This window comes from Peromyscus maniculatus, chromosome 17 (assembly GCF_049852395.1).
Source record: "Peromyscus maniculatus bairdii isolate BWxNUB_F1_BW_parent chromosome 17, HU_Pman_BW_mat_3.1, whole genome shotgun sequence".
Classification (NCBI taxonomy): Eukaryota; Metazoa; Chordata; class Mammalia; order Rodentia; family Cricetidae; genus Peromyscus; species Peromyscus maniculatus.
In genome coordinates, this window is record NC_134868.1 from 51,368,065 (window position 1) to 51,440,153 (window position 72,089).

A 72,089-nucleotide genomic window follows, 5' to 3' on the forward strand; every position below is an offset into this window, starting at 1 on the left:
TAAGGTAGAGAAAGATGAATTTGTGTCCTGTCTACATATGTAGAGACGAGGACACTCTGTGAAACTTAGAGAAAACTTCACTGAAAGTGAAAATGTAAAGGGACTGGTGTCCCATGATATAGGGGAGGGAATTAGTTGCAATGTTCGAAGCCTAATTATTGAATCAATGACACAGGCAGACCCATGCAAAGGAAGACACAAAAGCCAGAAGATCATCATGAACAAAGAGGATAAACAACTAAAGCAGTCAATTGATCCAGAAGGAATAAGAATAATACATTAAAAAAAGAAAAGGGGAAAAATTGTAATGTTGTGGTGTGACTGTGTGTAACTGTGCTTAAAAAGTGAAAGGACAGAAATTAGGTTTTGTTGGATAAAATAAAATGTGGATTCTAATGTGAGTCTGTCATAATGGTGAAGTTATCTGGCTGATGTTAGCTTTACACCTTTTCATGTCAACATCCAATGCAGTGCCTCTATTTTCCTGTATCTAAAGTGCTTGAAACAGTGTCTCACAATGATCTGAATCTCGACATCTTGGATAGCCTTGCTTCCTAGCAAGCTTCAGAAATTTACCAGTCCCACCCTACCACAAGAGTTACAGTTGCCCCAGTCACATGGATTTTGTGTGTGTGTGTGTGTGTGTGTGTGTGTGTGTGTGTGTGTGTTTGTCCACAACCAACAGCAGATCAGGAAACTCTGTAATGTCCTGAAACTCTCAGACTGTTATTAAGGACTATATAGTTGACTAAGAATTTTCTGAGTGGGCAAGTACATTGATAACCCCACCCCATGATTTTAAGACCATTAAGAGATAGGACAACAATTAGGCCTTTCCTTTGAAACTAGTATTGTGTTACTAAAGGCTTTGGACAAATAGACACCCAGGAATCTAGGTATATGTACCACAAGTTCTAAAACTCTGGGGACTCTAGGTCAGAGTATCCTGAGGGCACTGACAATTACCCTGGATTAGCCTTTCTCTCACTGAAACAAAATGTTCAACAACACACAGTCGCAGCAGTGATGGTGGTCACTAACACACACACACACACACACACACACACACACTCACATGTTACACACACATCATGTTAGACCCATGGTAGACAAAGACCAGTGGATTGCCTTAGTTTAATTGCTCCAATGGCTACCTACAGGCCTCCAGTCCAAGGTTTCTTCCAAGGTAAGACAACTCCCTGCCCCTACAGCTGAACTTACACTTGTTATCCATCTATGAGTCAAGAACATTGCAAATTTTCTCACAGACTCTGGACCTTGGCTTTTGCTTTACACCTGTTCATGTCAACACATAATTCCTAAAATAATGAAATTTTCTCTACTTAGAGATTATGTCTATGTATTAGTGCTTTTGCAACGAGGAAATGGGCATTTTCACATTACATGTGGTCCTATAATAATCAAAAACCCAAGATACATCTGTCCCACTACATCAGGTGTAAGATAATTACAATATGCACAGCTACTTGTAGATGTAACCAACCGTCTTATTAAATAAGAAACACAGAAACAATGTAAAAGAGAGAGCCGAGAAGTCAGAGCTCAGAGCTAAAATCTCACCCTTCCTCCTGCTGTCCCAGCTTCGCGAAAAGAGACCTACTTCCTGTCGGTTTTTTTATAGTATGTTGTTCTGCCTTCTCATTGGTTGTAAACCCAAACACATGACTGCCTCGTCACTGTCTGAATGTACAGCCCCCTAGGTCTTAAAGGCATATGTCTCCAATGCTGACTGTATCCCTGAACACACAGAGATCTTATGGGATTAAAGGCGTGTGCCACCACCGCCACACTCTTGCTATGGCTCTAATAGCTCTGACCCTGAACACACAGATATCTATGGGATTAAAGGCGTGTGCCACCACCGCCACACTCTTGCTATGGCTCTAATAGCTCTGACTCCCAGACAACTTTATTTATTAACATACAATCAAAATAATAATTCAGTACATTTAGATTACCACCACAGCTACTTCTACCTTTTGCTAAGACAAATGAATATGGGACTTCTATGTTATTGTCATACTCTGATTTCAGAAATTCGTACTTTTAATATTGATCAATGGATCATATTCTGATAACCTGGGGGAGTACTGAATATTTATTAAGTTATGAGCTCATGATTTTAAGTTTCCTTTGTTTGTCTTATAAATGTATACATTAACGTGCTTCTTATTGGGCTAAGACATCTACATCCAATCTGTACATATCCAGCTCTCTGGAAAGAGGGAAAAATAGTTCATGGTCTTTAATTCAAATCCAAAGCTTTTTCCATGACTCAAAGGCATGAGTGTACTTTTGCTATTTTACAGATACCCATTAGCTGCTTTGTCTACAATGTCAATTTTAGTAAAGAACACAAGCATTGGTAAGGCTCATGTATCTAAAATATTTATCTCATTTTGTAAAGTAAAAATTCATGGAAGTGCAGAGGAGTGAGGGAGTTGTTAGACTTAGTTCCACCTCTCATGGGTCAAATGGACTCCAGATAAGAACAGCCTAAGTTTCCCCACCTGCCTATCCCTGATGTTGGGATCTGTTTCACCTGGGCTAAGAACTCCTCCCCTCCAACACTCACAATAATGTGCTAAGAGTTCCAAATATCTTCTTTTCCTTTAAGTTCCTAAACTTCAACTTTGTTCCTAGTCCATTAATTGTCCCAGCAGATTTCTAGACAACTAAAGACTAAACACACCAACCTCTTGTGGTCCATCAAAACAAGCAAGCACGGAACTTGAAGCCAATGTAAACCAGATGCTTCTAACAAAGTTTTTTTTTTACCATCTTGAGCCCAGCTTTGCACCAGCATTCCAGACTGCTCCAAAGCTCCCTGCACTTCTCTACCCTCAGATGATCCAACAGAGCCTTCCTGGGCCTGACAATAATGTCCTATTTCAGCTAAGAAGCAGTTACAGAAGAGACTCCATCACTTCTTATTTTAAAAAAGTAGAATTTTAGGTTCAAAGGAAACCAGTTCTCCTCTACCAAAGGAGGTATATCACTCTCACTGTGAAAAGAAACAAATTGCTCTCTTTGGTGCTTATTAGCATACAAAAGAGCTTGCTGTCCTCTAGGCTCCTTCAGTATCACAAAACCCTGTTAAAATCAGAGAGTTACAAAAAGTTACTCAAGATGTGGGGCTGGGATATGATTGCATGGAGGCACATCTGTAAGAGATTTTTTTCCTTAATTTGAAGTAGCAAGATTCATCTGTAATCAGGATCTTGAAGCAGAATGACAACACTCTAATCCACATCTTTCCAGCTGGGAAAAGAGAAAGCCGAATTTCAGAGCACTAACCTTAGGTTTGACACTGTGGAGACAGCAATTTGCCTTTGGGAGCACAAGTGAAACAGGAAGAGGGTGTTTCTCAAAGACATCTTCTCCCTTTGACCTCCAGACTATGCTCTTTGTTCCATCGCACAGATTTTCAAGATTAAACTTACTGCATTGCCCAGAAGTAAAGCTCTGCTTCCTGGGCACAGGAAAGGCTGCTGGCCTCTATTGCTGTGGATCTGTGCACACAATGTGTTCTAAGCAGGCTTCTCAAAGCTTTTGGCTCAAGTAGCCCTCCATCCTGATCACTCCTTAGTATCCTCACTATTAAGATCGAGTAGCCTGGCTTGATCAGTGAGAGATGGTGGAACCCTAGATCCCCACATCAGACAGGTAAGATCATGCAGTCAAACGTCCTCACAGCCCAGCACAGAAGCAGGCAGCTAACTCAGCAGACCCCAGTGAACCAGCAATACCATGAGGTTCATGCTTTTTAGCAACAAGGGTGTGTGGTAGGCCTGGGCCCCCATGGAGGGAGTGGTTCACATGTTTGAATTATGTACAGACTTAAAGGCATGTCAAAATTAGAGAGTTATTGACCAGGTGGGGTATAGCCAATTGAATAATAGGGGTGCTTGCTAGATAGGAGACATATCTCTCTGAACCAGAGGCATTCTGGGAGTGCAGGGTTGCCCATAATGAGGCCTTTGGGACCAGGTGAAGCAAGAAGATATCAACACACCTGGGAGAAATTAGTCCTTATCACACTACAGCGTAGGGAATTACCACTCTATTTTTCCCATTATTCCCTGGATGTGAGATTTCAAATTTCTTAAAGCAAAAGGGAAGTATAATTAATAATAAGATACATATGTCTGTAAAATCAAACAAACAAGGCTAATGTCTCCCCATGGCTAGTAGGCTAGGACAATCACTGGCCTTTCCTTGGGCTGAAGTAGAAAAAGTGTGTTTGATTAGATTCCTCCGAATCAACATTTTCTTTTGACTCCTCCTCACTGCAGTATTTCACAGAGACACCCTCCCCCAGTCAACTAAGCAGACAAACTTATTTGTAATGTGCCTCACTATGCAGGACTATGAGGGTGGTCATTTAGGCTGTGAATCAGGAAGGCTCTAGCTTCAGGAGCTCCTGGCCATCTCCCGAAGGAGATCTCAGGTAGGGGAAGGTGTCTTGGAGCTTCACTAAAGGGTTTAAGATGGCAACCAAAACTTAATGTGACCTCTGAGTCCTCACTGCAATCCAGTGTGGCTGGGGCAGAGGGGCTTTTGTGCCATCTGACTGGTGAGGAATCTGCATCCATGTCTCCAGCCTGCTTCAGGTCACCAGAGCACTTTCCTTAGTGTGGTTTCTTAGTATTCTTACTAGTTTCTTAGTAGTGTGGTTTCTTGTTAGTTTTTGTTCTTGTTTTGCTCCCTAAAGAAAGGCTGAAATTTGGCCCAGTGTTAGTGACACATGCCTTTAATACCAGGCCAGAGGAGGCAGAGGCACAAGGGTCTCTATGAGTTAGAGGCCATCCTGGTCTACAGAGCCAGTTCAAGGACAGCCAGAACTACTCAAAGACAAACCCTGTCTTGAAAAACTACTACCACCTCCACCACCACCAATAATAATAATAATTAATAATTAATAATTAATAACAGTATTAATAATAAGGGAGAAGAAGTGTTATGGTAATAAAGTAAATTTCACAAAGAATGATTATAATTAGAATATTTAAACAAAAAGTCTAATATGATGATTGTTCATCAAGATGTTTATTTTAATCCAAGGGTAGGGTTCTCTGGGGTTTACTTTGTGGTGTAAACTGGCCTAAATTTCTTCAAAAACAGTCCTGTCTCCCAAACCAACAGGATAAAGATGAATGCTTAGGTAGAAATCTCTAAGCAGATGCTACTTTTGTGTTTGTTTCTGAGACAAGATATTTTGTGGCCTGTACTGATTGTACTGGTCAATTTTGTGTATCAGTTTGACATAAGCTAGAGTCATTAGAGAAAAAGGAGAATCAGTTGAGGAAAATGCTCCATAATATCCATCTGTAAGGTATTTTCTCAATTTGAGATCTATGGGGGAGGGTCCAGACCATGGTGGGTGGTACCTTCCCAGGGCTGCTGGTTCTGGGTTCTATAAGAAAGGAGGCCCAGCAAGCCAAGGGAGGCAAGCCAATAAGCAGCTCTTCTCTCTGATCTCTGCATCAGCTCCAGCCTTCAGGATCCTGCCCTGTTTGAGTTCCTCTCCTGACTTCCTTCAATGGTGAACAGCTAAACAGAAGAGCAAGCTGAATAAACCTATTCCTCCCAACCTTGCTTTTTTAGGCATGGTGTTTCATCTCAGCAGTTGAAACCCTACCTAAGACAAGTTGGTACCAGTATGCTTGGGAATTGCTGTGACAGACCTGACCATGTTTTGGGCAGGATTGTGGAAGGACTTTGGAACTTTGGGCTAGAAGAACCAGAGTGTCAGGAGCTCAGTGGGGTGTTCTTTAGGAACTTGGAAGGTAAGAATGCTAAGAACAATCCAGAAGATGAAGGCCTGCCTTGTGATGATTCAGAGGGAAGTTTAAAGACTCTGTCAGGGCTGTTTGCTATTTTGAATTAAGGTTCTGAAGTTCTGGTTAGCTGGGGCTGACAAATCAGCTGTGATTAACAAGATACCAGCACTACTAAGTGGAAACTTTGCTGGCATACTTGCTGCTGCTCAGCTGAAGCTAAGAAATTAGTGATGATTAAGAAGAGACCAGAGTCACTGTAGTGAAATGTTCTAGAAAGTGTTTCCAGAGAGCACAGAAAAGCTATGTTCCAGAGGGAGCCAAGGTTATACCTCCTGCTGGTAGCTAGACTTGGTAATGAATAGGAGTCACCCATGTGGTACTGGTTTTGAAGGCATGAAGGGGTCATGGAAAGCAGCTGGGGTTTGGCACCGAGAGGATCAGGAGAAAATATTGGTGGAGGTGCAACCTCACTGCCAGGTGAAGGCCCAGGATTGCAGGGGTCATGCAAAGAAGTTGAGGCTGGGCACCATGAAGAGAGCCAACAAGAGACTATTGGGAAAAGGGCAGCCCCATTGCAGGAGAAGAGCCCAGCATTTGGAGATGCCCGTGGAGCATGGGTTGACCACCATGAAGAGCAGCAGCAGTGGAGTGGAGTGAGCTGGAGCCGAGAATATAAGCTGTGTTTGCGGCAGAGGGCAGAGCCCGAGAAGTGATCCAACTCTTCAGAGGAGTCTAGAAGATTGTGAGTAGATACCAGATATTATATGGCTGGAATTAATTTTGCTTTGATTTGATGGTGACTGTGTCCTGATTTTTCTCTTTAGTAAGATAGTACTTTACTGGAGCCCAACTCAAAGGAGTTGAGAGACTTTGGATTTTAAAAGAGATTGGCTATTTTAATGTGACTGAAATTTCAATGTGTTTGGATCTGTAAAGACTGTGAACCGTTTAAAGTTTATCTTTTTGTGTGAGATCCGGGGAATGAGAAAGAAAGCACGGCTTGGTAGCTCAATAGTGATGTATTCCTGTGTCAAATTTCCGAGGGGTCTGTTTTACTGGCTGGATTTGTGTGTCAAATCCAGCCCTGAGATCCAGCTGCAGGGCATTTTCTCAATTAACCATCAATGTGTGAAGGTCCAGCCCATGGTGGGCTAGTGGCCCTGAGATCCATATAAAAGCAGTCTGAGCAAGCCAGGGATGCAAGAGAGTAAGCTACAACCCTCCATGGCACCTGCATCTGCTTCTACCTCCAGGATCCTGTCCTGTTTCAGTTCCTGCCCGACCACTTCAGTGGTGAACAGCAACATGGAAGCGCAAGCTGAAACACCCTTTCTTCTCAACTTGCATTTTGGCCATGAAATTTCATTGCAGCAATAGAAATCCTAAGTAAGACACTGACCTTGACCTTGTTCTCTACCTGGGCTGGTGAGCTGGGTGTGGGGCAGGATACATTTAGAGATGGCTGCCACGGTGCAGGGAGAGGGAATTAAAAGCAGGGGAGGGGGAATTTGCAGAATAAGGAGGGTATACTGGATACATTTTGGGAGAGGGAGAGAGTGTAGGAAGAGGGAGGGGAGGAGGAGCAGAAGAGAAAGGAGATAGAGAGCAGAGGCAGGAGAGTGTAGGGGGAGGAATGCTTTTTTAGGATTGGGGAAAATTCTATTTTCTACCTACTCAGCTCAAGAAAAATCTGATATGGACTCCCCTCTGAGAGCTAACTTTCTCTCCCTGGTCTATCCAGCAGATTTCCTGAGCTGTGACATTAGTCCAGGCAGGAGGCTGACCCAAACAGGACTGAGGAGAAGTTACTCCCCAAGCTTTTCACAAGATCCACTCAAGGTCAGGATGCATCATGTCATCTAACCCAGTTAACAGATTCAGAAGAAAATGGGATCTTGAGGTGTGAAATTTCCTGACATGACATAAACAGGTGGCCTGCAAATGGCCATCACAGTATGATCCCCTTTTTGTTTAGACCTCCCAAGCATATTCAAACTGGGTCTTAGGGACTTGAAATTGGAACATTCTGGGAATATTTCACTTTAGGATTGATAATGCTGTCTAACTCAGTTCAGTAAAATATTTAAGTGAAATACTGTTAGTAACCACCATAATAGCTCCAGGGAACCCCCACAAACATTGCAAAAACACTTCTATGTTTCCATGCATTCACCTCCGCAACAATCTGATAGGTCTCTCACCTGAGAGGTAACTGTGTCCCTCTGGTCTACCCAGCAGGTTCTGTGAGCTGTGGAATCTGGACCCACACACCAGGCAGGAGGCTGCTCACTGATGTAGGCTCAATGGAGACTTCAAAGTTGCTTCACAGGTAGATTACAAGGTCCATAATCTCATCTAATCCAATTAGCAGATTGAGGAGAAACTGGATCTTGAGTGTGTGAGGACAAGTGCCTTTAATCCGGAATTGAGGGGGAAGGACGCACCTCTAACTTGGGCCATACCTCCTTCTGCAAGGCTCCATGTCTTCATTACTGGTCAAGTGAAGCTATAGGGCCACAATGGACAGATTTTTCAATCAAAAATTGTATTACAAATCTTGAAACAATTGTATATCAGTGCCCAGACTATCTACTGGGAGGTGCTTCAACATAGTGAATCTGGAAAGGATGTAGATGGCCAAACAATGTAAATGCCTTTGGGTGGCTGTGTTTTTCAGAGACTTATCTTTAGACACCCTATGGTTTATGTGTGGAGAGATGGTGGAAATCTGTATGACCGGTTCATGCATGCCAATCATTCATTCTGTCTACCTTGATGTCTAATCCTGGTTATCTAATCCAGTTAGTTTTGCATATTGAGATATTCCTCAATGCCAAATGACCTTCAACCTACTGTATGTTTCCTCAGTGTTTATCAATATGGAGGGCAGTTGTCAATTGACCAGCTCACTCACAAAACACATTAATGGAGGAGCTACACCTGGACAATTTCTCTAATTACTAATAGTATCATTTTAATAGTGCCATCTGTCAGGAATTCAAACTGAGAATCCATGGAGCAGGAGTAGACCTGAGAGGGCAGAGTGGACACAGGGAGATACATTTAGAGAATGAGATAGACATAGGGATATATTGAGAAAGAGAATTTCTTTTGAAATGGTGATTGATTTCCTTTGGTAAATGTGAGAATATATCAAATTCCTATAGTTATTCTTTTGGAAAATGCAGGAACATTCAGGAGAAAACGTGATGTACTGAAATCATGATTTGAGAAAAGAATGAGACTCCTAGAAAATTATGAGGTCATGAATTGAACCATGTGTGATAACATCATAGGACTTGGAAGCAATGAAAGAAGGGGGTAAATTATGATAACTAAATTCCTCAGTTTAAACCAAGAAACTGAATGATGAAGTGATTAGTGTTCATGCTGGAGTTGTGTCTCAAATCCTAGGCCAGTGTTCCCCAGAAGTCAGTTTGTGGTCTATACTGGCATGATTCCTTCATCAGTCCTCCTGCTTCCCACTCCAAAGCAATAAGATGGATGCTCAGATAGACAACACTAAGCAACTGATACTTTTTGTATGTTTCTAGGGCAAATTCTCATGTGGGCCATACTAACATTGAGCTTGAAATCTACCTGGGCTGTTTGCAGCTGCCGAGCACAATACCTTTGCCTCCAAGGTGCTGAAGATAGTCCTCTGCACAGAGAGCCTGGCCTCAACTCATGGGGTGCATAATCTCATTTGGCAGATTTTTTTAAATTATTTTTAAAAAATTATTTTACATACAGACCAGTTTTCTTTTCCTCCTCTGGTCCCCTTTATTCCCCCCCACCTCTAATCTATCCCCCTTATCCACTCCTCCCTCATACAGAAGGTGGTAGGCCTCCATGGGAGTCAAAAAAGCATGTCCTATTATGTTGATCAGAACCAAACTCAAGCTCCTTCTGCATTAAGTCTGGGCAAGGCATCCCTGCGTGGGTAATAGGTTCTAAAAAGCCATCTCATGTGGAAGAGACAGGTCCTGATTCCACTTTTAAGAGCCCCACAAACAGAGCAAGCAACATGACTGTCACCCACATGCACAAGGCTTTGGTTAGTCCCATGCAGGCTCCCAGATGTTGTTCCAGATTTGATGAGCTCCCATTAGCTCAGGTCAGCTGTCTGTAGGTTTCCCTGTCATGATCTTGACCCCCTTTGCTCCATTAACCCTCCTCCTCCCTCTACTCAACTGGAATTCTGGAGCTCTGCCCAGTGCTTGGCTGTGTATCTCCTCATCTGCTTCATCAGTTTCTGGATAAAAGGCCCTCTGTTAACAATTAGGGAAGTCACCAATTTGATTCCAGGAGAAGACTTGTTCAGGTATCCTTTCCACTATTGCTAGGAGTCTTAGCTGGGGTCATCTTTATGGATTTATGGGTGAATTTTTTGGTACTAGGTTTTTCCCTAACACCAAATTGTTCCCCTCTATCAAGATACCTCTTCCATTACTCTCCCCATCCATTCTGCCCCCAAGTGGACCAATCTGATCAATCGTGTTTACCTCCCCCATCCCTCTCCTATCCCCAGTTTACCCAGGAGATCTAATCTATTTTCCCTTTCCAGTGAAATCCATGTGTCCCTCTTAGGTTTCTCATTGTCACCTAGCTTCTCTGGGGCTGTGGATTCAAGCCAAGTTATCCTTTGCTTTACATAAAAAATCTACTTGTGAGTGAGTACATACCATGTTTGTCTTTCTAGGTCTGGGTTACCTCACTCAGGATGACTTTTTTCTAGATCCATCCGCCTGAAAATTTCATGATGTCATTGTTTTTTACTGCTGAGTAATACTCCATTGTGTAAATGTACCACATTATCCATTTCTTAAATTGAGGGCAATCTAGGTTGTTTTCAGATTCTAGCTATTTTAAATAATGCTGCTATAAACATAGGTGAGCAAGTTTCCTGTGGATTGATTGAACATCCCATGGGTATATGCTCAAGAGTGGTATCACTGGGTCTTGAGTTACACTGATTTCCAATATTCTGAGAAACCACCATCCTGATTTCCAAAGTGGCTGTACCTGTTTGCCCTCACACGAGCAGTGGAGGTGTGTTCTCCTTACTTCATATCTTCTCCAATATAGGATGTCCTTAGCAATTTTAGTCTTGGCTATTCTGACAGGTGTGGAATGCTATCTCAGAATCATTTGTATCAATTCATTTGTATTTCCCTGATAGCTAAGGACATTGAACAGTTCTTGGCCATTGGAGATTCTTCTGTTGAGAATTCTGTTTAAATCTGGACCCTAGTTTACAATTGGATTACTTTGTGTTTTGATGTCTAGTTTCTTGAGTTCTTTCAATATTTTGGAGATGAGTCATCTGTCAGATGTGGGGTTGGTGAATATCTTTTCCCATTCTGTAGCCTTCCATTTTGTATTCTTGTCAGTGTCCTTTGCCTTACAGAAACTTTTCAGTTTCAGTACGTCCCGATTATTGTGATCCTAGTGCCTATGCTACTGGTGTTGTATTTAGGACGACGTGATGTCCTGTGCCCTTGCAATCAAGGTTACTTTCCACTTCCTCTTCTATCAAGTTCAGTGCAACTTGATTTATTTTGAGGTCTTTGATCCACTTGAGTTTTGTGCAGGGTGATAGATATGGTTCTATTTGCATTCTTCTGCATGCAGTTATGCCAGCATCATTTGTTGAAGATGCTTTCTCTTTTCCATTGTGTAAGTTTGGCTTCTTTGTCAAAAGTCAGGTGTTCTTAGATGTGTGGATTTAACAACAGTCACAGAGGTCCCTATATGTGGTTCCAGGAAACTAAACCCTAACAAGTAAAGTCAGAAGAGAATTCTTACACTGGCAAGTGAAAAGAGGTATGGAGTATGAAGCAAAAGAGAGGTATTGGACGAGTTAAAATAGTTGATCTACAGGAAATGACCTCAATTAGAGCCCAGCAGGAACACAGATAGTGTGTATAAATCAGCCAAGGAGAAATTGAGGATATAATACTAGAGAGGAAGGCTGCGAGGGAATACACAAACAGAATTACCTGACCTGCTCTTGGTTTGAGCAAAAAGCTACAGAATGATAGCCCTCAGCTAGCTAAGGATCTCAAGACAGGGAAATCATTGAAGCTTGCCAACCATCAAAGAAATCCAAGTGGTTGAGCTGCCAGTTAGTGTGAGACAGTGTCTCAAACACAGGTTTTAAATAATACAGCCATTACAATGGGTATTGAAATGAAAAGGTCTAAGGCAATAGCGAGGTTGAGAAATTATGTAATATTCTAGGCTCAAATATTGATACCTAGGTAAAATGGAGGTACAGAGGCAGGGTATTATCTCATGTGGGATGCCAACTTCCACCTTTTCAAGGACTCTTAGGGGAGAGAAAAAATATTATAGAGAAAGTGAAGATGAAAAATAAACACAGGATAGCTTCAGTGGGACCTGGGTCAATACCCAACAGCCCTTTCTATTTATTCAAAAGGGCTTTTTATAACAATTCCAAGGAAGCACTCTGCACAGACAAAGTGTGGACTCTTCCAAATACCTGGTAACCATGCTGGGGGTCAAATCATCCCCTTATGCACTCCTGCTGGGTAAAGCAAGCTCAGAAACTTGGACACTGAGTAAGTTCTCACTAGGAAACCTCTGTAGATTTCCACAGTCTCACATTGCAGCAAAGCTTGTCTAGGAGCATAGTATGTAGCCAATGAAGCTCTGAAATTGAAAAATTCTACCTTTGTCTACCAGGAGGCGAACATGACATAAGAGGCCACAAGCCATGATGTTACTCTATGTTGTTGAACATGCTCTTGTTTCAGTGAAGGGCAAATTTAGGGTAACTCTAACTGCAGTACCCTCAGGATACTAGGTCCACAGAATTTCATAACTTGTGGTAAGTTTTCCTAGATTTCTGAATGTCAATCTGGCCAAAACCTTGAGTAACAGCACAGTAATTTGAAAGCAGAGTATTACAGATTTTCCCCTTATTTATATTCTTAAGAACACATGATGGTTCTGCATGGGCATGGTACATATATATATGGGACACCTGATGCAGTAGGATAATGCCACTTGGGCTGATGAATCTTTATTGGACAATAGGAAAGATGAAGAATCCTGTGTCCTCAGCCTAAAAACATCCATGCATAGATATAATTTCTAGGACAATTTTATTCCTGAAAGTTGAAAACCTCATGTATAATATGACAACTCAAAGAGTTATGAACATTAAGGTTATTGAATGGATCTACTAGAGGCCACTGAAATGACATGGAAGAGGACAGGTGACGTTTCTTCTCAGTGATTCTCAGTGACATACCTCAGAGTTCAGAGTCCAGAGTCCATACTGAGGTGAGGCTACTTGCGTGGAGATGTAAATCCAGCCATGAGAGGAGTGTTTGGTGTTCATTTGGAAGTGAACCTGACAGGTTATCTCCCTAGTTCATTCTAGAGAGAAACATACTGCTCCACTGGGGTTCTTTTCACTTCCGAAGAGTCTGTCATGTGGTAATCAGAAAGTACCTGGGTAGTCTGAGAATGGAGGTGGCATCTCCTTTCTAGGTGGTGACTCACAACCCATTATTGTCCTGCGAGGACCTCCAGGTCTGCTCATCTTCATAGAGGACATTTTATGGGACGTCAGAGCCTGCACCCCCATGTCCAGTCTGGCAGGGGACTCAGAAGTAGGTATTTGCTTCTCAGTAGAAAGTCCTGGGGGGCACTCTCAGGAACCTGTATTTCCAGCAATCACAAGCATGTCTAGTAAAGATCATCCTCAGGGTTTGGCCTGCAACATGGGCAGCCAATGGCATGCTCCTGGTACTCAATACAAGGTCTAGCTGAGACCAGAGCAACTCTGCTTTGCAGCTGTGTGTGGTCAATTTTGTCAAACTGAGCTGCAATATTCTTGTTCCTTTCAGCTGCCTCTTTTCAACCAGTTAGTTCTCTTTGCAGTGGATTGGAATGGACTATCTGGGAGAGGAGGCTTTGGAAAGAGTCTTAGCATTGCTCTGCTTACTAGTGTTTTTCCTGTAAATGATCCTTGGTTTCTTTTGGGGATTCAGCCTAGGTTGTGTGTGACCCTGTGATGGTTTCTTGCCTGGGGTCTAGAAGATGACATTGGGGATCTGGCTGTCCTCATGAAGAACAGGATGCTGGCTACATTGTGTTTTTTTTTCTACTGGGCAACTGGTCTTTTGACTCCATGTGGAGCACTTGACCGATTCCATTTTTTTTAAGGATAACAATGGGAAATTGATGTGAGGTACCTTGTGTCTTTTAAATCACTAGGTTTTCTGATGCTTATTTCTGCCATCCTGTCAGTTACCTCAGGGCACCCTCTTCTGGTGGACATATCTTTTGTGCCTGGAACTTCTTGGGGTACTCTGATTCTGTGTTTGAAACCCTCAGCATCCCCAACTCTTCATGTTGAAATCCTGCCTCACGTAGGACAATTTTCGCTTTTATCATGATTAGTTCTTTCAAACTCTGTTCAAGGGTTTATTTCTTCAGTGAAATGAAAGAGACTTCTGGAAAATTATTTGGCCACTATCCTTTTCATTTTTATATTGCTATGAGGAGACTTCATGGTCATGGCTTCTCCTATTAGTGAAAGCTTTTATTTGGGGGTTGCTTACAATGTCTGAGGGTTTTTTTCCCTATGGACATCATAGAGAGGGTGGCAGGAAGCAGGCCTACATGATGCTGGAGAAGCACCTGAGAGTTCCACATCTAAATGTTCAGGCAACAACATGGGACTGACATTGGGCTTGACTTAGCAATTGAAACCTCAAAGTCCAACCGCATTGATTCACTTCCTTGAAGATGCTAGTCCTACTTAAACAAGAATTACACAAGAATTACTTTCCTAATTTTTGTTTAGTAGTGCCATTCCATTATGACTAATCATTCAAATATCTGATGCTATGGGCACAATTTTATTCCAACCTCCAACGTTTGCAGCTGGACAATATTGGGAGCAAGGTAGGAGTTGGAAGCCATGGCAAAGTATGTAAATGATATAAATTCAATACTCATGTTTGAGATTATTAAGAGAGTAATGTTTAATCAATAGAGAATACTGGTGTTATTAGCATTAATCTTACAGTTTGTTCCTAGACTAGGCTTGCCTGAATTCCACATTGCCATGTAAATGGCAGTAAAGCTTCAGCAATACTCGTGTTTCCTTCACGCAACAGAGCAGTAATTAGGAAGGGAAGTCCTACAGATTTTCCCATTATTTATGGTCTTAAGAACACAAGATGGGTCTACATGAGCATGGTATATACATGGCACAGTTGAAGCAGTTAGATGAATGACAATTGGGCTGATGGGATTTTATTGGACCATAGGAAATGTGAAAAATCCTGAATACTCAGAAGAAGAACACCAATGCATAGGACAATATGGGTCTCATGGCAAGGTGTGGCTGAGGGCCGGGCAGCTCTATTGCTATGCAGCAGTGATTGTTCAGTCCCAGTGCTGGGCACCTGGGCTGCCACTTTCCTGCTCCTTTCAGGTGCCCCTTTCCTTGCAGGGCTTTTTGCATTGTTCTGGGACTGGCTTCCTGGCCCTGAGGCCTTGGAAAGCATCCTTGTATTGCAGTCCGCTGGTCTTGTTGAGAGAGCGAGCCTTGGTTTCTTTGGTGGATTGGGCCCAGGCTGTGTGGGGCCCTGGGGAGGTTTCTTCCCTGGGGCCCAGAGGCTGATGTTTGGGATCTGTCTGTCCTTGTGGATGGCAGTGTGCTGCCTCAGTTTCTTGTCTCTCTCAGTCTGCCTTATGTCCCCTGGGTTCTGGAGGACCTGGGCCCTGTGAGGATCCTGGTTCTCTTTCTCCTCCCGGGCTTCCAGCAGCTGTGGTACTAGCAGCCCAGAGCCACACTTGATGGGGCACCTCATGCTCCTCGATCTGTGGCCAAAGGCCCCACAGTCTCTGCATTTCACCTGTGAGTGACAAAGGAGAAATCAGTGAGTCCCAATAGGGATACGGGGACCTCTGAACACTCAGGGCCTCTCAAGGTCTGAATGGCCTTCAGGATCCTCTCTCCATAGGAGACACACACCACAGAGTGGCTTTCAACACCAAAACAGTTGTTTCTTTGAATGTGCAATGGTCAAGCATCCGTGAGAGATGCAGGGGTGATGATAGTGAGCCCTCTCTCAGCCAGAGGACCACTCCTGTGGAAGAGGAGCTCACCTACTTCCCAGGCTCTCCCTTTAGGTCCCCAGACCTGCCTCTCTGCTATGGTCAGGGTCCCAGATCAATGGGACAAATGGAAGAGGGCCAGGGCTGGAGACCCCACATGACCCCCAGATATCAGCATAACTGACTGCAATGGAAACACCAATTCAGGCCATAGCACTCAGCCAATTGATGCTACCAGTCACCAAAATGAGACAAATAAAATGTAAATGAAGAAAAACCAATCGTTCCAAACAAACACACAGATGAAATATAAACCAATATGAGATGCACCAATAAAGTATAAACCAAGACTTAATCCTTCCAAGTCCATAGTTCTGGGACAGCCCGTAAATGGACTCCACTTGCCCTTGCTTAGGACTTACTGCTTTCTCTTCAATGAAGCATGTCAAGCCAAAATGTGGTGTCTGTGCTTCAAAGATCACCCTGAGATAGGCTCAGTGATCCACCGGGATAGAAACCACACAGCACACACTCGGCCAGGCTGCTAATAATACCTTTCTCCTTGCTTAAAGGCAGGTCTGAACAGTCTTCTCTGGTGCATAGCCCGGAGCACAAAGATTCTGACCCAAAGCCCAAAGTCATGTCTCACCCAGCCCCAGTGGCTGCTGACACATATAAAAGTCCACTTACCCTAGGGTTCTCCTCCTCTGGTGGGGGAACCTTCAGAGCCATGGGCCCTCTGGGCTTACTCGGGGCTCTTTGGGCTGGAATGGCTCTTGGGCCCCGATTCAGCATGTCTGTCTCCTGACTCATGGCTGAGTGTGAGGCAATCACCCGCAGATGTTGTTGGCTTGGATTCACTGAATGGAAGCAAAGAAAAGAGCTTTAACCAATGAAATAAAATTTCACGGCTTCACAAAAATATGGGGCTGCTAGTGGCCATCACACAATGATCCCCTTTCTGTGTTTTGACCTCCCAAGCTCATTCAAATAGATGGGGATGTCAGTCCTAGAAGTTGAAATGTTCTTGGCCCGTTGCCCTCTGGTGTTTTTCAGGAAGTGGCCCTTAGTTTCTTCAGGAGATTCTGGCTCTGGAATGGTAGGCCCTGTGATGGTTTCTTGCCTAAGTCCCAGAAGCTGACTTTGGGAATTGTCTGTCTTTGTGGAGGACAGGATGCTGGCTGGGTTGTGTTTTCCTACTGGACACCTGGTCTTTTGACTGCAAGTGGAGCACTTGACCAATTCCATTCCTTTTAGAGACAGCAATGAGAAACTGATGTGAGGTACCTTGTGTCTTTTGATGCATTAGGTTTTCTGATGCTTGTTTCTGAAATCCTACTTACTACCTCAGGGCTCCCTGTTCTAGTAGGAGAATCTTTGGTGCTTGTGACTTCTTGGGGGTACTCCAACTTCTCTGTCTTTGAAACCCCCTGTATCCTCAAATCTTCATATTAGTATCCTGCCTCACTGGGACACTTTTGAATTTAATAATGATTCATTCTCTCAAACTATGTTCAAGGGTTTATTTCTTTAGTGAAAAATAGAGACTTTGGAAAATTATTTAGCACCTGTCTTGTTCATTGTTATATTGCTCTGAAGAGAGTTCATGGCCATGGCATCTCCTATAAGAGAAAGCTTTTTTGGGGGCTTGCTCATAGGTTCTGAGGTTTTATCTATTGTCAGCATAGGAAGCAGAGCAGGAAGCAGGCATACATGATGCTGGAGAAGTAGTTGAGAGTTCCACATCTAAATGTTCAGGCATTAGAATGGGAATGACATTGGGCTTGACTTAGCAATTGAAACCTCAAAGCTCAACCTCATTGACATACTTCCTTGAACATCTAGACCTACTTCAACAAGACTGACTCTCCTAATCCTTGTTTAGTGCCACTCTATTATGACTAATCATTCAACTATCTGATTTTTTGGGGTACCATTCTTATCCAAACCTCCACAGTCTTCAAATGGACACTATGGGGAGCTGGATAGAAGCTGGAGGCAATGCAAAAGATGTACATGATGTAAATTCAATACTCATGTTAAAGTTATTAATATAAAAGTGTTTAGAGAAAAGAGAATGCTGTATCATCAGTGATTTCCTAAAGTGGAGTCTGATATCCTAGACTAGGTTTGCCTGAAATCCAATTTCTACTGTAAAATGGCAGTATTCCTTTAGCAATCCTCATGCCTCAGATTCCAAAGAGATAGCATTAATATTTAAATAACATTAATATTTAGATGGACCACACCTGGCCAATGCTACTTTTGTGATTGTTTCTGAGACAAAAATCTCTATAGGCAATTACTGGTTTTGAAAGAAGTATCTAAGTAGGGTAGGTGGAACTCTTAACCACCTGCTGGCTTTAGTTCCTGAATCACCAGAAAACAAATAGTTTTAACCAATAAAATTGAATTGCTTAACATGAGAATAATATCTGGCCTGATAATGGCCATCACACTACCATATTATTCCTGTGTCTCTACCTCCCAACCATGTTTAAACCAGTATTTGTGACCTGATATTGCATCATTGTGTGGGTGTTTCACTTTAAGAATAATGCTATCAATCTCTGTTCAATAAAATATGTTTTGAAATAAAATCCTGTTACCATTACAACAGCTTTATCAGTGATCCCCACATTCATCCTGAAATAATCCTTTTCTTCTAACCACTCCTCTGGAGAAAAATCTGTAGACTCCCATTGGAGAACTAGCTGTCTCACCTGTGGTCGATCCATTGGTTTCTGAGTTGTAGAATCAGGACCCACACATGTACCAGGATACTGCTTCCAGGAGGCTGGCTTAATGGGCACTTAAAATGCATTGCTTCAACACTCTTTTCCAAATACCAGTCAAGCTCATGAGATCCATGATGTCATCCAATTAGTAGACTTCTGTCTGCATTGAGATCTACATCAATATCAAAATCTGCAACCCACTCTCTGTTTCTTTAGTATATATCATTAAGGAGGGCGCCTAGTTTGACCAACTGTACCCAGCACATTAAGGGAGGAGCTATATCCTCATAGAACTATCTGATTAGATATAATGGCATTTATACAATGCCATCACTCATGCCTGAATTACTTCCTGAGGTGATATTCAGCAAGCTAGCCCAAACAATTTGACTCAATCACACTGGATTTCATCTCCTCCTGCACTGTTGAAGCCAAGTTCATCCTCCTCCCTTTCTAAGCACAGTAAGGAACATTCACTCCACAGTATTACTTGTTTCCTTCCCCCTCATTATATTACCTTTGCTTCTTGCTAGACCAATCCAATTCTTTAGTTGTTTACCCACTCTGTTCATACTGACATTGCTTTTTGTGTGTCTGCCTATGTGCAGCTCCTTCATTTATGTTCTGGGTACAGTTGATCAGACCCTAGGTCAGGGCATTCTGGGCAGATGTGCATCCCAAGTAATTTCTTACTTACAGATAGGATGTGTGCATGAAATTCAAGGAGAACATTAGAAACACATGGAAGTCTTCCTGCTTGTGTTGTGGAAGACAGCCATCAATTCTCTGAGGGCTTGATGTCATCCCTGGAGTGGAGAAAACTCTGGGTTACATGAGCTTCCCTAGCACATATCATGCAGCCTCCAAAGTGAGATTAGCTCAGAATCCTCTGGGGAACAGCATTTAGTGGGCAGCACATGTTGTGTGTGACAGACACTGCTGGGCTGTGTTCAGGTAGCAGCTGTTACCCATGTCTGGATCCCAGCTCCCATGCCATGGGTCCTCTCCCAAGTCAGAGTGTGCATTCTCCTTGAAGTCACTCTGCTTGCTACCTGAGGGTCATTCTGATGCTGATTGGTCAGCAGATGACAGGGTGGGATCTGTGGCAGGGCAAGAACACAAATAGACTTCAGGGCTAACAGCTCAGCCCGAGACCATGTAAGGTGTAATTGACTCACCTAGTGAGAACATTGTAGCAGTTTCATGTCTTCAGGAACCCCTTCCAGAATCAGTCCTTGCTTCCTTTCACGGGACGGAAGGATCCTCTTCTACAAATGCCCATTTCTTCCCTCTACAAGGCCGGATGTCTCTGCTTGTCTTCATTAGATGATGATATCCCAGAGTAATAGCTTCTAATGCTAGTGAAGAAATGGACTTGTTAGTAGTTCAGAGTGTGAAACAAGCCTTGTAGAATAGAGTGAAGAAGTGTAGCTACAGTTTTCCTGCCTTGCCCACAGTCAGGACAAATCTCTATCACCTGCCAGTCCCATAGCTGCTCAGACCCAACCAAGTAAACAAGAGACTTATATTGCTTACGAACTGTATGGCTGTGGCAGGCTTCTTGTTAGCTGTTCTTATATCTTTAATTCATCCATTTCTATAAACCTATACCTTGCCATGTGGTTCTTGGCTTACCAGCATCTTCACATGCTGCTTTCCATGGCGGTGGCTGGCAGTGTCTCTCCCACTCAGTCTTCCACTTCCCAGAATTCTCCCCTTTCCTTGTCCTGCCTATACGTCCTGCCTGGCCACTGGCCAATCCATATTTAGTTATACAGAACAATATCCACAGCAATGAAGAGCTGTGTAGGGAAAATGCCTACCACTGTGGCCATTGTCAGGAAAGGATGACAGTGTTTAAGACCCAGACTGTGCAAACTGCCTCAGAGCTTCTATTGCTGGTGTTGAATCAATTCTCAGAGTTCAGAGGTGACAAAGTGGACAGGGAAGTGAGCTACCCTGAGTCCCTTTAGTCATACAGTCTCAGCACTATAGAGCACCATTGGTATATGCCCTCTATGGTGTGCTGGTCCATGATTGTATGGCTCATCACAGTAGACTTTACATCTGTTATGTCAAAGCTGGCAATGGCCACTGGTAGAGGATTGATGATTTTAGGGTCACAGGGTGTGATGGGACTCTGTCTTTGGTATGTCTTTCTATGTGCTTTATCTTTGGCTGACTGCTCTCAAAAAGGACAGTTTCTATGCCACAGTAGGGAGAGTGAACAGGGCCCCTGCCACCAAATACCAAGTAGGGAAAACATGCCGGAGTATGTTCAACTGATTATTTTTTTTTTAATTTTACAATTCAATTTAATTTTACATATCAGCCACTGATTCCCCTGTCCTCTCTCCTCCTGCCCGGCCATCCCCCCATCTCACCCCCTATTCCCATCTCCTCCAGGACAAGGACTCCCCTGGGGATTCAACTCAGCCTGGTAGATTCAGTCAAGGCAGGTCCCATCCCCTCCTCCCTTCACCAAGGCTGAGCAAAGTGTCCCTGCATAGGCGCCAGGCTCCAAACAGCCAGCTCATGCACTAAGGACAGGTCCCAGTCCCACTGCCTGGGAGCCTCCCAAACAGTACAAGCTAATCAACTTTCTCACTTATTTAGAGGGCCTGGGAGACTTTTAATGTTTGATTATATTTCCTTATGGGTTATTGGATTATTTAAATAGTTTATTTGGTCTTGATTTAACTTAGGTATGTGGTACCTATCCAGAAAATTATCCATTTCTTTTAGATTTTCCAGTTTTGTGGATTAGAGGTTTTTGAAATATGACCTGATGACGTTCTGGATTTCCTCAGTGTTAGTTGTTATGTCTTCCTTTTCATTTCTGATTTTGTTAATTTGGATGCTCTCTCTCTGCCTTTTGGTTAGTTTGGATAAGGGTTTGTGTATCTTGTTGATTTTCTCAAAGAACCAACTCTTTGTGTCATTAATTTTTTGTATTCTCTTGGTTTGTATTTATTGATTTCAGTTCTCAATTTGATTTTTTCCTGGCATCTATTCTTCCTGGGTGACTTTGCTTCTTCTTGTTAGCTTTTTGTTAGTGACCTTTCTCATTGTCCACAGAGTTTGCTGATGCCAAACCTGATTTTATCTGGTGCCTTGTATTGAGTCTCAGGAGCCATCAGCTACCCACGTTGTATGCCATTCCCTGATGGTGATCTTTACTAGACATGATGGTGATTGCTATGGCATGATGTTCAGCAAGGTGTCTCCAGTACTTCCCACTTATCATTAAACACCTGCTTCTGAGAGCCCTGCCTTCCTGAGAAAAGGGGAGGGTGCAAGGTCTCAGTTCCCACTGAGTGTTCTGTGTGATGACCGTCAGATGTCCTCCTCTTCAGAGAGTAGTGATGGGGAATAAGCCACCATCTGGAGAGACAAGGCCACCTGGCTGCTCAGACTGCCCATAAAACTTTCAGATTGCTACACGATAGATCTTTGGAGAGTAAAAAGAATGAGAGTAGATGAACTTGGAAGATGACTGTAACCTGTCAGGTTAACTTCTAAAGGGCAGCAACACTGAAAATTCCTTTATCTCCATGCAGGTAGCCTCACATCTGCGTGTGCCCACCAACAGCCACCTTGTGATCTTAATAACTTTGAGAGATGGGACAATCCATAGGCCTCCCTTTCCAAATTATTGCTGTGTTGCTGAAGGCTTGGGCCAGAAATCCCGGCACACACCTACCCCAAGGGAGGAAACTCTGGGGACTCAAGCTCAGGCTTTCCTGGATGTTGTACACTTACACTTACCTAGCTGAGCCCTTTTCTCCACAAAACAAGAGAGTGTTCATAACTCAGAGTAGCAGCAGGCCTGGTGTGCTCTCTCTCTCTCTCTCTCTCTCTCTCTCTCTCTCTCTCTCTCCCTCTCTCCTCTCTCTCTCTCACCACACACACACACACACACACACAGAGAGAGAGAGAGAGAGAGAGAGAGAGAGAGAAAGAGAGAGAGGAGAGAGAGAGAGAGAGAGAGAGAGAGAGAGAGATAGAGAGAGAGAGAGAGAGAGAGAGAGAGAGAGAGAGAGAGAGAGAGAGAGAGAGAGAGAAATCTATGACATGTTATCCCAGTGGTGAACAAAGGCTAGGGGATTGCCTCTATTTCAGGGCTTCATTATCTACATAGCCAGCTCCTATAAAAGCTTTCCTCCAAGTTTGGCTATTTCTTCCTGATACCTCAACTTAACCTCATTGTAAATCTGAGTCAAGGACTTTGCAAACATTCTCACAAATTCTGTATCCTGCTTTCTGCAGTACACCCTTTCAGGTCAACACCCCTTGGAGTTTCCTGCCATTTGTGGTTTTAGCAAAGACAGCAACTGTTGGCTGGATGCCCCCAGTCTCTGGTTAGTTCCTTGTTAGTCTCTGTGGCAGTGTGTGTATTTGTGTAGCATCAAGGGAAAATCAAGGAACCTGAAGTTTCACAGCAATGTCTTGTAGTCCTTCTTGGTGTTAGTTTCATTCTGCATTTTTTGTACTTTATGAGCTTTAGATGGTGTCTCACAAGGACTAGAAGTTCAACATCTTTCCTTGTCTGGTTGCTTAAGGAAGCATCAGTGATTTGCCTTATTCCACCCCATAGCATAGCTAGGTCTTGCAATCCAGGTCTATATCTCTGTGTGTGTGGTGGGCTCCAACCTTACCTGAGCCTAGGTCTCTCTGGGCCTCTCCTCTCCTCAGCACTGACACTCTCTGTTCATCCTGGGGTACTATGTATTCCTCATAGGACCTCTGCTGAGCTCATTTCCTCTATATCAGCTCTCCTTATCTAATGGGTTTCCTTTACAGCAGGCTCCATTCTTTTCATCATTGACTAGTTAAGAATCCTCTCCTGGGGTTACTTGTTATGTTTTTAGTTTGATTGTCACACCAGTCAGGTTTGTGGGCCTGTTGTCCCCATTAAGAAGACTTCCATGTTTGCAAAAGCTAGATATCTGGAGAGGACTTTGGACAAGCTTAGCCTGCTTCTAAATCTCTTGAAGGCCACTTCTCAAAAATCCCATGAGTTGAGACCACTACCTTAGTGCCTTAGAGGCAAATAAATCTGTAAGACAAATAGATGTGTTAGAATCTGCCCAGGGTTTTAGGACTGGTTAAACCAGATTCATTTTTTATGTCTTATAGGGGGAGGGGTTTGCAGCACCCTCTGCTGGAGCTCATGGAGACTAAGCAAGGCAGACTCTAAATCACTACCTACCAGCTGTGGATACAGGATTTCCACTCAGTCCATTAGGTGCTGGGAAAACCTGCTTTTATACCTATTTCCTCTGAAAACTGTCTGTTTAGTTTGTGGAATAATGTGGTGATATTATGTATCCCAATATATTGTGCACCTTAATAAACTTGTCTGGGGTAAGAGAACAGAACAGCCACCAGAAAGATATAGAGGCCAGAAAATGGTGGCATACACACCTTTAATCCTAGCTTTCCAGAGGTGGAGATCCATCTGGATCTCTGAGTTCAAAGCCACACTGGAAACAGCCATGCCTTGTAACACACACCTTTAATCCCTGGAAGTGATGGCAGGAAGCAGAAAGATATGAGGCATGAAAACTATGAACTAGGATCTTTTAAGCTTTTAGGCTTTTGAGCCGCAGTCTAGCTGAGATCCACCAGGATGAGGACACAGTTGCTTCCAATGTGAAAAAACGAGATGAGCTGAGGAATTGGCGAGGTGAGATTAGCTGCGGCTGGTTCTGTTTCTCTGATTTTCAGTGTTCACCACAATACCTGGCTCTGGGTTTGTCTTTATTAATAAACCTTTTAGGGATTGTGCTACAGTCTAGAGTATACTTTGGGGATTTTATATTCATTGTTCTTGAGCTGTCATTCCTTGCAACAAATTAAGTCTGTTTCTTGACACTCTATCAGTGTTGGTCATGAATGCAAATTGATATTGAATATTATTAAAATGCTTATTGAGAGTTACATTCACATCACCATCATAAATGTAGACCCTAGGTTGGCACCCATAAGTTTTTAGTAAGGAGTCTTCATTTACAGGGACTTAAAGCCAACCGATATCATTTTGGTAGTGAGGTCACTGGCTGAACAGAAAGCCTGGTCTTTGGACTCATTTGAACTCTCTGGGTGTGAGGCTGAAACATAAAGGGTGAAGGTCAGTACCTGTGACTTAACGTGTTCAACATAGGCCACTGGAAAACTCTGCTGTGGGACACTCAGGGGCCATGGCACTGCAGTACACTACATCAGTATCCCTGTGCCCTTAGGTCACACTCTCCACACCATTTCTAAGCCTGTCATTTACCTGGGAGATGACAAACTGTGCTCTTTGTAATGAAAATGTTCCCTCTCCATGGAGGAAGAGCAATGAACATCTTCCAGTATCAATAATCTCTGAAATTAAAACTGATTACTAAACAGAACTAATTCCTGGTTACTGAAGCTGCAGGGCCAGCCTGGACAGGTTGAAGGGAAATTTCCATTTCAAGCCCAATAACAGATATATATCAGTGCTCAGAACATCCTCAGGAAGTGCATAATTCGGTGAATCGGGAATGCTTTGTGTGGCTGTGTTTGGGCAGACATATCTTTAGAGGCCATAGGAGGAAGGTCAGAGCCTTGGCTTCCACCAAACACTCTGTGTTTGGATGGAAGGTGGCAACCTGCCAGACTAGCCCATACATAGACACCAAAGCACTCACACTGACCACCTTGCATCAAACTGGAACCCTTTGTCCATGTCTTTTATTTTTTGAGACATGGTTTCTCTGTGTAGTTTTGGTGCCTGTCCTGGATCTTGGTCTGTGTACCAGGCTGGCCTTGGACACACAGAGATCCATCTGGCCCTGCCTCCCAAGTACTGGGATTAGAGGTGTGCTCCACCACCGCCTGGTTGTTCCTGTCTTCTGAATTTTATATGAGAAATGATGTTTATGACTGATAGGTAATAAAATGTCATTTGAATATAATGTATTGATGACCTAATGATTTAGCATTTTGAACTATCTCAGTAAAATGTATTTCTATAATTTAAAAAAATAGAACTTTACTTGTTTTTTAAAGTAGAGAAAAACTAATTCTTATCCTGTATATATCTTGAGTTCTAGCGCATTCTGGAAACAGGCAGATCCTGACTAAAAGTGAAAATGTAACGAGACTGGTGTTCCATGACAGAGGGCAAGCTCCCTACTCATAGGCACACACACAAAAAAAGTGATAATATTTAGGTTTTGATTCTTGTATTTGTCTTTGTGGGATGGATGTTTTGTTCCTTAGTCTTCCGTTTCATTTCTTGTCTTCTGACCTAAATGATGAAGGGTTGTGTGCCTGGCAAGTCTTCCAGTCCAGTTAGGTGTCTCCCAGCTGAGGTTCATGGGACCTTGGCTTCCTAGATCCATCCTGGCCTCCTGTAAAGCCCAAGTCTTCTACCAAAGTTGTAGACCAGAATATGGATCTCAGTGGAAGGGGTGCTGCTCTTCTGACTGGTATGGGCAATAACTGGGCCTATGCAGCCTTCTGGAGTATTGGGGAAAGTCTCGCCAAGGGAAGGTTGTTAAGGTGAATGGGCTAGGGTGGTGGAGAGGATGATGAAGGGACAGATATCAATGGTGGTGGTGGCTACAGTCCAGCTGGTAGATGGGTCACTCACCTGTTTGCAGGCTGGTGGGGACTATTCCAGAGCAGTAGAATTCCACCACAATTGGCAGCAGGGCCTAGCAGCCTTGTTGGTCCTGAGATGGGAGGGGCACAAGATGTACCTTGGAGCTTACTGTCTATAGACTGGGGCAGCTTAGCTGGGAGGCCATTTACTCCCTCACCCATTCTGCCTAGCTGCGTGGTCTATACCTGCATCTATGTAATCTTCTTGAGTTGTGGGGAAGGTCTGGAGACAGGATATTGAGGTGGGTAGGATTGGATGGCAGAGTGGGTGTTGGGGAAGAGAATCCACTGGGTGGTAAAAATCCACTGGTGAAAGTCTAGGTAATACCACTCTTGGACATATACCCAAAAGATGCTCAATCATACCACAAGGGAACTTGCTCAGCTATGTTCATAGCGGCTTTATTTGTAATAGCCAAGACTTGGAAATAATCTAGATGCCCCTCAATCAAAGAAGAATGGATAAAGAACACATACATTTACACAATGGAATATTACTCATCTGTTAAAAAGATCCAGAAGGCAAACATATGTACTTCTAAGTGTATATGAACTGTAAACTAAGGGATATCCATGCTAAAACCCATAGCCTGAGAGAAGCTAGGTAACAAGGAGGGCCTGAGGAGGGGAGGCACAGATGTCCTTGGAAGGGAAAACACATGAGATCTCCTGGGTAGACTAGGGGCAGGTGGGTATGGGAACATGAAGGATCAGGTTGGAGGGGGTGGGTAGAGGGGGAAAGTACTGAAAGAGATGCCTAGAAGGGGAGTGCATTTTGGGGTCAGGTAGAAGCCCGATGAAATGTTTCACTTTAAGAACAGATTAAAGGGAAATTTCCATCTCCAGCCCAATACCAGATATGTATCCGTGCTCAGAACATGCTCAGCAAGTGCTTAAACTTGAATTGGGAAATTCCCCTGAAGCTACAAAGATGATCCCAGGTAAGGTGCCTAGAAATAGTAAATATCTGAACTGGCCATCTACTGTAATCAGATTGATAACTACCTCAGTTGTCATCAGAGAACCTTCATCCAGGAACTGATGGAAACAGATGTAGAGACCCCCAGTCAAGCATTGGACTGAGCCTGGGGAATCATGGTGAAGAAAGTGGAGGAAGGATTATACTAGCCATGGGGTCAATGTCATCATAGAGGAACCCACAGAAACTTGGGCTAATAGGAGCTCACAGACTCTGGACTAATAGTTGGGAAGCCTGCTTGGAAGTGACCTAGGCCCTCTACATATCTGTGACAGTTGTGTAGCGTAGTCTACTTGTGGTATTCTGAGAAGTGGGAGCATGGTCTGTCCTACAATTTTGGCTGGCTTTTGGGAAATGATTCCCCATACTAGGTTGCCCTGCCCAGCCTTAATAAAAGGGGAGGAGCTTAGTCCTACCTCAACTTGATATGCCATGCTTTGTTGACACCCATGGGATGCCTGCCCTTTCAATAACAGGAACAAAGCAGGGATGGCTGGGGAAGAGGCAGAGAGGAGTTGGGGGAGGGGAGGAGAGTGAGGAGGGGAAAATGGTCAGGATGTAAAAATGCATAAATTTAATAAAGTGACAAAATCAGTATGCACACATTGGATAAACAACTAAAGTAGTGAATGTATCCAGAAAAGAGCATGAGGACACAACTTGGGGCAAAAGCAAACAACATTGTGGTATGAACGGTGTTTGCTGTTCTTAGAAAGGGAAAAACTGGAACTGAGCTTCATTGCATGAAAAGGAGATGAAATCCAGTGTGACTGTAGCAACATGGTGTGGTTAGCTACTGACTTTATCACCTCAAGAAGGAACTGAGCCATGGGCTGATGGCATTACATAAATGCTTTTATATCTAACTAGCTATTTCTGTCAGGGTATAGCTCCTTCATTAATTTCCTGGATACTGTTGGTGAAATGCTAGGTCCCTTCCCTCCTGATATGTAGTAGAGAAACCAACTGGGTTGTAGGTAATTTTTGACATTAAGGTCTAAATACAAACAGCAGTCTACTAACAGGATTAGATGACATCATGGATCTCATGACCTGGACTCTGACGTGTAGGAGAGCCCATGACGCAATGCCTTTTCAGTGCCATGTCAGCCAGGCTCCTGGAAGCAGCCTCCTGTCTGGTGTGCAGGTCCACATTCCACAGCTCAGAAAAACCAATAGATAGATGATAGGAGACAACCGGCTCTCCGGTGGGAGTCTTCATCAGAATTTTCTTAAGACCAGTGGTTACAAATATAGAAGTGTTTAGGATTGAATGTGGGGTTCACTGACAAAATTATGTGATCATAACAGAATTTTACCTACTTGATTCAAAAGAGTTTTGCAGCATTAATCATTCTTAAAGTGAAATATTTCAAAATGTCCCAACATGAAGTCACAAGTTCCAGTTTTATTATCCTGGGGAGATGGAAACACAGGAACAGTATCATTGTGTGATGACCATTAGCAGGCCAGGTATTCTTTATATGCCAAGTGATTTTATCTCAGTGGTTAAAACTTAATTATTTTATGCTGATTTAGGAACCAAACCCAGCAGGTGGTCAAGAGTTCAACCAATACTACATAGACACTTCCTTCAAGAGCAGTATCTGCCCTTAGAGATCTTGTCTCAGAAAGAATCACAAAAGTAACATTGGCAGGTGTGGTCCATCTAAATATTAATGTTACATAATATTAATATTATCTCTTTGGAGTCTGAGGCATGAAGACTGCTAAAGGAAATACTGCTGTTTTACAATAGACAGTGGATTTCAGGCAAGCTTAGTCTAGAATATCAGACCCCACTTTAGGATAATCACTGAAGATATCAGTATTCTTTTCTCTAAACATTACTATATTAATAACTTTACACATGAGTATTGAATTTACATCATGTACAGCCTTTTCAAGGTTTCCAACTTCTATCTTACTTCTCTCATTGTCCATTTGAAGACTGTGGAAGAGGAATGGAACCCATATAATCAGATATTTGAATGACCAGACATAATAGAGGGGCAGGACTAAAGAAGATTTAGGAGAGTCAGTCTTGTTAAAGCAGGTCTTGATGTTCAAGGAAATATGTCAATGAGGTTGGGCTTTCAGGATCCAGTTGCTAAGTCAAGCCCAATGTCACTCCCATCCTGCTGCCTGAATGTATGTAGAACTCTCAGCTACTTCTCCAGCATCATGTATACCTGCTTCCTGCTCTCCCCCTTACCATATATAAAACCTCAGACAATGTAAGCAAGCCCCAAATAAAAGTGTCTCTTATAGGAGTTGCCATGGCCATGAAGTCTCTTCACAGCAACATAACAATGAATAGGACATTGTCCAAATAATTTTTCAGAAGTCTCTATATTTTCACTGAAGAAATAAACCCTTGAAAAGCATTGGAGTGAATTAATCTTTTTGTTTTACATAAATCCACATTTATTTATTTACTTTTCATTAGTTTAAAACTAGGAAGGGTACAGCATCACACGTATTCTGTGTCCAATGTTATTTGCAGGAAGGTTGCTTCAGAATTTGGCACAAAACACATAGACAAACTCTGAGAGAGAGAGAGAGAGAGAGAGAGAGAGAGAGAGAAGGAATTGAACACACTGTGGAAACAACAACATAGGACTTGGAAGCCATGAAGACAGGATGGAAAATATGTCCATTCAATATGCATTTTTACAAAGACTGGTGACTGAATAATGAAGTGATTAGTGATTATGATCTAGTCAGGTCTCCAATCCAAGACATTGTTGCCTGGAATTTACCAGGTGGTGCAGTCAGCGATGATCCTTTGAACAGACTTTTTGCTTCTCTCTCCAAAGAGAGAAGATGGATGTTTAGATAGACAACACTAAGTAAATGCTACTTTTGTGTATGTCTTTCCAGTGAGTTCACATATGGCTGATACTGAACTAAAAGCTTGCACTCTCCCTGGGGTGGTTTAAGCTGCTGAGCTCAATGACTTTGCATCATAGTTGCAAAGATAGTTCTCTGCAGAGAACCTGGCCTTAAATTAAGGTGTATAAAATCTGTCTGAAATGGCAGATTTAGACATAGCAAGTGCCTGTCCATCAAGATATCCCCAGCTCTCTAGTCTTTGCACACCCAGGAGTTTGGCAAATGGGGAAAACAGGTAGGCAGACCCCACAGTTTGCATCATGACACTAAACCCCTAACAAATAAGGTCAGGAGAAGATTCTTATGACCCGTCCAGCAGGGTTAGAGCTTATAAACAGGGCTTCAGGTAGGGAGGGGGAGCAGGAGTGAGGAGAGGACAAAGAAAATTCCTAAGGAGGGTCAGCAGGAGGTCGCTTTGGTCCCAGGCCCCTGCAGCTAGCTGATTTAAAGAGGTTTATTTAATCCTACATTCCTAGGTTAGACTAAAAGCCTCTTATTTACATGAGGCTTGATAAATCTTGGCAGGTAACACAAGGTTCAAGACACAGCTGTCCAGAGTCGGTCTCCAACAGTTCCCCCTCTTTTCTCAAAAATGGACCAAGTCCATGTGATCGGGGTTGTGGAGGTCCGAGAGAGCCTCTGTCTTAGGCTATACAGGGGGACTCCCACGCATGGCAGGTGCCATGTTGAGCCGGTCTCAATGACCTCTGTACACTGTTGTCTCCTGCATGGGCCCTGTACTATTCCCGTCATTGAGTACTCTCTAGCAAGACCGTGGGGACGTTAGGGCTTTAGGACACTGAATCTGAGTCCTTGATGGGGCTCCTGGCCAGCCTCCTTGGAATCTACTCTGTGATAATGAATTGAGACGTGTCGTGGTAAGGCCGAATCAATCTGATTTTTGATAAACCGAGTCAACTGCTGAAAGGCCCAGGGACCAAAGGTAATGAGAAGGAGAAGGAAATAATCAGGGGGGCCAGGAGGGTGGGGATCAGGGTAGAAAGCCAAGGGGATTCTTTAAAGCTTCTATATAGAAGGGCAAATCCTGCTCCTAAGAGCAAGAGCCGCATCTTACTGCAGCCCCATAAAGGCTAATAAAGGAAAAACCCATAAGATTACAATTCCCATACAATTTCGTTTCACAAGATCATGGTCTGGGTACCGAGTGATCACAGATGGGTAATTTGCATCATCAGGTACATTTTTCCTGAAACCTCAAGGGGGATGGGGTATCAAGGCGGGAGTGGAGTTTACACAAAGGTCACAGTGGTCCTTTCTGGAACACCTGCAACTATCCCAGTCACAGTTGAGCACATCTCTTAACAGAAGTCTCTTTACATTGTTATATGGTTGCAGGGGAGATTGAACAATGGCTAAGTTAGGTTGCTCTTGGAACTAGATTTTTAGTTTCTCATTCCCTGGTGCTTGAAGTTTTCTCTTTTCCTGAGGCTTGGGGATGTAAGCCTGATGGGCTAGGGTCTTTCATTCCTCCATTTCTTTTTGGCAAATTTTAATCTTAAAATTATGGCATTACATTTGGTACCTCATGGCCTATTTTAGTAACTCATGGCCTGTAATGGCCATGCATAGTTCATGTACAATTAGCCATCTTGTCTCTATGTCAGGGAGTTTTCTTTTGACCCAGCATTTCAGCCTTTTTTGAACAAGGAAAATGGGGCGATGTATTCTCTTCTGGAACTGCTTCAAGCTGGCATTGGGGTGTCGTTATCAGGGCCCTTCCCCCAAAAGGCTGAAAAGCTGGTCAAAGACTGGGCAGGGGGCATTTGTCAGTAGCATGTAGCTGCCTGGCCCCATCGGGACAGAGAAGAATCATGTTAGCTGGGCTGGTCCATGTTAGCCTTTAGCACGTCCAGAGTCCACAGTCGTCTGGAGTGTTGGAGTCAGCAACTGAAACTTGGAGGTGTCTGCCAGCCAAGTAGAAATCTGTTGAGACAGATTTAAACTAGGAACAGAGGTTAAAATTTATGAATTTATTTGGAACCCTTAGGTTTATACCCTTAGTAATAGGAAAAGCACTAATCCCAAGACGAGAGAGGAAAAATGCCATCTTTAGGAATACTTATCTGGGTTCTTTCGACCTCTGTGGAGTGGGTCTATGTTTTTATGACTCTTTTAATCCTTTGAGGCCTTTTTGCAGAATGACATAAAAGTTTTAGATACATTAGTATTACCAATCTGTACTGAAATCCATATTGTAGACAAAGCAGATAATGGGTATCTGTAAAACAGCAGAAGTAGACTTATACCTTTGAGTACCAACAAGAACTACAAATTTGGGCATTTTCCTTTTGTCCAGAATGCCAGGTATAAATTAGACAGAGATTTTAAGCCTGGTGAAAAGCACTTTTAGGTTTACATTTAGATATATCTAGATGACATCTAAAACAAATCCAAAATGTTGAGCTTGTGACTGAACAGTAAGTGGTCATTGCTCTATTAGCTCATCAGGACTCCTAAATGTTAAGCTCTGAACCATAGAACAGGAGAGTAATCTGAAACTTATCTTATTTTAGACTCATATCCAAACCTCTATGATTTATTTAAATTCTTACATCTTAGAACATTTTCTTTTAAAATGAGCTAAAAGGCTAGCTATGGCCTTGCAGAAGGATCTGGTTGATGCTGCCATGCTGACAAAGTTAGAGCTAGCCATCAGTACTATCAGAAATCTGAGAAGGATAAACTATATCTGAGTGCAGACCAAGAAGCTTTCAATCCTATAAATTACAGTGATCAATCCCTACCCAGGTCTCTATAGCGTTGGAGGTACCAGTCAGAACAACATCAATCTTCTACTACCATCAAACCCATAAGGCAGAGTACCTTTTCTGTGGAATAGGGACACGGATGACTGACAGTGTCCTACTACTTGTCCACAGTCTGGGCTGGGTCCTGGAGGCAGGCGTTGCATTGGGGCATCTTGCCCTGTGGTCAGTGTCGTTCGAAATTCAGGTGGCATCTTTTTGTCATTCCATATCTTCTTTGGAGACCTTGGGAGTCATTGCTAGGAGCTGGGGAGCTAGGAGTCTCTGTTTCCGATAGTAAGTTTTTAATCAAATAATTTAAATGTCATATTCATCAGATCATTGACAGGTTTGAGGACCATTATCTATTAAATGTATCTGAGCCAAACAAATCTAGTATCTGGATAGCCAGATGACTAGTATTAACTTGTATTCCTTAACACAGAAGGACATGCATGCAAACTCAGACATTCAAAACCAAACATACATGTGGCCACATTTTCATTCATACCTGTAGAACAGACAGACATTTTTAAAACTATGACCCTTCCTCCCACCATGGGGAAAGGTACCCAAAGATGCTCCTCTCCTGAGCACTCCCTGGAGGAGACTCCTAAAATCAAATGGTCACCTCTGAGGTGGCCCCAAATGGCTCGGAACTAGGGGGTCCCTTGCCCAAATCAGGGAATGAGACGTCTCTCTTTCCCTCCCAGGATCACTGTCCGGACATGTCTGTCCCAGTGAGAGCCTGCAAAGTACAAATCAGTCGACTGGCACAAAATGTAACGAGACAAGACAGAGACAGAGACAAGACAGAGAGCGCTCTTACCGGTAGATGTCAATAAACCTCTGGACCCTTGAGGGTCCCGGTGGGGTCTTTTTGGTCTTTTGTTCAATGTGATTTGTGACAACCTCACTCTTACCATCTTCTGGGACGGACACATCATTTAATAGGTCCTCAGCAAGTGCCAGAAGATGTAACACCCTACTATCCTTTTCTGAATCCTATAAAACATCTCTGATTACTCCATAGAAACTAAAGAATGCATCGGGGACATTCTCTCTGTCCTTAAGCAAGTTATTGATATCCTTTCTGACTTTATTCCACATCAAAGGGTGGATGCCCGGGCCATTAATAACCAGCCAGGGACATTTTTCTTCCACAAAATAGAAAAACTTAATTAAATCTTTTTTTTCCTTTCTTTTTGACTCTTATTCCCCTCTCCCTGAAATCTTCATTTCCTTAATGAAGAGAGCCTCTTTAGAGAGTGCTTTACCCATTGATTGATGAACGGCACTTACCTCAAGGCTGCCCACGGCGCACGAGTGATGCTGTTGGGGCACCTCTACCCTAGTGAGTCTGGCCAGACCACGTTTTCTCTTTGCCGTCCAGTAGTGAGCCGCCGTGCCTCGAGCCCCACGTTCGGGTGCCTCTTGACCCGTCCAGCAGGCCAGGTTATTCGAGGGTCTCGAAGAGGGACCACCTGTGAATCAATGGGGAAAGAGGGAAAGGAGACCAAGCACATGAAGAAAGACAGAGTCAGTCTGAGTTGCGTCAAGGTCTCACTTTATTGACTGGTGTTAGAGCTTATAAACAGGGCTTCAGGTAGGGAGGGGGAGCAGGAGTGAGGAGAGGACAAAGAAAATTCCTAAGGAGGGTCAGCAGGAGGTCGCTTTGGTCCCAGGCCCCTGCAGCTAGCTGATTTAAAGAGGTTTATTTAATCCTACATTCCTAGGTTAGACTAAAAGCCTCTTATTTACACGAGGCTTGATAAATCTTGGCAGGTAACACAAGGTTCAAGACACAGCTGTCCAGAGTCGGTCTCCAACATTTTTACTCTAGCAAGGGAAGAGAGGAATGGAGCATGAAGCAAAAGAGAGCGATTGGACAAGAAGTAAAGAATTGATCTAGAGGAAATGACCTCAAGTGAGAGACCCGGAGGAACACAGATCATGTGTAGCACTCTAAAGGAACTGAAGATATGATGCCAGAATGGAGGGTAGAGCAGGGGAAGCCGAGACAATTTACTTGAGCTGCTCTTAGTTGGGGGCAAAACCCACACAAGGAATGGCTCACCCAGCTCAGTAGCCCAAGGAGGGCAAATCACTGCAGCCTGCTAACCAGCAGGGAGATCCAAGCTGTTGAGCTTCCAGTCAGTTTGAGACAGTGTCTCAAGCACATCAATTCCAGAAAAACACTAGCACTGAGACTATACAGTAGATATTGGCATGATTAGCTGTAAGCTGAAGGTACAGTGTAGGGCAGGACATTGTTTGACCATCAAGGGAAAAAAATGTAGGGGAGCCCAGTAAGTAGGCGATGGAGCCCTGAACCTGACCAGTCATCGGGCCTTTGTCTACGACTGGGATAACATGTCATAGATGTGTGTGTGTGTGTGTGTGTGTGTGTGTGTGTGTGTGTGTGTGACCACCAGGCCTGCTGCTACTCTGTATTTTAAACACTCTCTTGTTTCAGGGAGGAAAGGGCACATCTAGGGTAAGTATAAGTGCACAGGGAACATCGTCCAGGGAAGCCTGAGCTTGAATCTGCAGAGTTTGCTACTTTGTGGTAGGTGTGTACCTAGGTTTCTTCAGCTACACAGCATTAGTTTGGAAGGGGAGGCCTACAGATTGTCCAATCTCTCAGGTTTGTTAAGATCACAAGGAGGGTGTAGGTGTGCACAGGGCCTGTCTGGCAAACTGATGAGGTAGGAGAAATGCCACTTGGGTTTGTGGATTGTTATTGAACCCCAGATAGTGTGAAAAACCTCATGTTCTAAACACAAAAAGATAACCCTGATTAGGCATCATTTGAAGGATGTTTTTATTGCTGAAATGGATAAAGCCACACACTAGGACAAGTTAAACATAGACCGTGGTGAGGGGAGGATACTTGCTTGGAGATGAAATTTCAGCCGTGAGAGGAGTGTTCAAAGTTGCCACCATTTGGGGTGAACACTACAGGTTCCAATCATCTACCTAGATCATTCTGGGGAAGAAGAGATTGGTCCACGGGAAAACTTTTACCCCTGAAGGGTGCATCATGTAGCTATCTGGAAGTATCTGGACAGTGTGAGCAGGGAGGTAGATAAGCATGGAGATACTTCTCAATCTCCAAATGACCTTCAATAAACACTCTGTTTTCTAAGTGTTTATCCTTATAGAAGAGGACTTGGCATCAGAGCACGTCACCAGCCAAGCGAATTCAAAAGGAGCAATGCCAACAAAGAATTCTCTCTTGACTCCTAGAATGGATTTTTTGGAGTGCCATCAGCTGGGGAAACATAGTGAGAATCTAAGTGTCAGAGAGAGCAGCCCTGGGAGGAGTGTGGACACATGGAGAGTGACACAATCACACACAGAGAAGAACACACACACACACACACACACACAAACACAAACACACATACACACCGCTACACACAGAGAGTGAGAGAGAGAGAGAGAGAGAGAGAGAGAGAGAGAGAGAGAGAGAGAGAGAGAGAAAGAGAGAGAATGAATTAGCTCTGCTGCTACTATGTATTTTCAACACTCTCTTGTGTCAGGGAGAAATAGGGCTCATCTAGGGTAAGTATAAGTGCACATTCTCCAGGAATGTCTGAGCTCTAGCCCTCTGAGTTTCATTTCTTGTGGTTTACGTGTACCTGACTTTCTAGGCCAGACCTTCAGTCACACAGGAATAGTTTGGAAGGAGAGGACTACAGAGTGTCCTATCTCTCAATATTCTTAAGATTGCAAGGTGGGTGTGGTTGTGGGTGTGGGTATCCACAGTGTCTGTCTGGCCCACTGATGAGGTATGTCAACTGCCACTCGGCTCTGTGGATTGTTATTGACACTCAAGTAATGTGAAAAGAAAACAACAACCCATGTTCTCCCCACAAGACGAAAACTCTGCAGAGGCATCATTTCTAGATCTATTTTATTGTTGAAATGGATAAGTAGAACAATTTTGTACATCGAGTTTATTGAACAGACCCCAGAGTCCATGGTGAGGGGAGGCTACTTGCTTGGAGATGCAAGTCCAGGCACGAGGGGAGTGTTTGGTGTTGCTGACATTCGAATGAACCCACAGGCTCCAGCCATCTCCCTAGTTCATTCTGGGAAGGAATGTACTAGTCCACTGGGATTGTTTTCCCTTCCGAAGGGTCCATCACATAGTTTTCTGGGTGTATCTGGGCAGGGAGGTGGCATCTTCTTGCCGGCTGATGCTTCACTCCCCATCACTGTCCTCCGAAGTGGAGGACAAATGAAGGTCCTCATAGAGGAGAGCCCATGGGTGCCGGGAGTGTGCTCCATCCTCTTCACTCTCCTCTGACGAGGAGGAGACCTGAAGGTCCTCATAGAGGACACTCTTTGGGAGCTAGGAGTGTGCTCCATCCCCTTTCTCCTGGGAGGTAGGAGTCTCGGGTGGAGATGTCTTCTTCTCAGCGGGAAGAACCGGGTCCACTGTCAGGAACCTGGACGTCCACCAATCCCCATGCAGTCTGGTGAAGATCATTTTCAGGGGTTGGCCTGCTACAGGAGCAGCACAGGGCTCCTGGGTCTCATGGCAAGGTGTGGCTGAGGGCGGGGCAGCTTTATGGCTACTCAGCAGTGCTTGTTCAGTCCCAGTGCTGGGCACCTGGGCTGCCACTTTCCTGCTCCTTTCAGGTGCCTCTTTCCTTGCAGGGCTTTTTGCAGTGTTCTGGGACTGGCTTCCTGGCCCTGAGGCCTTGGAAAGCATTCTTGATGTGCAGTCCGCTGGTCTTATTGAGAGAGCGAGCCTTGGTTTCTTTGGTGGATTGGGCCCAGGCTGTGTGGGGCCCTGGGGAGGTTTCTTCCCTGGGGCCCAGAGGCTGATGTTTAGGATCTGTCTGTCCTTGTGGATGGCAGTGTGCTGCCTCAGTTTCTTGTCTCTCTCAGTCTGCCTTATGTCCCCTGGGTTCTGGAGGACCAGGGCCCTGTGAGGATCCTGGTTCTCTTTCTCCTCCCAGGCTTCCAGCGGCTGTGGCACTAGCAGCCCAGAGCCACACTTGATGGGGTACCTCATGCTCCTCGATCTGTGGCCAAAGGCCCCACAGTCTCTGCATTTCACCTGTGAGTGACAAAGGAGAAATCAGTGAGTCCCAATAAGGATCCTGGGACCTCTGAACACTCGGGGCCTCTCAAGGTCCGAATGGCCTTCAGGGTCCTCTCTCCAGAGGAGACACACACCACAGAATGGCTTTCTAAACCAAAACAGCTGTTTCTTTGAACGTGCAATGGTCAAGCATCCGTGAGAGATGCAGAGGTGATGATAGTGAGCCCTCTCTCAGCCAGAGGACCACTCCTGTGGAAGAGGAGCTCACCTACTTCCCAGGCTCTCCCTTTAGGTCCCCAGACCTGCCTCTCTGCTATGGTCAGGGTCCCAGATCAATGGGACAAATGGAAGAGGGCCTGGGCTGGAGACCCCACCTGACCCCCAGATATCAGCATAACTGACTGCAATGGAAACACCAATTCAGGCCATAGCACTCAGCCAATTGATGCTACCAGTCACCAAGTTGAGACAAATAAAATGTAAATGAAGAAAAACCAATCGTTCCAAACAAACTCACAGATGAAATATAAACCAATATGAGATGCACCAATAAAGTATAAACCAAGACTTAATCCTTCCAAGTGCATAGTTCTGGGACGGCCCGTAAATGGACTCCACTTGCCCTTGCTTAGGACTTACCGCTTTCTGTTAAATGAAGTATGTCAAGCAAGAATGTGGTGTGTGTGCTTCAAAGCTCACCCTGAGATAGGCTCAGTGATCCACCGTAATAGAGACCACACAGCACATACCCTGCCAGGCTGCTAATAATACCATTCTCCTTGCTAAAAGGCAGGTCTGAACAGTCTTCTCTGATGCATAACCCAGAGCACAAAGATTCTGACCCAAAGCCCAAAGTCATGTCTCACCTAGCCCCAGTGGCTGCTGACACATATAAAAGTCCACTTACCCTAGGGTTCTCCTCCTCCGGTGGGGGAACCTTCAGAGCCATGGGCCCTGTGGGATTACTCTGGGCTCTTTGGGCTGGAGTGGCTCTTGGGCCCCGAATCAGCATGTGTGTCTCCTGACTCATGGCTGAGTGTGAGTCAATCACCCGCAGGTGTTGTCGGCCTGGATTGGCTGAATGGAAGCAAAGAACAGAGCTTTAACCAATGAAATGAAACTTCACGACATCACAAAAATATGGGGCTGCTAGTGGCCATCACACAATGATTCCCTTTCTGTGTTTTGACCTCCCGAGAACATTCAAAGAGATGGGGATGTCAGTCCTGGAAGTTGAAACATTCTTGGCCCATTTCCCTCCCAGGATGATTAATGCCGTCCAAAGCAGTTCAAGATCGCCATTCAACAGATAGAGTGACACCTGACACACCAAAATCCCTACGGTAAACCCCACACGCACCCCATCACACTCCTCTGTTCCTTAGCATTCACCTCAGGAAAAATCTGGTAAGGACTCCCACCTGAGAGCTTGCTGTCCTCCCATGGTCTATGCAACCGGTTCTGTGAATTGTGCTCACTCCAGGCAGGAGCTGCTTTCAGGAGGCTGGCTCAAGTGGGACTGGAGCCGCAATGGTTCTGCGGTTTCTTATAAGGTGTGTGAAGTCTTGCGATCCAATCCCGAGATCTCATTGGGAGGAAATCCGGAATGTGAGGAATGAAGAAGGACACACCCTTTAATCCGCAACTCCACTGGGAAAGCCCCTCTTCTAAACTGGGCCTGAATCTTTCATGGCTTTGTTAGTGAGAGGCTCTGTGAGGCTGCAGGACCATGGACAGGGCCCCAAAGGGCAAATTCCACTTCCAACCCAGCAGCACCTTGAAGCCAGGGCTCAAGGCATCTACAGGAAAGTACTTCAACACAGTGAAGCTGTACACTGTGTGGATGGCCAACCCATCCATGTTTTTGGATGGCTGTGCTTTACACAGACATGTCTAGACATTCCACCTTCTATGCATGGAGAGAAGGTGGAAATCTGTCTGGTTAGCCCGTGCACAACAAACTTTCATTGTAGCCACCTTGACATCTAATCCTTGGGATCTAATCCAAATAGGTAAGCATGGAGATACTTCTCAATCTCCAAATGACCTTCAACCCACACTCTATTTTCTAAGTGTTTATCCATACAAAGGTGGACTTGGCATCAGATCAAGTAAACAGCCAATCGCATCACAAAAGGAGGGATGCCCACAAAGAATTCTCTAATGACCCCTAATATGGCTTTTTTGGAGTGACATCAGCTGGGGACACATAGTGAGAATTAAGTGTCAGAGAGAGCAGCCCTGGGAGGAGTGTGGACATATAGAGAGATGGACACAATCACACACATAGAAGAACACACACCCACAACCAGAGAGAGAAAGAGAGAGAGAGAGAGAGAGAGAGAGAGAGAGAGAGAGAGAGAGAGAAACAGCTCTGCCGCTACTATGTATGTTCAACACTGTCTTGTGTCAGGGAGAAATAGGGCTCATCTAGGTTAAGTATAAGTGGACATTCTCCAAGAATGCCTGAGTTCTAGTCCTCTGAGTTTCATTCCTTGTGGAATACATGTACCTGACTTTCTGGCCCAGACCTTCAGCCACACAGCAATAGTTTGGAAGAGGAGGACTACAGATTGTCCTATCTCTCAACATTCTTAACAAAGTATGGTAGGTGTGGGTGTGGGTGTGCACAGTGCCTGTTTGGCACACTGATGAGGTAGGTCAAATGCCACTCAAATGTTGTGTGGATGGTTATTGACTGTCAATTAATGGGAAAAAAACTACCCATGTTCTCCCCACAAGATGAAAACTCTGCCTAGGCATCATTTCTAGATCTATTTTATTGCCGAAATGGATCAGGTCACACAATATGACAAGTAGAACAATTTTGTACATCGAGTTTATTGAACAGACTCCAGAGTCCATGATGAGGGGAGGCTACTTGCTTGGGGATGCAAGTCCAGCCAGGAGGGGAGTGTTCGTTGTTGCTGGCATTCGGACTGGAACGCTACAGGTTCCAGTCGCCTCCCTAGTTCATTCTGTGGAGGAATGTACTAGCATGCTGTGATTCTTTTCCCTTACGAAGGGTCCATCGCATAGTTTTCTGGGTGTATCTGGGCAGGGAGGGAGGTGGCATCTTCTTGCCAGCTGATGGCTCACTCCCCATCACTGTCCTCTGAAGTGGAGGACAAATGAAGGTCCTCATAGAGGACAGCCCATGGGTGCCGGGAGTGTGCTCCATTCCCTCTCTCCTGGGAGGCAGGAGTCTCAGGTGGAGATGTCTTCTTCTCCCTGGGAAGAACCGGGTCCCCTGTCAGGAACCTGGACGACCAACAATCCCCATGCAGTCTGGTGAAGATCATTTTCAGGGGTTGGCCTGCTACATGAGCAGCACATGGCTCCTGGGTCTTATTGCAAGGTGTGGCTGAGAGCGGGGCAGCTCTATTGCTACAGAGCAGTGCATGTTCAGTCCCAGTGCTGGGCACCTGGGCTGCCACTTTCCTGCTCCTTTCAGGTGCCCCTTTCCTTGCAGGGCTTTTTGCGGTGTTCTGGGACTGGCTCTCTGGAGAGGAGGACTTGGAAACCGTCCTCGTATTGCAGTCCGCTGGTGTTTTTGAGAGAGCGAGCCTTGGTTTCTTTGGGGGATTGGGACCAGTCTGTGTGGGGCCCTGGGGAGTTTTCTTCCCTGGGGCCCAGAGGCTGACGGTTGGGATCTGTCTGTCCTCGTGGATGGCAGTGTGCTGCCTCCGTTTCTTGTCTCTCTCAGTCTGCCTTATGGTCCCTGGGTTCCGGAGGGCCGGGGCCCTGTGAGGATCCTGGTTCTCTTTCTCCTCCCGGGCCTCCAGAGGCTGTGGCACTAGGAGTCCAGAGCCACACTTGACGGGGCACCTCGAGCTCCTCGATCTGTGGCCAAAGGCCCCACAGTCTCTGCATTTCACCTGTGAGTGACAAAAGGAGAAATCAGTGAGTCCCAATAGGGATGCGGGGACCTCTGAATCCTCAGGGCTTCTCAAGGTCTGAATGCCCTTCAGGATCCTCTCTGGAGAGGAGACACACACCACAGAGTGGCTTTCAACACCAAAACAGTTGTTTCTTTGAACCTGCAATGGTCAAGCATCCACGAGACGTGCAGGGGTGATGAGAGTGAGTCCTCTCTCAGCCAGAGGACCACTCCTGTGGAAGAGGAGCTCACCTACTTCCCGTTCTCTCCCTGTAGGTCCCCTAGCCTGCCTCTCTGCCCTGGTCAGGGTCACAGATCAATGGGACAAATGGACGAGGGACAGGGCTGGAGACCACACATGACCCCCAGATATCAGCATAACTGACTGCATTGGAAACACCAATTCAGGCCACAGCACTCAGCCAATTGACGCTACCGGGTGACCAAATAGAGACAAATAAAATGTAAATGAAGAAAAACCAGTCAATCCAAACAAAGGTACAGATGAATTGTAAACCACTATGAGATGCACCAATAAAGTATAAGCCAAGATTTAATCCTTCCAAGTCCATAGTTCCGGGACGGCCGGTAAATGGACTCCACTTGCCCTTGCCTAGGACTTACTGCTTTCTGTTAAATGAAGTATGTCAAGCCAGAATGTGGTGTCTGTGCTTCAAAGATCACCCTGAGATAGGCTCAGTGATCCACCGTAATAGAGACCACACAGCACATACCCTGCCAGGCTGCTAATAATACCATTCTCCTTGCTTAAAGGCAGGTCTGAACAGTCTTCTCTGATGCATAACCCAGAGCACAAAGATTCTGACCCAAAGCCCAAAGTCATGTCTCACCTAGCCCCAGTGGCTGCTGACACATATAAAAGTCCACTTACCCTAGGGTTCTCCTCCTCCGGTGGGGGAACCTTCAGAGCCATGGGCCCTGTGGGATTACTCTGGGCTCTTTGGGCTGGAGTGGCTCTTGGGCCCCGAATCAGCATGTGTGTCTCCTGACTCATGGCTGAGTGTGAGTCAATCACCCGCAGGTGTTGTCGGCCTGGATTGGCTGAATGGAAGCAAAGAACAGAGCTTTAACCAATGAAATGAAACTTCACGACATCACAAAAATATGGGGCTGCTAGTGGTCATCACACAATGATCCCCTTTCTGTGTTTTGACCTCCCAAGCACATTCAAATAGATGGGGATGTCAGTCCTGGAAGTGGAAACATTCTTGGCCCCTTTCCCACCCAGGACGATTAATGCCGTCCAAAGCAGTTCAAGATCGCCATTCAACAGATAGAGTGACACCTGACACACCAAAATCCCTACGGTAAACCCCACACGCACCCCATCACACTCCTCTGTTCCTTAGCAATCACCTCAGGAAAAATCTGGTAAGGACTCCCACCTGAGAGCTTGCTGTCCTCCCTTGGTCTATGCAGCAGGTTCTGTGAATTGTGCTCACTCCAGGCAGGAGCTGCTTTCAGGAGGCTGGCTCAAGTGGGACTGGAGCAGCAATGGTTCTGCGGTTTCTTATAAGGTCTGTGAAGTCTTTCGATCCAATCCCGAGATCTCATTGGGAGGAAATCCGGAATGTGAGGAATGAAGAAGGACACACCCTTTAATCCGCAACTCCACTGGGAAAGCCCCTCTTCTAAACTGGGCCTGAATCTTTCATGGCTTTGTTAGTGAGAGGCTCTGTGAGGCTGCAGGACCATGGACAGGGCCTTAAAGGGCAAATTCCACTTCCAACCCAGCAGCTCCTTGAAGCCAGGGCTCAAGGCATCTACAGGAAAGTACTTCAACACAGTGAAGCTGTACACTGTGTGGATGGCCAACCCATCCATGATTTTGGATGGCTGTGCTTTACACAGACATGTCTAGACATTCCACCTTCTATGCATGGAGAGAAGGTGGAAATCTGTCTGGCTAGCCCGTGCACAACAAACCTTCATTGTGGCCACCTTGACATCTAATCCTTGGGATCTAATCCAAATAGGTAAGCATGGAGATACTTCTCAATCTCCAAATTACCTTCAAACCACACTCTATTTTCTAAGTGTTTATCCATACAGAGGTGGACTTGGCATCAGATCAAGTAAACAGCCAATCGCATCACAAAAGGAGGGATGCCCACAAAGAATTCTCTAATGACTCCTAATATGGCTTTTTTGGAGTGACATCAGCTGGGGACACATAGTGAGAATTAAGTGTCAGAGAGAGCAGCCCTGGGAGGAGTGTGGACATATGTTGAGATGGACACAATCACACACATAGAAGAACCCAAACCCACAACGAGAGAGAGAGAGAGAGACAGAGAGAGAGAGAGAGAGAGAGAGAGAGAGAGAGAGAGAGAGAGAGAGAGAGAGAAACAGCTCTGCGGCTACTATGTATGTTCAACACTGTCTTGTGTCAGGGAGAAATAGGGCTCATCTAGGTTAAGTATAAGTGGACATTCTCCAAGAATGCCTGAGTTCTAGTCCTCTGAGTTTCATTCCTTGTGGAATACATGTACCTGACTTTCTGGCCCAGACCTTCAGCCACACAGCAATAGTTTGGAAGAGGAGGACTACAGATTGTCCTATCTCTCAACATTCTTAACAAAGTATGGTAGGTGTGGGTGTGCACCGTGTCTGTTTGGCACACTGATGAGGTAGGGCAAATGCCACTCAAATGTTGTGTGGATGGTTATTGACTGTCAGTTAATGCGGGAAAAAAACAACCCATGTTCTCCCCACAAGATGAAAACTCTGCATAGGCATCATTTCTAGATCTATTTTATTGCTGAAATGGATCAGATCAGACAATATGACAAGTAGAACAATTTTGTACATTGAGTTTATTGAACAGACTCCAGAGTCCATGGTGAGGGGAGGCTACTTGCTTGGGGATGCAAGTCCAGCCAGGAGGGGAGTGTTCGGTGTTGCTGGCATTCGGACTGGAACGCTACAGGTTCCAGTCGTCTCCCTAGTTCATTCTGGGGAGGAATGTACTAGCATGCTGTGATTCTTTTCCCTTCCGAAGGGTCCATCACATAGTTTTCTGGGTGTGTCTGGGCAGGGAGGTGGCATCTTCTTGCCAGCTGATGGCTCACTCCCCATCACTGTCCTCTGAAGTGGAGGACAAATGAAGGTCCTCTTAGAGGACAGCCCATGGGGGCCGGGAGTGTGCTCCATTCCCTCTCTCCTGGGAGGCAGGAGTCTCAGGGGGAGATGTCTTCTTCTCCCTGGGAAGAACCGGGTCCCCTGTCAGGAACCTGGACGACCAACAATCCCCATGCAGTCTGGTGAAGATCATTTTCAGGGGTTGGCCTGCTACATGAGCAGCACATGGCTCCTGGGTCTTATTGCAAGGTGTGGCTGAGAGCGGGGCAGCTCTATTGCTACAGAGCAGTGCTTGTTCAGTCCCAGTGCTGGGCACCTGGGCTGCCACTTTGCTGCTCCTCTCAGGTGCCTCTTTCCTTGCAGGGCTCTTTGCAGTGTTCTGGGACTGGCTGTCTGGAGAGGAGGACTTGGAAATCGTCCTCGTATTGCAGTCCACTGGTGTTTTTGAGAGAGCGAGCCTTGGTTTCTTTGGGGGATTGGGCCCAGTCTATGTGGGGCCCTGGGGAGGTTTCTTCCCTGGGGCCCAGAGGCTGATGGATGGGATCTGTCTGTCGTCCTGGATGGCAGTGTGCTGCCTCCGTTTCTTGTCTCTCTCAGTCTGCCTTATGGTCCCTGGGTTCTGGAGGGCCGGGGCCCTGTGAGGATCCTGGTTCTCTTTCTCCTCCCGGGCCTCCAGAGGCTGTGGCACTAGGAGTCCAGAGCCACACTTGACAGGGCACCTCGAGCTCCTCGATCTGTGGGCAAAGGCCCCACAGTCTCTGCATTTCACCTGTGAGTGACAAAGGAGAAATCAGTGAGTCCCAATAGGGACGCGGGGACCTCTGAATCCTCAGGGCCTCTCAAGGTCTGAATGCCCTTCAGGATCCTCTCTCGAGAGGAGACACACACCACAGAGTGGCTTTCAACACCAAAACAGTTGTTTCTTTGAACCTGCAATGGTCAAGCATCCACGAGACGTGCAGGGGTGATGAGAGTGAGTCCTCTCTCAGCCAGAGGACCACTCCTGTGGAAGAGGAGCTCACCTACTTCCCAGTCTCTCCCTGTAGGTCCCCTAGCCTGCCTCTCTGCCCTGCTCAGGGTCACAGATCAATGGGACAAATGGAAGAGGGACAGGGCTGGAGACCACACATGACCCCCAGATATCAGCATAACTGACTGCATTGGAAACACCAATTCAGGCCACAGCACTCAGCCAATTGACGCTACCGGGTGACCAAATGGAGACAAATAAAATGTAAATGAAGAAAAACCAATCAATCCAAACAGAGGTACAGATGAATTGTAAACCACTATGAGATGCACCAATAAAGTATAAGCCAAGATTTAATCCTTCCAAGTCCATAGTTCCGGGACGGCCGGTAAATGGACTCCACTTGCCCTTGCCTAGGACTTACTGCTTTCTGTTAAATGAAGTATGTCAAGCCAGAATGTGGTGTCTGTGCTTCAAAGCTCACCCTGAGATAGGCTGAGTGATCCACCGTAATAGAGACCACACAGCACATACCCTGCCAGGCTGCTAATAATACCATTCTCCTTGCTTAAAGGCAGGTCTGAACAGTCTTCCCTGATGCCTAACCCAGAGCACAAAGATTCTGACCCAAAGCCCAAAGTCATGTCTCACCTAGCCCCAGTGGCTGCTGACACATATAAAAGTCCACTTACCCTAGGGTTCTCCTCCTCCGGTGGGGGAACCTTCAGAGCCATGGGCCCTGTGGGATTACTCTGGGCTCTTTGGGCTGGAGTGGCTCTTGGGCCCCGAATCAGCATGTGTGTCTCCTGACTCATGGCTGAGTGTGAGTCAATCACCCGCAGGTGTTGTCGGCCTGGATTGGCTGAATGGAAGCAAAGAACAGAGCTTCAACCAATGAAATGAAACTTCACGACATCACAAAAATATGGGGCTGCTAGTGGCCATCACACAATGATCCCCTTTCTGTGTTTTGACCTCCCAAGCACATTCAAAGAGATGGGGATGTCAGTCCTGGAAGTTGAAACATTCTTGGCCCGTTTCCCTCCCAGGATGATTAATGCCGTCCAAAGCAGTTCAAGATCGCCATTCAACAGATAGAGTGACACCTGACACACCAAAATCCCTACGGTAAACCCCACACGCACCCCATCACACTCCTCTGTTCCTTAGCAATCACCTCAGGAAAAATCTGGTAAGGACTCCCACCTGAGAGCTTGCTGTCCTCCCTTGGTCTATGCAGCAGGTTCTGTGAATTGTGCTCACTCCAGGCAGGAGCTGCTTTCAGGAGACTGGCTCAAGTGGGACTGGAGCAGCAATGGTTCTGCGGTTTCTTATAAGGTCTGTGAAGTCTTTCGATCCAATCCCGAGATCTCATTGGGAGGAAGTCCGGAATGTGAGGAATGAAGAAGGACACACCCTTTAATCGGCAACTCCACTGGGAAAGCCCCTCTTCTAACCGGGGCCTGAATCTTTCATGGCTTTGTTAGTGAGAGGCTCTGTGAGGCTGCAGGACCATGGACAGGGCCTTAAAGGGCAAATTCCACTTCCAACCCAGCAGTACCTTGAAGCCAGGTCTCAAGGCATCTACAGGAAAGTACTTCAACACAGTGAAGCTCTACACTGAGTGGATGGCCAACCCATCCATGTTTTTGGATGGCTGTGCTTTACACAGACATGTCTAGACATTCCACCTTCTATGCATGGAGAGAAGGTGGAAATCTGTCTGGCTAGCCCATGCACAACAAACCTTCATTGTGGCCACCTTGACATCTAATCCTTGGGATCTAATCCAAATAGGTAAGCATGGAGATACTTCTCAATCTCCAAATGACCTTCAACCCACACTCTATTTTCTAAGTGTTTATCCATACAGAGGTGGACTTGGCATCAGATCAAGTAAACAGCCAATCGCATCACAAAATGAGGGATGCCCACAAAGAATTCTCTAATGACTCCTAATATGGCTTTTTTGGAGTGACATCAGCTGGGGACACATAGTGAGAATTAAGTGTCAGAGAGAGCAGCCCTGGGAGGAGTGTGGACATATGTTGAGATGGACACAATCACTCGCATAGAAGAACCCAAACCCACAATGAGAGAGAGAGAGAGAGAGAGAGAGAGAGAGAGAGAGAGAGAGAGAGAGAGAGAGAGAGAGAGAAACAGCTCTGCGGCTACTATGTATGTTCAACACTGTCTTGTGTCAGGGAGAAATAGGGCTCATCTAGGTTAAGTATAAGTGGACATTCTCCAAGAATGCCTGAGTTCTAGTCCTCTGAGTTTCATTCCTTGTGGAATACATGTACCTGACTTTCTGGCCCAGACCTTCAGCCACACAGCAATAGTTTGGAAGAGGAGGACTACAGATTGTCCTATCTCTCAACATTCTTAACAAAGTATGGTAGTTGTGGGTGTGCACAGTGTCTGTTTGGCACACTGATGAGGTAGGGCAAATGCCACTCAAATGTTGTGTGGATGGTTATTGACTGTCAGTTAATGAGGGAAAAAAACAACCCATGTTCTCCCCACAAGATGAAAACTCTGCATAGGCATCATTTCTAGATCTATTTTATTGCTGAAATGGATCAGATCAGACAATATGACAAGTAGAACAATTTTGTACATCGAGTTTATTGAACAGACTCCAGAGTCCATGGTGAGGGGAGGCTACTTGCTTGGGGATGCAAGTCCAGCCAGGAGGGGAGTGTTCGGTGTTGCTGGCATTCGGACTGGAACGCTACAGGTTCCAGTCGTCTCCCTAGTTCATTCTGGGGAGGAATGTACTAGCATGCTGTGATTCTTTTCCCTTCCGAAGGGTCCATCACATAGTTTTCTGGGTGTGTCTGGGCAGGGAGGTGGCATCTTCTTGCCAGCTGATGGCTCACTCCCCATCACTGTCCTCTGAAGTGGAGGACAAATGAAGGTCCTCATAGAGGACAGCCCATGGGTGCCGGGAGTGTGCTCCATTCCCTCTCTCCTGGGAGGCAGGAGTCTCAGGGGGAGATGTCTTCTTCTCCCTGGGAAGAACCAGGTCCCCTGTCAGGAACCTGGACAACCAACAATCCCCATGCAGTCTGGTGAAGATCATTTTCAGGGGTTGGCCTGCTACATGAGCAGCACATGGCTCCTGGGTCTTATTGCAAGGTGTGGCTGAGAGCGGGGCAGCTCTATTGCTACAGAGCAGTGCTTGTTCAGTCCCAGTGCTGGGCACCTGGGCTGCCACTTTGCTGCTCCTCTCAGGTGCCTCTTTCCTTGCAGGGCTCTTTGCAGTGTTCTGGGACTGGCTCTCTGGAGAGGAGAACTTGGAAATCGTCCTCGTATTGCAGTCCGCTGGTGTTTTTGAGAGAGCGAGCCTTGGTTTCTTTGGGGGATTGGGCCCAGTCTGTGTGGGGCCCTGGGGAGGTTTCTTCCCTGGGGCCCAGAGGCTGATGGATGGGATCTGTCTGTCGTCCTGGATGGCAGTGTGCTGCCTCCGTTTCTTGTCTCTCTCAGTCTGCCTTATGGTCCCTGGGTTCTGGAGGGCCGGGGCCCTGTGAGGATCCTGGTTCTCTTTCTCCTCCCGGGCCTCCAGAGGCTGTGGCACTAGGAGTCCAGAGCCACACTTGACGGGGCACCTCGAGCTCCTCGATCTGTGGGCAAAGGCCCCACAGTCTCTGCATTTCACCTGTGAGTGACAAAGGAGAAATCAGTGAGTCCCAATAGGGACGCGGGGACCTCTGAATCCTCAGGGCCTCTCAAGGTCTGAATGCCCTTCAGGATCCTCTCTCGAGAGGAGACACACACCACAGAGTGGCTTTCAACACCAAAACAGTTGTTTCTTTGAACCTGCAATGGTCAAGCATCCACGAGACGTGCAGGGGTGATGAGAGTGAGTCCTCTCTCAGCCAGAGGACCACTCCTGTGGAAGAGGAGCTCACCTACTTCCCAGTCTCTCCCTGTAGGTCCCCTAGCCTGCCTCTCTGCCCTGCTCAGGGTCACAGATCAATGGGACAAATGGAAGAGGGACAGGGCTGGAGACCACACATGACCCCCAGATATCAGCATAACTGACTGCATTGGAAACACCAATTCAGGCCACAGCACTCAGCCAATTGACGCTACCGGGTGACCAAATGGAGACAAATAAAATGTAAATGAAGAAAAACCAATCAATCCAAACAGAGGTACAGATGAATTGTAAACCACTATGAGATGCAGCAATAAAGTATAAGCCAAGATTTAATCCTTCCAAGTCCATAGTTCCGGGACGGCCGGTAAATGGACTCCACTTGCCCTTGCCTAGGACTTACTGCTTTCTGTTAAATGAAGTATGTCAAGCCAGAATGTGGTGTCTGTGCTTCAAAGATCACCCTGAGATAGGCTCAGTGATCCACCGTAATAGAGACCACACAGCACATACCCTGCCAGGCTGCTAATAATACCATTCTCCTTGCTTAAAGGCAGGTCTGAACAGTCTTCTCTGATGCATAACCCAGAGCACAAAGATTCTGACCCAAAGCCCAAAGTCATGTCTCACCTAGCCCCAGTGGCTGCTGACACATATAAAAGTCCACTTACCCTAGGGTTCTCCTCCTCCGGTGGGGGAACCTTCAGAGCCATGGGCCCTGTGGGATTACTCTGGGCTCTTTGGGCTGGAGTGGCTCTTGGGCCCCGAATCAGCATGTGTGTCTCCTGACTCATGGCTGAGTGTGAGTCAATCACCCGCAGGTGTTGTCGGCCTGGATTGGCTGAATGGAAGCAAAGAACAGAGCTTCAACCAATGAAATGAAACTTCACGACATCACAAAAATATGGGGCTGCTAGTGGCCATCACACAATGATCGCTTTCTGTGTTTTGACCTCCCAAGCACATTCAAAGAGATGGGGATGTCAGTCCTGGAAGTTGAAACATTCTTGGCCCGTTTCCCTCCCAGGATGATTAATGCCGTCCAAAGCAGTTCAAGATCGCCATTCAACAGATAGAGTGACACCTGACACACCAAAATCCCTACGGTAAACCCCACACGCACCCCATCACACTCCTCTGTTCCTTAGCAATCACCTCAGGAAAAATCTGGTAAGGACTCCCACCTGAGAGCTTGCTGTCCTCCCTTGGTCTATGCAGCAGGTTCTGTGAATTGTGCTCACTCCAGGCAGGAGCTGCTTTCAGGAGGCTGGCTCAAGTGGGACTGAAGCAGCAATGGTTCTGCGGTTTCTTATAAGGTCTGTGAAGTCTTTCGATCCAATCCCGAGATCTCATTGGGAGGAAATCCGGAATGTGAGGAATGAAGAAGGACACACCCTTTAATCCACAACTCCACTGGGAAAGCCCCTCTTCTAACCGGGGCCTGAATCTTTCATGGCTTTGTTAGTGAGAGGCTCTGTGAGGCTGCAGGACCATGGACAGGGCCTTAAAGGGCAAATTCCACTTCCAACCCAGCAGCTCCTTGAAGCCAGGGCTCAAGGCATCTACAGGAAAGTACTTCAACACAGTGAAGCTGTACACTGTGTGGATGGCCAACCCATCCATGATTTTGGATGGCTGTGCTTTACACAGACATGTCTAGACATTCCACCTTCTATGCATGGAGAGAAGGTGGAAATCTGTCTGGCTAGCCCGTGCACAACAAACCTTCATTGTGGCCACCTTGACATCTAATCCTTGGGATCTAATCCAAATAGGTAAGCATGGAGATACTTCTCAATCTCCAAATTACCTTCAAACCACACTCTATTTTCTAAGTGTTTATCCATACAGAGGTGGACTTGGCATCAGATCAAGTAAACAGCCAATCGCATCACAAAAGGAGGGATGCCCACAAAGAATTCTCTAATGACTCCTAATATGGCTTTTTTGGAGTGACATCAGCTGGGGACACATAGTGAGAATTAAGTGTCAGAGAGAGCAGCCCTGGGAGGAGTGTGGACATATGTTGAGATGGACACAATCACACACATAGAAGAACCCAAACCCACAACGAGAGAGAGAGAGAGACAGAGAGAGAGAGAGAGAGAGAGAGAGAGAGAGAGAGACAGAGAGAGAGAGAGAGAGAGAGAGAGAGAGAGAGAGAGAGAGAGAAACAGCTCTGCGGCTACTATGTATGTTCAACACTGTCTTGTGTCAGGGAGAAATAGGGCTCATCTAGGTTAAGTATAAGTGGACATTCTCCAAGAATGCCTGAGTTCTAGTCCTCTGAGTTTCATTCCTTGTGGAATACATGTACCTGACTTTCTGGCCCAGACCTTCAGCCACACAGCAATAGTTTGGAAGAGGAGGACGACAGCTTGTCCTATCTCTCAACATTCTTAACAAAGTATGGTAGTTGTGGGTGTGCACAGTGTCTGTTTGGCACACTGATGAGGTAGGGCAAATGCCACTCAAATGTTGTGTGGATGGTTATTGACTGTAAGTTAATGCGGAAAAAAACAACCCATGTTCTCCCCACAAGATGAAAACTCTGCATAGGCATCATTTCTAGATCTATTTTATTGATGAAATGGATCAGATCAGACAATATGACAAGTAGAACAATTTTGTATATCGAGTTTATTGAACAGACTCCAGAGTCCATGGTGAGGGGAGGCTACTTGCTTGGGGATTCAAGTCCAGCCAGGAGGGGAGTGTTCGGTGTTGCTGGCATTGGGACTGGAACCCTACAGGTTCCAGTCGTCTCCCTAGTTCATTCTGGGGAGGAATGTACTAGCATGCTGTGATTCTTTTCCCTTCCGAAGGGTCCATCACATAGTTTTCTGGGTGTATCTGGGCAGGGAGGTGGCATCTTCTTGCCGGCTGATGGCTCACTCCCCATCACTGTCCTCCGAAGTGGAGGACAAATGAAGGTCCTCATAGAGGAGAGCCCATGGGTGCCGGGAGTGTGCTGCATCCTCTTCACTCTCCTCTGACGAGGAGGAGACGTGAAGGTCCTCATAGAGGACACTCTTTGGGAGCTGGGAGTGTGCTCCATCCCCTTTCTCCTGGGAGGCAGGAGTCTCGGGTGGAGATGTCTTCTTCTCAGCGGGAAGAACCGGGTCCTCTGTCAGGAACCTGGACGTCCACCAATCCCCATGCAGTCTGGTGAAGATCATTTTCAGCGGTTGGCCTGCTACATGAGCAGCACATGGCTCCTGGGTCTCATGGCAAGGTGTGGCTGAGGGCGGGGCAGCTCTATTGCTACTCAGCAGTGCTTGTTCAGTCCCAGTGCTGGGCACCTGGGCTGCCACTTTCCTGCTCCTTTCAGGTGCCTCTTTCCTTGCAGGGCTTTTTGCATTGTTCTGGGACTGGCTTCCTGGCCCTGAGCCCTTGCAAAGCATCCTTGTCTTGCAGTCCGCTGGCCTTGTTGAGAGAGCGAGCCTTGGTTTCTTTGGTGGATTGGGCCCAGGCTGTGTGGGGCCCTGGGGAGGTTTCTTCCCTGGGGCCCAGAGGCTCATGTTTAGGATCTGTCTGTCCTTGTGGATGGCAGTGTGCTGCCTCAGTTTCTTGTCTCTCTCAGTCTGCCTTATGTCCCCTGGGTTCTGGAGGACCTGGGCCCTGTGAGGATCCTGGTTCTCTTTCTCCTCCCGGGCTTCCAGCGGCTGTGGCACTAGCAGCCCAGAGCCACACTTGATGGGGCACCTCATGCTCCTCGATCTGTGGCCAAAGGCCCCACAGTCTCTGCATTTCACCTGTGAGTGACAAAGGAGAAATCAGTGAGTCCCAATAGGAATCCGGGGACCTCTGAACACTCAGGGCCTCTCAAGGTCCGAATGGCCTTCAGGATCCTCTCTCCAGAGGAGACACACACCACAGAATGGCTTTCAACACCAAAACAGCTGTTTCTTTGAACGTGCAATGGTCAAGCATCCGCGAGAGATGCAGGGGTGATGATAGTGAGCCCTCTCTCAGCCAGAGGACCACTCCTGTGGAAGAGGAGCTCACCTACTTCCCAGGCTCTCCCTTTAGGTCCCCAGACCTGCCTCTCTGCTATGGTCAGGGTCCCAGATCAATGGGACAAATGGAAGAGGGCCAGGGCTGGAGACCCCACATGAACCCCAGGTATCAGCATAACTGACTGCAATGGAAACACCAATTCAGGCCATAGCACTCAGCCAATTGATGCTACCAGTGACCAAATAGAGACAAATAAAATGTAAATGAAGAAAAACCAATCGTTCCAAACAAACACACAGATGAAATATAAACCAATATGAGATGCACCAATAAAGTATAAACCAAGACTTAATCCTTCCAAGTCCATAGTTCTGGGACGGCCCGTAAATGGACTCCACTTGCCCTTGCCTAGGACTTACTGCTTTCTCTTCAATGAAGCATGTCAAGCCAAAATGTGGTGTCTGTGCTTCAAAGCTCACCCTGAGAGAGGCTCAGTGATCCACCGGGATAGAGACCACACAGCACACACTCTGCCAGGCTGCTAATAATACCTTTCTCCTTGCTTAAAGGCAGGTCTGAACAATCTTCTCTGGTGCATAGCCCGGAGCACAAAGATTCTCACCCAAAGCCCAAAGTCATGTCTCACCCAGCCCCAGTGGCTGCTGACACATATAAAAGTCCACTTACCCTAAGGTTCTCCTCCTCCGGTGGGGGAACCTTCAGAGCCATGGGCCTTCTGGGCTTACTCTGGGCTCTTTGGGCTGGAATGGCTCTTGGGCCCCGATTCAGCATGTCTGTCTCCTGACTCATGGCTGAGTGTGAGGCAATCACCCGCAGATGTTGTTGGCTTGGATTTGCTGAATGGAAGCAAAGAAAAGAGCTTTAACCAATGAAATAAAACTTCACGACATCACAAACATATGGGGCTGCTAGTGGCCATCACACAATGATCCCCTTTCTGTGTTTTGACCTCCCAAGCACATTCAAATAGACGGGGATGTCAGTCCTAAAAGTTGAAACCTTCTTGGCCCGTTTCCCTCTCAGGATGATTAATGCCGTCCAAAGCAGTTCAAGAACGTCATTCAGCAGATAGAGCGACACCTGACACACCATAATCCCTACGGTAAACCCCACATGCACCCCACCACACTCCTCTGTTTCTTAGCAATCACCTCAAGAAAACTCTGGAAAGGACTTCCACCTGAGAGCTTGCTGTCTCCACGTGGTCGATGCAGCAGGTTCTGTGAGTTGTGCTCACTCTAGGCAGGAGCTGCTTTCAGGAGGCTGGCTCAAGTGGGACTGGAGAAGAAATGGCTTCCGTGGTTTCTTATAAGGTCTGTGAAGTCCTCTAATCCAATCCCGGGAGCACATTGGGAGGAAATCCGGAATGTGAGGCATGAAGATGGACACACCCTTTAATCCCCATCTCCACAGGGAAAGCCCCTCTTCTCTACTGGGCCTGCAGCCTTCATGGCTTTGTTAGTGAGAGGCTCTGTGACGATGCAGGTTCATGGACAGAGCCTTAAAGGGCAAATTCCACTTCCAACCCAGCAGCACCTGGAAGCCAGGGCTCAAAGCATCTACAGGAAAGTACTTCAACACAGCGAAGCAGTACACCTTGTGGATGGCCAACCCGTCAATGTTCTTGGGTGGCTCTGCTTTACACAGACATGTCTTTAGACATTCCACATTCTGTGCATGGAGGGAAGGTGGAAATCTGTCCGGCTAGCCCATGCACAACAAACCTTCATTGTGGCCACCTTGACATCTAATTCTTGGGATCTAATCCAAATACATAGGCATGGAGATACTTCTCAATCTCCAAATGACCTCCAACCTACACTCTATTTTCTAAGTGTTTATCCTTACAGAGGTGGACTTGGCATCAGATCAAGTCACCAGCCAAGCCCATTCAAAAAGGAGCGATGCCCACAAAGAATTCTCTCATGACTCCTAGTATGGTATTTTTGGTGTGCCATCAGCTGGGGAAACATAGTGAGAATCTAAGTGTCAGAGAGAGCAGCCCTGGGAGGAGTGTGGACACATGGAGAGAGTGACAAATTCACACACAGAGAAGAACACACACACACACACACACACACACAGCTACCCACAGAGAGTGAGAGAAAGAGAGAGAGAGAGAGAGAGAGAGAGAGAGAGAGAGAGAGAGAGAGAGAGAGAGAATTATCTCTGCTGCTACTATGAATTTTCAACACTCTCTTGTGTCAGGGAGAAATAGGGCTCATGTAGGGTAAGTATAAGTGCACATTCTCCAGGAATGTCTGAGCTCTAGCCCTCTGAGTTTCATTCCTTGTGGTTTACGTGTACCTGCCTTTCTAGCCCAGACCTTCAGCCACACAGGAATAGTTTGGAAGGAGAGGACTACAGAGTGTCCTATCTCTCAATATTCTTAAGATTGCAAGGTGGGTGTGGTTGTGGGTGTGGGTGTCCACAGTGTCTGTCTGGCACACTGATGAGGTAGGTCAACTGCCACTCGGCTGTGTGGATTGTTATTGACACTCAAGTAATGTGAACAAAAAAAACAACAACAACGCATGTTCTCCCCACAAGATGAAAACTCTGCAGAGGCATCATTTCTAGGTCTATTTTATTGTTGAAATGGATAAGTAGAACAATTTTGTACATCGAGTTTATTGAACAGACCCCAGAGTCCATGGTGAGGGGAGGCTACTTGCTTGGAGATGCAAGTCCAGGCACGAGGGGAGTGTTCGGTGTTGCTGACATTCGGAATGAAGCCACAGGCTCCAGTCATCTCCCTAGTTCATTCTGGGGAGGAATGTCCTAGTCCGCTGGGATTGTTTTCCCTTCCGAAGGGTCCATCACATAGTTTTCTGGGTGTATCTGGGCAGGGAGGTGGCATCTTCTTGCCGGCTGATGGCTCACTCCCCATCACTGTCCTCCGAAGTGGAGGACAAATGAAGGTCCTCATAGAGGAGAGCCCATGGGTGCCGGGAGTGTGCTGCATCCTCTTCACTCTCCTCTGACGAGGAGGAGACGTGAAGGTCCTCATAGAGGACACTCTTTGGGAGCTGGGAGTGTGCTCCATCCCCTTTCTCCTGGGAGGCAGGAGTCTCGGGTGGAGATGTCTTCTTCTCAGCGGGAAGAACCGGGTCCTCTGTCAGGAACCTGGACGTCCACCAATCCCCATGCAGTCTGGTGAAGATCATTTTCAGCGGTTGGCCTGCTACATGAGCAGCACATGGCTCCTGGGTCTCATGGCAAGGTGTGGCTGAGGGCGGGGCAGCTCTATTGCTACTCAGCAGTGCTTGTTCAGTCCCAGTGCTGGGCACCTGGGCTGCCACTTTCCTGCTCCTTTCAGGTGCCTCTTTCCTTGCAGGGCTTTTTGCATTGTTCTGGGACTGGCTTCCTGGCCCTGAGCCCTTGCAAAGCATCCTTGTCTTGCAGTCCGCTGGCCTTGTTGAGAGAGCGAGCCTTGGTTTCTTTGGTGGATTGGGCCCAGGCTGTGTGGGGCCCTGGGGAGGTTTCTTCCCTGGGGCCCAGAGGCTCATGTTTAGGATCTGTCTGTCCTTGTGGATGGCAGTGTGCTGCCTCAGTTTCTTGTCTCTCTCAGTCTGCCTTATGTCCCCTGGGTTCTGGAGGACCTGGGCCCTGTGAGGATCCTGGTTCTCTTTCTCCTCCCGGGCTTCCAGCGGCTGTGGCACTAGCAGCCCAGAGCCACACTTGATGGGGCACCTCATGCTCCTCGATCTGTGGCCAAAGGCCCCACAGTCTCTGCATTTCACCTGTGAGTGACAAAGGAGAAATCAGTGAGTCCCAATAGGAATCCGGGGACCTCTGAACACTCGGGCCTCTCAAGGTCCGAATGGCCTTCAGGATCCTCTCTCCAGAGGAGACACACACCACAGAATGGCTTTCAACACCAAAACAGCTGTTTCTTTGAACGTGCAATGGTCAAGCATCCGCGAGAGATGCAGGGGTGATGATAGTGAGCCCTCTCTCAGCCAGAGGACCACTCCTGTGGAAGAGGAGCTCACCTACTTCCCAGGCTCTCCCTTTAGGTCCCCAGACCTGCCTCTCTGCTATGGTCAGGGTCCCAGATCAATGGAACAAATGGAAGAGGGCCAGGGCTGGAGACCCCACATGAACCCCAGGTATCAGCATAACTGACTGCAATGGAAACACCAATTCAGGCCATAGCACTCAGCCAATTGATGCTACCAGTGACCAAATAGAGACAAATAAAATGTAAATGAAGAAAAACCAATCGTTCCAAACAAACACACAGATGAAATATAAACCAATATCAGATGCACCAAGAAAGTATAAACCAAGACTTAATCCTTCCAAGTCCATAGTTCTGGGACGGCCCGTAAATGGACTCCACTTGCCCTTGCCTAGGACTTACTGCTTTCTCTTCAATGAAGCATGTCAAGCCAAAATGTGGTGTCTGTGCTTCAAAGCTCACCCTGAGAGAGGCTCAGTGATCCACCGGGATAGAGACCACACAGCACACACTCTGCCAGGCTGCTAATAATACCTTTCTCCTTGCTTAAAGGCAGGTCTGAACAATCTTCTCTGGTGCATAGCCCGGAGCACAAAGATTCTCACCCAAAGCCCAAAGTCATGTCTCACCCAGCCCCAGTGGCTGCTGACACATATAAAAGTCCACTTACCCTAAGGTTCTCCTCCTCCGGTGGGGGAACCTTCAGAGCCATGGGCCTTCTGGGCTTACTCTGGGCTCTTTGGGCTGGAATGGCTCTTGGGCCCCGATTCAGCATGTCTGTCTCCTGACTCATGGCTGAGTGTGAGGCAATCACCCGCAGATGTTGTTGGCTTGGATTTGCTGAATGGAAGCAAAGAAAAGAGCTTTAACCAATGAAATAAAACTTCACGACATCACAAACATATGGGGCTGCTAGTGGCCATCACACAATGATCCCCTTTCTGTGTTTTGACCTCCCAAGCACATTCAAATAGACGGGGATGTCAGTCCTAAAAGTTGAAACCTTCTTGGCCCGTTTCCCTCTCAGGATGATTAATGCCGTCCAAAGCAGTTCAAGAACGTCATTCAGCAGATAGAGCGACACCTGACACACCATAATCCCTACGGTAAACCCCACATGCACCCCACCACACTCCTCTGTTTCTTAGCAATCACCTCAAGAAAACTCTGGAAAGGACTTCCACCTGAGAGCTTGCTGTCTCCACGTGGTCGATGCAGCAGGTTCTGTGAGTTGTGCTCACTCTAGGCAGGAGCTGCTTTCAGGAGGCTGGCTCAAGTGGGACTGGAGAAGAAATGGCTTCCGTGGTTTCTTATAAGGTCTGTGAAGTCCTCTAATCCAATCCCGGGAGCACATTGGGAGGAAATCCGGAATGTGAGGCATGAAGATGGACACACCCTTTAATCCCCATCTCCACAGGGAAAGCCCCTCTTCTCTACTGGGCCTGCAGCCTTCATGGCTTTGTTAGTGAGAGGCTCTGTGACGATGCAGGTTCATGGACAGAGCCTTAAAGGGCAAATTCCACTTCCAACCCAGCAGCACCTGGAAGCCAGGGCTCAAAGCATCTACAGGAAAGTACTTCAACACAGCGAAGCAGTACACCTTGTGGATGGCCAACCCGTCAATGTTCTTGGGTGGCTCTGCTTTACACAGACATGTCTTTAGACATTCCACATTCTGTGCATGGAGGGAAGGTGGAAATCTGTCCGGCTAGCCCATGCACAACAAACCTTCATTGTGGCCACCTTGACATCTAATTCTTGGGATCTAATCCAAATACATAGGCATGGAGATACTTCTCAATCTCCAAATGACCTCCAACCTACACTCTATTTTCTAAGTGTTTATCCTTACAGAGGTGGACTTGGCATCAGATCAAGTCACCAGCCAAGCCCATTCAAAAAGGAGCGATGCCCACAAAGAATTCTCTCATGACTCCTAGTATGGTATTTTTGGTGTGCCATCAGCTGGGGAAACATAGTGAGAATCTAAGTGTCAGAGAGAGCAGCCCTGGGAGGAGTGTGGACACATGGAGAGAGTGACAAATTCACACACAGAGAAGAACACACACACACACACACACACACACACACAGCTACCCACAGAGAGTGAGAGAAAGAGAGAGAGAGAGAGAGAGAGAGAGAGAGAGAGAGAGAGAGAGAGAGAGAATTATCTCTGCTGCTACTATGAATTTTCAACACTCTCTTGTGTCAGGGAGAAATAGGGCTCATGTAGGGTAAGTATAAGTGCACATTCTCCAGGAATGTCTGAGCTCTAGCCCTCTGAGTTTCATTCCTTGTGGTTTACGTGTACCTGCCTTTCTAGCCCAGACCTTCAGCCACACAGGAATAGTTTGGAAGGAGAGGACTACAGAGTGTCCTATCTCTCAATATTCTTAAGATTGCAAGGTGGGTGTGGTTGTGGGTGTGGGTGTCCACAGTGTCTGTCTGGCACACTGATGAGGTAGGTCAACTGCCACTCGGCTGTGTGGATTGTTATTGACACTCAAGTAATGTGAACAAAAAAAACAACAACAACGCATGTTCTCCCCACAAGATGAAAACTCTGCAGAGGCATCATTTCTAGGTCTATTTTATTGTTGAAATGGATAAGTAGAACAATTTTGTACATCGAGTTTATTGAACAGACCCCAGAGTCCATGGTGAGGGGAGGCTACTTGCTTGGAGATGCAAGTCCAGGCACGAGGGGAGTGTTCGGTGTTGCTGACATTCGGAATGAAGCCACAGGCTCCAGTCATCTCCCTAGTTCATTCTGGGGAGGAATGTCCTAGTCCGCTGGGATTGTTTTCCCTTCCGAAGGGTCCATCACATAGTTTTCTGGGTGTATCTGGGCAGGGAGGTGGCATCTTCTTGCCGGCTGATGGCTCACTCCCCATCACTGTCCTCCGAAGTGGAGGACAAATGAAGGTCCTCATAGAGGAGAGCCCATGGGTGCCGGGAGTGTGCTGCATCCTCTTCACTCTCCTCTGACGAGGAGGAGACGTGAAGGTCCTCATAGAGGACACTCTTTGGGAGCTGGGAGTGTGCTCCATCCCCTTTCTCCTGGGAGGCAGGAGTCTCGGGTGGAGATGTCTTCTTCTCAGCGGGAAGAACCGGGTCCTCTGTCAGGAACCTGGACGTCCACCAATCCCCATGCAGTCTGGTGAAGATCATTTTCAGCGGTTGGCCTGCTACATGAGCAGCACATGGCTCCTGGGTCTCATGGCAAGGTGTGGCTGAGGGCGGGGCAGCTCTATTGCTACTCAGCAGTGCTTGTTCAGTCCCAGTGCTGGGCACCTGGGCTGCCACTTTCCTGCTCCTTTCAGGTGCCTCTTTCCTTGCAGGGCTTTTTGCATTGTTCTGGGACTGGCTTCCTGGCCCTGAGCCCTTGCAAAGCATCCTTGTCTTGCAGTCCGCTGGCCTTGTTGAGAGAGCGAGCCTTGGTTTCTTTGGTGGATTGGGCCCAGGCTGTGTGGGGCCCTGGGGAGGTTTCTTCCCTGGGGCCCAGAGGCTCATGTTTAGGATCTGTCTGTCCTTGTGGATGGCAGTGTGCTGCCTCAGTTTCTTGTCTCTCTCAGTCTGCCTTATGTCCCCTGGGTTCTGGAGGACCTGGGCCCTGTGAGGATCCTGGTTCTCTTTCTCCTCCCGGGCTTCCAGCGGCTGTGGCACTAGCAGCCCAGAGCCACACTTGATGGGGCACCTCATGCTCCTCGATCTGTGGCCAAAGGCCCCACAGTCTCTGCATTTCACCTGTGAGTGACAAAGGAGAAATCAGTGAGTCCCAATAGGAATCCGGGGACCTCTGAACACTCGGGCCTCTCAAGGTCCGAATGGCCTTCAGGATCCTCTCTCCAGAGGAGACACACACCACAGAATGGCTTTCAACACCAAAACAGCTGTTTCTTTGAACGTGCAATGGTCAAGCATCCGCGAGAGATGCAGGGGTGATGATAGTGAGCCCTCTCTCAGCCAGAGGACCACTCCTGTGGAAGAGGAGCTCACCTACTTCCCAGGCTCTCCCTTTAGGTCCCCAGACCTGCCTCTCTGCTATGGTCAGGGTCCCAGATCAATGGAACAAATGGAAGAGGGCCAGGGCTGGAGACCCCACATGAACCCCAGGTATCAGCATAACTGACTGCAATGGAAACACCAATTCAGGCCATAGCACTCAGCCAATTGATGCTACCAGTGACCAAATAGAGACAAATAAAATGTAAATGAAGAAAAACCAATCGTTCCAAACAAACACACAGATGAAATATAAACCAATATGAGATGCACCAATAAAGTATAAACCAAGACTTAATCCTTCCAAGTCCATAGTTCTGGGACGGCCCGTAAATGGACTCCACTTGCCCTTGCCTAGGACTTACTGCTTTCTCTTCAATGAAGCATGTCAAGCCAAAATGTGGTGTCTGTGCTTCAAAGCTCACCCTGAGAGAGGCTCAGTGATCCACCGGGATAGAGACCACACAGCACACACTCTGCCAGGCTGCTAATAATACCTTTCTCCTTGCTTAAAGGCAGGTCTGAACAATCTTCTCTGGTGCATAGCCCGGAGCACAAAGATTCTCACCCAAAGCCCAAAGTCATGTCTCACCCAGCCCCAGTGGCTGCTGACACATATAAAAGTCCACTTACCCTAAGGTTCTCCTCCTCCGGTGGGGGAACCTTCAGAGCCATGGGCCTTCTGGGCTTACTCTGGGCTCTTTGGGCTGGAATGGCTCTTGGGCCCCGATTCAGCATGTCTGTCTCCTGACTCATGGCTGAGTGTGAGGCAATCACCCGCAGATGTTGTTGGCTTGGATTTGCTGAATGGAAGCAAAGAAAAGAGCTTTAACCAATGAAATAAAACTTCACGACATCACAAACATATGGGGCTGCTAGTGGCCATCACACAATGATCCCCTTTCTGTGTTTTGACCTCCCAAGCACATTCAAATAGACGGGGATGTCAGTCCTAAAAGTTGAAACCTTCTTGGCCCGTTTCCCTCTCAGGATGATTAATGCCGTCCAAAGCAGTTCAAGAACGTCATTCAGCAGATAGAGCGACACCTGACACACCATAATCCCTACGGTAAACCCCACATGCACCCCACCACACTCCTCTGTTTCTTAGCAATCACCTCAAGAAAACTCTGGAAAGGACTTCCACCTGAGAGCTTGCTGTCTCCACGTGGTCGATGCAGCAGGTTCTGTGAGTTGTGCTCACTCTAGGCAGGAGCTGCTTTCAGGAGGCTGGCTCAAGTGGGACTGGAGAAGAAATGGCTTCCGTGGTTTCTTATAAGGTCTGTGAAGTCCTCTAATCCAATCCCGGGAGCACATTGGGAGGAAATCCGGAATGTGAGGCATGAAGATGGACACACCCTTTAATCCCCATCTCCACAGGGAAAGCCCCTCTTCTCTACTGGGCCTGCAGCCTTCATGGCTTTGTTAGTGAGAGGCTCTGTGAGGATGCAGGACCATGGACAGAGCCTTAAAGGGCAAATTCCACTTCCAACCCAGCAGCACCTGGAAGCCAGGGCTCAAAGCATCTACAGAAAAGTACTTCAACACAGCGAAGCAGTACACCTTGTGGATGGCCAACCCGTCAATGTTCTTGGGTGGCTCTGCTTTACACAGACATGTCTTTAGACATTCCACATTCTGTGCATGGAGAGAAGGTGGAAATCTGTCCGGCTAGCCCATGCACAACAAACCTTCATTGTGGCCACCTTGACATCTAATTCTTGGGATCTAATCCAAATACATAGGCATGGAGATACTTCTCAATCTCCAAATGACCTCCAACCTACACTCTATTTTCTAAGTGTTTATCCTTACAGAGGTGGACTTGGCATCAGATCAAGTCACCAGCCAAGCCCATTCAAAAAGGAGCGATGCCCACAAAGAATTCTCTCATGACTCCTAGTATGGTATTTTTGGTGTGCCATCAGCTGGGGAAACATAGTGAGAATCTAAGTGTCAGAGAGAGCAGCCCTGGGAGGAGTGTGGACACATGGAGAGAGTGACAAATTCACACACAGAGAAGAACACACACACATACACACACACACACACACACACACACACACACACACACACACACAGCTACCCACAGAGAGTGAGAGAAAGAGAGAGAGAGAGAGAGAGAGAGAGAGAGAGAGAGAGAGAGAATTATCTCTGCTGCTACTATGAATTTTCAACACTCTCTTGTGTCAGGGAGAAATAGGGCTCATGTAGGGTAAGTATAAGTGCACATTCTCCAGGAATGTCTGAGCTCTAGCCCTCTGAGTTTCATTCCTTGTGGTTTACGTGTACCTGCCTTTCTAGCCCAGACCTTCAGCCACACAGGAATAGTTTGGAAGGAGAGGACTACAGAGTGTCCTATCTCTCAATATTCTTAAGATTGCAAGGTGGGTGTGGTTGTGGGTGTGGGTGTCCACAGTGTCTGTCTGGCACACTGATGAGGTAGGTCAACTGCCACTCGGCTGTGTGGATTGTTATTGACACTCAAGTAATGTGAAAAAAAAAACAACAACAACAACAACGCATGTTCTCCCCACAAGATGAAAACTCTGCAGATGCATCATTTCTAGATCTATTTTATTGTTGAAATGGATAAGTAGAACAATTTTGTACATCGAGTTTATTGAACAGACCCCAGAGTCCATGGTGAGGGGAGGCTACTTGCTTGGAGATGCAAGTCCAGGCACGAGGGGAGTGTTCGGTGTTGCTGACATTCGGAATGAAGCCACAGGCTCCAGTCATCTCCCTAGTTCATTCTGGGGAGGAATGTACTAGTCCGCTGGGATTGTTTTCCCTTCCGAAGGGTCCATCACATAGTTTTCTGGGTGTATCTGGGCAGGGAGGTGGCATCTTCTTGCCGGCTGATGGCTCACTCCCCATCACTGTCCTCCGAAGTGGAGGACAAATGAAGGTCCTCATAGAGGAGAGCCCATGGGTGCCGGGAGTGTGCTGCATCCTCTTCACTCTCCTCTGACGAGGAGGAGACGTGAAGGTCCTCATAGAGGACACTCTTTGGGAGCTGGGAGTGTGCTCCATCCCCTTTCTCCTGGGAGGCAGGAGTCTCGGGTGGAGATGTCTTCTTCTCAGCGGGAAGAACCGGGTCCTCTGTCAGGAACCTGGACGTCCACCAATCCCCATGCAGTCTGGTGAAGATCATTTTCAGCGGTTGGCCTGCTACATGAGCAGCACATGGCTCCTGGGTCTCATGGCAAGGTGTGGCTGAGGGCGGGGCAGCTCTATTGCTACTCAGCAGTGCTTGTTCAGTCCCAGTGCTGGGCACCTGGGCTGCCACTTTCCTGCTCCTTTCAGGTGCCTCTTTCCTTGCAGGGCTTTTTGCATTGTTCTGGGACTGGCTTCCTGGCCCTGAGCCCTTGCAAAGCATCCTTGTCTTGCAGTCCGCTGGCCTTGTTGAGAGAGCGAGCCTTGGTTTCTTTGGTGGATTGGGCCCAGGCTGTGTGGGGCCCTGGGGAGGTTTCTTCCCTGGGGCCCAGAGGCTCATGTTTAGGATCTGTCTGTCCTTGTGGATGGCAGTGTGCTGCCTCAGTTTCTTGTCTCTCTCAGTCTGCCTTATGTCCCCTGGGTTCTGGAGGACCTGGGCCCTGTGAGGATCCTGGTTCTCTTTCTCCTCCCGGGCTTCCAGCGGCTGTGGCACTAGCAGCCCAGAGCCACACTTGATGGGGCACCTCATGCTCCTCGATCTGTGGCCAAAGGCCCCACAGTCTCTGCATTTCACCTGTGAGTGACAAAGGAGAAATCAGTGAGTCCCAATAGGAATCCGGGGACCTCTGAACACTCAGGGCCTCTCAAGGTCCGAATGGCCTTCAGGATCCTCTCTCCAGAGGAGACACACACCACAGAATGGCTTTCAACACCAAAACAGCTGTTTCTTTGAACGTGCAATGGTCAAGCATCCGCGAGAGATGCAGGGGTGATGATAGTGAGCCCTCTCTCAGCCAGAGGACCACTCCTGTGGAAGAGGAGCTCACCTACTTCCCAGGCTCTCCCTTTAGGTCCCCAGACCTGCCTCTCTGCTATGGTCAGGGTCCCAGATCAATGGGACAAATGGAAGAGGGCCAGGGCTGGAGACCCCACATGAACCCCAGGTATCAGCATAACTGACTGCAATGGAAACACCAATTCAGGCCATAGCACTCAGCCAATTGATGCTACCAGTGACCAAATAGAGACAAATAAAATGTAAATGAAGAAAAACCAATCGTTCCAAACAAACACACAGATGAAATATAAACCAATATGAGATGCACCAATAAAGTATAAACCAAGACTTAATCCTTCCAAGTCCATAGTTCTGGGACGGCCCGTAAATGGACTCCACTTGCCCTTGCCTAGGACTTACTGCTTTCTCTTCAATGAAGCATGTCAAGCCAAAATGTGGTGTCTGTGCTTCAAAGCTCACCCTGAGAGAGGCTCAGTGATCCACCGGGATAGAGACCACACAGCACACACTCTGCCAGGCTGCTAATAATACCTTTCTCCTTGCTTAAAGGCAGGTCTGAACAATCTTCTCTGGTGCATAGCCCGGAGCACAAAGATTCTCACCCAAAGCCCAAAGTCACGTCTCACCCAGCCCCAGTGGCTGCTGACACATATAAAAGTCCACTTACCCTAGGGTTCTCCTCCTCCGGTGGGGGAACCTTCAGAGCCATGGGCCTTCTGGGCTTACTCTGGGCTCTTTGGGCTGGAATGGCTCTTGGGCCCCGATTCAGCATGTCTGTCTCCTGACTCATGGCTGAGTGTGAGGCAATCACCCGCAGATGTTGTTGGCTTGGATTTGCTGAATGGAAGCAAAGAAAAGAGCTTTAACCAATGAAATAAAACTTCACGACATCACAAACATATGGGGCTGCTAGTGGCCATCACACAATGATCCCCTTTCTGTGTTTTGACCTCCCAAGCACATTCAAATAGACGGGGATGTCAGTCCTAGAAGTTGAAACCTTCTTGGCCCGTTTCCCTCTCGGGATGATTAATGCCGTCCAAAGCAGTTCAAGAACGTCATTCAGCAGATAGAGCGACACCTGACACACCATAATCCCTACGGTAAACCCCACATGCACCCCACCACACTCCTCTGTTTCTTAGCAATCACCTCAAGAAAACTCTGGAAAGGACTTCCACCTGAGAGCTTGCTGTCTCCACGTGGTCGATGCAGCAGGTTCTGTGAGTTGTGCTCACTCTAGGCAGGAGCTGCTTTCAGGAGGCTGGCTCAAGTGGGACTGGAGAAGAAATGGCTTCCGTGGTTTCTTATAAGGTCTGTGAAGTCCTCTAATCCAATCCCGGGAGCACATTGGGAGGAAATCCGGAATGTGAGGCATGAAGATGGACACACCCTTTAATCCCCATCTCCACAGGGAAAGCCCCTCTTCTCTACTGGGCCTGCAGCCTTCATGGCTTTGTTAGTGAGAGGCTCTGTGAGGATGCAGGACCATGGACAGAGCCTTAAAGGGCAAATTCCACTTCCAACCCAGCAGCACCTGGAAGCCAGGGCTCAAAGCATCTACAGGAAAGTACTTCAACACAGCGAAGCAGTACACCTTGTGGATGGCCAACCCGTCAATGTTCTTGGGTGGCTCTGCTTTACACAGACATGTCTTTAGACATTCCACATTCTGTGCATGGAGAGAAGGTGGAAATCTGTCCGGCTAGCCCATGCACAACAAACCTTCATTGTGGCCACCTTGACATCTAATTCTTGGGATCTAATCCAAATACATAGGCATGGAGATACTTCTCAATCTCCAAATGACCTCCAACCTACACTCTATTTTCTAAGTGTTTATCCTTACAGAGGTGGACTTGGCATCAGATCAAGTCACCAGCCAAGCCCATTCAAAAAGGAGCGATGCCCACAAAGAATTCTCTCATGACTCCTAGTATGGTATTTTTGGTGTGCCATCAGCTGGGGAAACATAGTGAGAATCTAAGTGTCAGAGAGAGCAGCCCTGGGAGGAGTGTGGACACATGGAGAGAGTGACAAATTCACACACAGAGAAGAACACACACACACACACACACACACACACAGCTACCCACAGAGAGTGAGAGAAAGAGAGAGAGAGAGAGAGAGAGAGAGAGAGAGAGAGAGAGAGAGAGAATTATCTCTGCTGCTACTATGAATTTTCAACACTCTCTTGTGTCAGGGAGAAATAGGGCTCATGTAGGGTAAGTATAAGTGCACATTCTCCAGGAATGTCTGAGCTCTAGCCCTCTGAGTTTCATTCCTTGTGGTTTACGTGTACCTGCCTTTCTAGCCCAGACCTTCAGCCACACAGGAATAGTTTGGAAGGAGAGGACTACAGAGTGTCCTATCTCTCAATATTCTTAAGATTGCAAGGTGGGTGTGGTTGTGGGTGTGGGTGTCCACAGTGTCTGTCTGGCACACTGATGAGGTAGGTCAACTGCCACTCGGCTGTGTGGATTGTTATTGACACTCAAGTAATGTGAACAAAAAAAACAACAACAACGCATGTTCTCCCCACAAGATGAAAACTCTGCAGATGCATCATTTCTAGGTCTATTTTATTGTTGAAATGGATAAGTAGAACAATTTTGTACATCGAGTTTATTGAACAGACCCCAGAGTCCATGGTGAGGGGAGGCTACTTGCTTGGAGATGCAAGTCCAGGCACGAGGGGAGTGTTCGGTGTTGCTGACATTCGGAATGAAGCCACAGGCTCCAGTCATCTCCCTAGTTCATTCTGGGGAGGAATGTCCTAGTCCGCTGGGATTGTTTTCCCTTCCGAAGGGTCCATCACATAGTTTTCTGGGTGTATCTGGGCAGGGAGGTGGCATCTTCTTGCCGGCTGATGGCTCACTCCCCATCACTGTCCTCCGAAGTGGAGGACAAATGAAGGTCCTCATAGAGGAGAGCCCATGGGTGCCGGGAGTGTGCTGCATCCTCTTCACTCTCCTCTGACGAGGAGGAGACGTGAAGGTCCTCATAGAGGACACTCTTTGGGAGCTGGGAGTGTGCTCCATCCCCTTTCTCCTGGGAGGCAGGAGTCTCGGGTGGAGATGTCTTCTTCTCAGCGGGAAGAACCGGGTCCTCTGTCAGGAACCTGGACGTCCACCAATCCCCATGCAGTCTGGTGAAGATCATTTTCAGCGGTTGGCCTGCTACATGAGCAGCACATGGCTCCTGGGTCTCATGGCAAGGTGTGGCTGAGGGCGGGGCAGCTCTATTGCTACTCAGCAGTGCTTGTTCAGTCCCAGTGCTGGGCACCTGGGCTGCCACTTTCCTGCTCCTTTCAGGTGCCTCTTTCCTTGCAGGGCTTTTTGCATTGTTCTGGGACTGGCTTCCTGGCCCTGAGCCCTTGCAAAGCATCCTTGTCTTGCAGTCCGCTGGCCTTGTTGAGAGAGCGAGCCTTGGTTTCTTTGGTGGATTGGGCCCAGGCTGTGTGGGGCCCTGGGGAGGTTTCTTCCCTGGGGCCCAGAGGCTCATGTTTAGGATCTGTCTGTCCTTGTGGATGGCAGTGTGCTGCCTCAGTTTCTTGTCTCTCTCAGTCTGCCTTATGTCCCCTGGGTTCTGGAGGACCTGGGCCCTGTGAGGATCCTGGTTCTCTTTCTCCTCCCGGGCTTCCAGCGGCTGTGGCACTAGCAGCCCAGAGCCACACTTGATGGGGCACCTCATGCTCCTCGATCTGTGGCCAAAGGCCCCACAGTCTCTGCATTTCACCTGTGAGTGACAAAGGAGAAATCAGTGAGTCCCAATAGGAATCCGGGGACCTCTGAACACTCGGGCCTCTCAAGGTCCGAATGGCCTTCAGGATCCTCTCTCCAGAGGAGACACACACCACAGAATGGCTTTCAACACCAAAACAGCTGTTTCTTTGAACGTGCAATGGTCAAGCATCCGCGAGAGATGCAGGGGTGATGATAGTGAGCCCTCTCTCAGCCAGAGGACCACTCCTGTGGAAGAGGAGCTCACCTACTTCCCAGGCTCTCCCTTTAGGTCCCCAGACCTGCCTCTCTGCTATGGTCAGGGTCCCAGATCAATGGAACAAATGGAAGAGGGCCAGGGCTGGAGACCCCACATGAACCCCAGGTATCAGCATAACTGACTGCAATGGAAACACCAATTCAGGCCATAGCACTCAGCCAATTGATGCTACCAGTGACCAAATAGAGACAAATAAAATGTAAATGAAGAAAAACCAATCGTTCCAAACAAACACACAGATGAAATATAAACCAATATGAGATGCACCAATAAAGTATAAACCAAGACTTAATCCTTCCAAGTCCATAGTTCTGGGACGGCCCGTAAATGGACTCCACTTGCCCTTGCCTAGGACTTACTGCTTTCTCTTCAATGAAGCATGTCAAGCCAAAATGTGGTGTCTGTGCTTCAAAGCTCACCCTGAGAGAGGCTCAGTGATCCACCGGGATAGAGACCACACAGCACACACTCTGCCAGGCTGCTAATAATACCTTTCTCCTTGCTTAAAGGCAGGTCTGAACAATCTTCTCTGGTGCATAGCCCGGAGCACAAAGATTCTCACCCAAAGCCCAAAGTCATGTCTCACCCAGCCCCAGTGGCTGCTGACACATATAAAAGTCCACTTACCCTAAGGTTCTCCTCCTCCGGTGGGGGAACCTTCAGAGCCATGGGCCTTCTGGGCTTACTCTGGGCTCTTTGGGCTGGAATGGCTCTTGGGCCCCGATTCAGCATGTCTGTCTCCTGACTCATGGCTGAGTGTGAGGCAATCACCCGCAGATGTTGTTGGCTTGGATTTGCTGAATGGAAGCAAAGAAAAGAGCTTTAACCAATGAAATAAAACTTCACGACATCACAAACATATGGGGCTGCTAGTGGCCATCACACAATGATCCCCTTTCTGTGTTTTGACCTCCCAAGCACATTCAAATAGACGGGGATGTCAGTCCTAAAAGTTGAAACCTTCTTGGCCCGGTTCCCTCTCAGGATGATTAATGCCGTCCAAAGCAGTTCAAGAACGTCATTCAGCAGATAGAGCGACACCTGACACACCATAATCCCTACGGTAAACCCCACATGCACCCCACCACACTCCTCTGTTTCTTAGCAATCACCTCAAGAAAACTCTGGAAAGGACTTCCACCTGAGAGCTTGCTGTCTCCACGTGGTCGATGCAGCAGGTTCTGTGAGTTGTGCTCACTCTAGGCAGGAGCTGCTTTCAGGAGGCTGGCTCAAGTGGGACTGGAGAAGAAATGGCTTCCGTGGTTTCTTATAAGGTCTGTGAAGTCCTCTAATCCAATCCCGGGAGCACATTGGGAGGAAATCCGGAATGTGAGGCATGAAGATGGACACACCCTTTAATCCCCATCTCCACAGGGAAAGCCCCTCTTCTCTACTGGGCCTGCAGCCTTCATGGCTTTGTTAGTGAGAGGCTCTGTGAGGATGCAGGACCATGGACAGAGCCTTAAAGGGCAAATTCCACTTCCAACCCAGCAGCACCTGGAAGCCAGGGCTCAAAGCATCTACAGAAAAGTACTTCAACACAGCGAAGCAGTACACCTTGTGGATGGCCAACCCGTCAATGTTCTTGGGTGGCTCTGCTTTACACAGACATGTCTTTAGACATTCCACATTCTGTGCATGGAGAGAAGGTGGAAATCTGTCCGGCTAGCCCATGCACAACAAACCTTCATTGTGGCCACCTTGACATCTAATTCTTGGGATCTAATCCAAATACATAGGCATGGAGATACTTCTCAATCTCCAAATGACCTCCAACCTACACTCTATTTTCTAAGTGTTTATCCTTACAGAGGTGGACTTGGCATCAGATCAAGTCACCAGCCAAGCCCATTCAAAAAGGAGCGATGCCCACAAAGAATTCTCTCATGACTCCTAGTATGGTATTTTTGGTGTGCCATCAGCTGGGGAAACATAGTGAGAATCTAAGTGTCAGAGAGAGCAGCCCTGGGAGGAGTGTGGACACATGGAGAGAGTGACAAATTCACACACAGAGAAGAACACACACACATACACACACACACACACACACACACACACACACACAGCTACCCACAGAGAGTGAGAGAAAGAGAGAGAGAGAGAGAGAGAGAGAGAGAGAGAGAGAGAGAGAGAGAATTATCTCTGCTGCTACTATGAATTTTCAACACTCTCTTGTGTCAGGGAGAAATAGGGCTCATGTAGGGTAAGTATAAGTGCACATTCTCCAGGAATGTCTGAGCTCTAGCCCTCTGAGTTTCATTCCTTGTGGTTTATGTGTACCTGCCTTTCTAGCCCAGACCTTCAGCCACACAGGAATAGTTTGGAAGGAGAGGACTACAGAGTGTCCTATCTCTCAATATTC